At 32.4% G+C, this 72,089-nt stretch overlaps 1 protein-coding gene across 2 annotated transcripts; it reads left to right on the top strand.

Moving 5' to 3' along the window:
• Nucleotides 1–28,161: 28,161 nt before the first annotated feature.
• On the top strand, nucleotides 28,162–32,776 carry LOC139899109 (mitochondrial import receptor subunit TOM40-1-like). 2 transcript variants are annotated; one of them, XR_011777317.1, is made up of 12 exons: nucleotides 28,162–28,495; nucleotides 29,429–29,510; nucleotides 29,584–29,683; nucleotides 29,767–29,862; nucleotides 29,948–29,998; nucleotides 30,149–30,214; nucleotides 30,289–30,390; nucleotides 31,204–31,272; nucleotides 31,377–31,460; nucleotides 32,042–32,137; nucleotides 32,369–32,495; nucleotides 32,632–32,776. XR_011777317.1 is itself a non-coding variant. In XM_071881926.1 (11 exons), exons 1-11 carry the CDS (start codon nucleotides 28,366–28,368, stop codon nucleotides 32,423–32,425), a joined length of 933 nt encoding a protein of 310 aa, XP_071738027.1. In that variant the 5' UTR covers nucleotides 28,162–28,365; the 3' UTR covers nucleotides 32,426–32,751. The 2 variants fall into 2 exon arrangements, 1 of the variants encoding a protein (XP_071738027.1); XM_071881926.1 differs by having other exon boundaries at nucleotides 32,369–32,751.
• Nucleotides 32,777–72,089: the final 39,313 nt, after the last annotated feature.

Below are 72,089 nucleotides of genomic sequence, written 5' to 3'. Positions count from 1 at the left end.
GAAATTCCATGGTTTGCAGACTATGCAAACTACTTAGTTTGTGGATTCCTTGAAAAAGGATTATCGTACCAAAAACGAAAGAAATTCTTCAGTGATATAAAACACTATTTCTGGGAAGATCCACATTTGTTTAAAAGTTGTTCAGATGGAATAATACGCCGATGTGTATTTGGAGATGAAGCTAGTAAAATATTAAACCATTGTCACACAGGACCAACAGGAGGGCATTATGGGCCTCAACTAACAGCACGAAAAGTTTATGATGCTGGATTCTATTGGCCTACAATTTACAAAGACGCACACCTTCTTTGCAAATCCTGTGATGCATGTCAAAGGGCCGGAAAAATAAGTCAACGTGATGAAATGCCACAAAATTTCATCCAAGTATGTGAAGTATTTGACATTTGGGGTATTGACTTTATGGGTCCATTTCCAAAATCTCATAATAATCTATATATACTCGTAGCAATTGATTATGTATCTAAATGGGCGGAAGCACAAGCTCTCCCAACTAACGATGCACGAGTTGTAGTCAACTTTTTAAAACGTCTTTTTGCAAGGTTTGGAACACCGAAAGATTTAATAAGTGATCGGGGAACTCATTTCTGTAATAATCAACTTTAGAAAGTACTTAAAAGATATGGAGTAACTCATAAAATCTCCACCGCATATCATCCACAAACAAGTGGACAAGTTGAAAATACCAACCGAGCTTTAAAACGAATTCTAGAGAAAACCGTAGGATCAAATCCGAAGGAATGGTCCATTAAATTGGAGGATGCACTCTGGGCTTTTAGAACAGCCTACAAAACTCCAATTGGAACCACACCTTTTAGACTTGTTTATGGAAAAGCATGTCATCTTCCAGTAGAAATTGAACACAAAGCGTTTTAGGCTTTGAAGACATGTAATCTTGATTTACATGAAGCCGGACGTCTACGATTAAGTCAACTAAACGAATTAGAAGAATTAAGACATGAAGCATACGAAAATTCGTTAATCTATAAAGAAAGAACGAAGAAATGGCATGATAAAAGAATCAGAAGTTTAAAAGAATTTAAAGAAGGAGACAGAGTTCTTCTTTTCAATTCGCGATTCAAGCTATTTCCTGGAAAATTGAAATCAAGATGGTCTGGACCATTCATAGTCAAAAGAATTTTCCCATACGGAATGATAGAATTAATAAATTCAAATGGGATTGAATTTAAAGTTAATGGTCACAGAGTTAAACATTATATAGATAGTCCGATGGAAGTCGACAACGAAGTTAATCACAATTTCGACACCACATCTAACTAAGTGTGGGGAGAATCAAGTCTTTAAAAGATAATATGTATTTCTGTTAGAGTTAGATTGTCTGTTTTCGTGTAGTTCTCGAAAATGGAACCTGAATGGTCTTTCCCTAGCAGACCCTAAAGAACTAGTCTTCTCCCCCCATTCTGAATTTTTATTTTTTTTAGGTTTTTACAAAATGAAGACTGCCTGTGAACTAAACCATGGTCTAATGCTACACGCTTTGATCACTAAACGTAATAATGACACACTTCCGAGTGAAATAGTATCAGTAATCAGAGAAAGAATGGACGGAGTTAGAAAAGAATCCAGATGCGAAGATAATAAGTTACAATTTGGTAAAGGAAAATCAAAATCCGCAGCAAAAAGAAGAGCACGACACCTAAAAAGATGTCACAAATGCGGAAAATGGTCACATGGAGGTAAATGTTCAATTAATCAAACCTATTCAAACGCCGAATTTGTTACTTTATGCAGAGACGGACCGTTCATATGTTTAGAAGAAAAGACACTGAATGCTCGAGGTTACGCCTATGTAGCTATGGAAAACCAATTAAACCGACTATCTTATGAATGGGATAGATCATATAACTAAGAAATCTATTTCACAGGTATGTCCGTACAATTTTTATTATTATTATTTTTTTTTAACCTTTTGATAATAAACGCTAATTTGTTCGCTAAAAAGTATTAAATTGGTATTGAATAAAATTAGGTTTGGCGACCGAAATTATTGATATCATTCAAAAATTTATTACATCACTGCAAAATTTAACGTTTATTCTTAAGGTATAAATATCTTTAATCAATCAACCCAAAATATTTCAAAAATTCGTCATGAGTTAAATTAGGTCTTGGAACCGAAATTACTTTACCGAAAAGATGGGCGCATATTTTTGATAATATTTGATTGATTAAAGTGGGATAAAAAGCCAAAAAGATTTTTAATTTTATTTTTACCATGTTTTTAAAATTAATATTTAGATCTTAAATTAATATTGTAAACTTTATAAAAACAATATATTTAAAATTATAAATATTTGAAAAATTAATATAAGTTTGGTGTGAATTTATAATATCAATTTTTAAATTAAGTTTGGTGTGAATTTTTAATTTTTAAAATAGGAATTTTTAATTTTATGCATTTCAAATTTTAAGTTTTGTGTGAATTTTTAATATTAATTTTGAATTTTATATTTAAATTGTGTGAATTTAAAAATAAAAATTTACTTTATCTCATTAAGTTAAAAATATGATTTTTAAAATTCGTCGTAAGTTGAAGACTAGGTCTTTGAACCGAAATTGCTTTACCCGAGGGAGGGACGAGAACTTTTATTATCATTATTTTTAATCTTATTAAATTAAAGTATGCCAAAAACATTAAAAAACCCAAAAATCTTTACTTTTAAAAAACCGCGCTTTGATTTGACAAATTTTAAAATTTTGTCGAGGGACAGACTAGGACAACGATCCGAAACGCCCTCGCTCCTAAAGGAAAACAAAATTTTTAAAATTTAATTAATTATAAGTTTTATAAAGTATAAGGTTTTATAAAAAAAAAAAAAAAAGCTGAAAACGCTGTACCCGGACCCCCATGCGATCGCATGGGTTTTACACTTCAACTCCATGCGATCGCATGGAGCTGAAATCCAGGCCAGATACAAGAAGTCCAGCGGGTCTGTTCTTCCCACAAAACACACACATACACCCGAAAAAACTCTCAAATTTTCACCAAATTTCGCCAAAATTCACCGTAATTCGTCATTTTTCTTGCTCTAATCATGCCTAGATTCTCATTCTTCAGCAAATTGGTAAAAATTACACCCCTAAACTCTATAAATTCCTAGTTTTTGTGATAATTACCAATTTTTTACCTAATGCAATTTTGTTAATTTCTAGTGTAATTAGTGTTAAATTGTTAGTATTTTATGCATATATAACCTAGATTGATGCTATTTAACATGATTTGAAGCCAAAAACTTCAAAATTTTTAGAAATCTAGGGTTTGTGTTCTTGAGAAATTTGGGGCTTTTTGATATAAACAGGTTATGGCCGATTTTTGTCATGAATTATTGCTAAATTGAGTAGTGTAACATGTTTAGATAGTTAAATGATCCAAACAATGATCCTAAACATGATTTTTGGAGATTAAAGTGGACTTTTTAAGTCCAAAATTCATGAACTTGATTAATTTGATATATTTGCCATTTGAGACTTGTTTAATTATTAGTAATGAATATTTTGACATGTTATTTGAGTTAAATGCTTATGAATTTTGTATACATTTTCATATGTGCTTATTTGAAAAGTGTAGAATTGTGAAAAATTGTAAAAATGTGTATAAGTTTAATTTTGATTTAACATGTTATAGTGATTGTTTTAAGTTGTTATTTTGCTAACACTAATGCATATTTGAATGCACAAATTTTGTGTTTAATGTGTTTTACAGAGAGCCGATACTGGAGGTTCAGGAGCATCATCATCTAGACGACCAGCACCAGCATCAGAACCAGAACCAGAAATGCAACACGAACAAGAACCACAACAGGAACAACAACAGCCTGATCAGCACATACCTTATTATGATCCGGTACAGTTTATTGATGAATTCATAGTATTCCCAATGAGACCGCCAGTAGAATTCCCAACGATTCCTGAGCACACTCTACATCCTAATCTGAGATTTGATAGAAGATGGAGAGATTACAAGACATATCAAAGGAACAAATTCAAATTGGTAACAAAAAATGTAGAGGTGCCAAGGGTAATTGATTGGGCCCCTTTGGAAACGGTCCATCTAGCTGACCGTGTTAGACAGCTTTTAGTTCAAAGGTATGGCAGTTCTTCTTTTACAGATTGGGAACGTCTTTTCACCATTCGTAGACCTGTATATAAGGAATGGTGTGTTGAGTTGATAAGTATTGTATCACTTGATACAAATATAGTTAGAATAGATGATAGAAGATTTCTTAGGTTTATCCTTGGCGGTAGGATGTACAGAATGTCCATGCTGGACATGGCCAGGGCCTTACAGATATATACTCCTGGTGAGTTGCTATTACCCGATTGTACAAACTTGATTCATTATGGTGAACGGGTAGATAGTAACTTTGACGCTGACGCCATTTTGAGGCGTATGTCACATTTTGATGTTTTTACACGAGCAGGAGGACACTCCTATACACATATTGACAGAGCCGAGCTTCGTATTATTCATAGATTTTTGGCTAACTCGATTACACAAAGAGGTCATAATAAAGAAAAAATTACCTTATATGATTTATTCTACCTAAAGTGTATTCGGGATCCTAGAAGCTTTGTCAATATCCCTTACTGTGTTGCTTTTTATTTATCTAAAATGGTAGAGGGAATGCAGGACGGGAGTATAATAGGAGGAGGTATTTTTGTTACTCTCATTGGAGAGTATTTAGGTGTTGATAGGAACCAAGGGGGTCCATTACAGATTTGTAGAGAACAGGTTGAGCCCTTAGGATTGAAAGTTTATGTGGGTGCTAAGGTATTGAAAAGTAGACGTAACCAGGAAGTACCCTATGAGGGATCTCATCCTCAGGTAGAGAGAGGCTCAGACGAGGAAATGGAAGAGGCGGAAGACATTAGGGATGTCTTTCGAGATGCTATTCTTGACGTCCACGTTCGTATAGATGAGGAAGCAATGACGAACGCGGCCAGACATAGTATGTATGAGCAGTGGAACTCCGAGCGAGTATACGAGGATTATAGGCGACGCCAACACGATAGCTGGTTAGTTCATCAGCACCAAATCATGAGCCAGCTATCATATCAGGTACCAAATAACTATGTACCTACTCGACCTGCTCATTTTCCGCCACATAGCCCCGATATCCGACCACCCTTTAACCGGTATGACTATGACCAAGCCTATCATAACACCTATAACCAACAATGGAACCCACCCGATGAGATGAACTGGAACCCCTATCCAGACTGATTTAGTTCCATTTGGTTATTTTTATGATTTTTATGTTTTTATCTTTTGACTTTTTCATGTTTAAACTTATGTTATTGGATATATTTGTGTAATTTTTATTATTTTATTATTATTGTGTACTAATATTTCATATTTAGAATTTGAAAGTGGGATATTAAGTCCCATTTTAAATTGCCATGCATGATTATATTTGTATGTATGTATATTGTCGATTGTACAAAACATGATAAAACAGCGCATTTTCAAAGACTGGCATTAAGTTCAGCAAAAGCTACTAATTTTGACGACAAGATGACAAATAAATGTGATGTAACAACAGACGAAATGAACAAATGATATGCACCATTTATCATTCAGCAAACAAACGCCAATATGTTTGGAAACTTTGGTAAAATTTAATCATTTCTACGCTAATCACCCTCAATAATTTAAATTGTACTGATTTCTTGCAAATGAGGGCATTGCAAGATCTTAAGTGTGGGAAGGGGTTAAATTCTTTCGGATTTTTAAAATTTTTATCTTTATACACTTGGTTACTATTAAAAATACTAGTAACGTAGTAGTTGTATTAGAATCTAGTGCTCTCTAATAAAGAACAGCCCTAGTCTTATATACTGACTACCCAATTCTAGTAAAAATTTTCAAAATTTTCAATTAAATGAACTCAAAATCATGTTTATACATATTTATGAACGATAAAACTAGGTGTTAACACCGAAATTATTGTAACCTCGGAAAGGACATAAATTGAGAAACAAACCAAAATGTTAAAATTCATTCAAAATGGAATAGAGGACGATAAAAAGGAAAATAAAAGCCAAGTGTGAGAAAATTTACCAAGTTATCTTAAACATATGTCACATATATCTGTGACAAATAACTGAAAATACTTTTGCTTTGAACTAAACTAAACTGTTTTACCCGATGAAAGAAAAGAAAAGATGGATCTACACGATGAATCAATTCCATCGTTAAAAGGAAGTAAAGTCTTCCGAAAAAGACACGCGCTTCTTGATTTAGGTCAAGAAGTTGTCGTCCAGACCAGCTGTAGGTTGACGAAAAATCTAGAAAAGTCATCACTAAAATCAGCAGGAAATCCACGGACCTCAGCATTAAACAGGGTCACCAAGTGGTCAGATTTATCCTAACCATGAGAAGGATTTATCTCGTAAAATGGGGGGCACCGTGCAAATTAGCTGGATAAGACTAATGAATCAGATCCCCAGAAAGGATAATCTCCTTAAAGATTAAAAATCAGCTTTTAAGCCTGATATTACTCAATCCTAGAGATTGACCTTAAAGATTGAGAATTCAAACTCATGGAATTCAATGATATCTAAACTCGAGCTTGAACGAGAAAATATTTTGATCAAAATTACAAACCGATTTGTTTTCTGAAAACCCTATTTTCAATGCGTTCATTACCATTGAACGTAAAATCCTAGGAATTCACCTGGAATTCATTAGGTCACCTGAACCAAATCGGGTGTCAACTGTAAGAACGGTGGTTGCATAGCATGGTCAAAGACAGGACCTTGTGCCAGACCGAAAAATCGTAAGGGTGAGCTTTACTATTGCTCCTACCAAGGATAGTAATTGCGTCCAACACGTTATAGACCATAATTAAAAGCATGTCAGGGGACATTGCCTTAACAGTTGCTTGTTCAACGCTTTCCTTTACAACCGGACGGTAGTTTATCGAAAGGTAATATACGGGACAAGTAAACTGGACGTGTTGCTTTCCAAATACAAGGTTAGCAAGTGGGTGACACAAAACCGCAAGTTTTGAGCTAAAATTTTCAAATCTGAAACCCACCAAACCCACAAAAATATTTTGCAAACACCGGTGAAGGGTTAATCTGGAAAACTTATCTAGGGTAAAAACTAGATTTAATTTTCAAAAGATCAAATGTTTTTATAAAGATCCAATTTCCTTAATGGATCTAAATTTTTATATAGTCATATGGGACTGTAAACCACATCGTTACTACCATTGTTTATACCGCCGTATAAAAATCACTGATGTACAAAGTGTGAAGAATAAAGAAGTGATTCTAGTATTTCAAGATGATATTGCTTGAGGACAAGCAACGCTCAAGTGTGGGAATATTTGATAATGCTAAAAACGAACATATATTTCATAGCATTATTCCTCAAGAAAGACAAGCTTTTAGTTGCAATTGTTCTATTTACAAGTGATATTCTTTTAAATAATAAAAGGTGAAGACAAAAGACAGATTCGACGAATTGAAGACGCAAACGACCAAAAAGCTCAAAAGTACAAAATACAATCCAAGAGGTTCCAATTATTGATAAGAAACGTCTCGAATTTACAAGAGTACAAGATTCAAAACGCAAAGTACAAGATATTAAATTGTACGCAAGGACGTTCGAAAATCCAGAACCGGGACCAGAGTCAACTCTCAACGCTCGACGCAACGGACTAAAAATTACAAGTCAACTATGCACATAAATATAATATAATATTTAAATAATTCTTATAATTATTTAATATATTATATTATTTATAAAACCGTCGGCAGAAGAAAACAACCAAATATGAGCCTCCCCAGCTGGCCATGCGATCGCATGGCCTGAAAGGCATAAATCCATGCGATCGCATGAGCCCCAGTTCCAGCCCACATGCCTATAAAAATCGAGCTTTGGTGCACCACAAAATTAATCTATCTTTCTCTTCTCTCCATTCATACGTAATATTTATATTTATAATTTATATTTTAATTTTAATTTTAATTATAATTCTAATAATAAGGGTATGTTAGCGAATGTTGTAAGGGTGTAAGTCGAAATTCTGTCCGTGTAACACTACGCTATTTTTAATCATTGTAAGTTATGTTCAACCTTTTTAATTTAATGTCTCGTAGCTAAGTTATTATTATGCTTATTTAAAACGAAGTAATCATGATGTTGGGCTAATTACTAAAATTGGGTAATTGGGCTTTGTACCATAATTGGGGTTTGGACAAAAGAACGACACTTGTGGAATTTAGACTATGGGCTATTAATGGGCTTTATATTTGTTTAACTAAATGATAGTTTGTTAATGTTAATATAAAGATTTACAATTGGGCGTCCCTATAAGTTACCATATACACTCGATCGGACACGATGGGCGGGGTATTTATATGTACGAATAATCGTTCATTTAACCGGACACGGGAATGGATTAATAGCCACTAGAATAATTAAAACAGGGGTGAAATTATGTACAAGGACACTTGGTATAATTGATAACAAAATATTAAAACCTTGGGTTACACTCAGTCGACATCCTGGTGTAATTATTAAACAAAGTATTAAAATCTTGTTACAGTTTAAGTCCCCAATTAGTTGAAATATTTAACTTCGGGTATAAGAATAATTTGACGAGGACACTCGCACTTTATATTTATGACTGATGGACTGTTATGGACAAAAACCAGACGGACATATTAAATAATCCAGGACAAAGGACAATTAACCCATGGGTATAAAACTAAAATAAACACGTCAAACATCATGATTACGGAAGTTTAAATAAGCATAATTCTTTTATTTCATATTTAATTTCCTTTATTTTATATTTAATTGCACTTCTAATTATCGCATTTTTATTATTATTGTAGTTAATTGCACTTTTAATTATCGTACTTTTTAATTATCGCAAGTTTATTTTATCGCATTTTTATTATTTGCAATTTCATTATCGTTATTTACTTTACGCTTTAATTTAAATCTTGTATTTATTTTTAATATTTTACATTTGGTTTTAACTGCGACTAAAGTTTTAAAATCGACAAACCGGTCATTAAACGGTAAAACCCCCCCCCCCCCCTTTATAATAATAATATTACTTATATATATATTTGTATTTTTATAAAAGTAAACTAATATAGCGTTAAGCTTTGTTTAAAGATTTCCCTGTGGAACGAACCGGACTTACTAAAAACTACACTACTGTACGATTAGGTACACTGCCTATAAGTGTTGTAGCAAGGTTTAAGTATATCCATTCTCTAAATAAATAAATATCTTGTGTAAAATTGTATCGTATTTAATAGTATTTCCTGTAAAAATATAAGCTATTTTATATACACCTCGCGAAACATCAACCATTAAGTCCATCACCGATTCACCAGTCATCTTTACCCGTCTATCACTTAAGAGCAACAAGATTCACTCATCCCTCACTTCATAAGAAGTGTTTACTGCAATGCCCTTAGATTTCGACTTTTGCAACCGTTGAATTACAATCACCCGTCGATCACTATTGTAATCTCCGCTGCTTCCAAGGTTATCTCACGGGAACCCTAAGCACAAAGTGATCACACCACTACCGGAGTTGAACATTACACTAGCAGGTATAAAAAGGCACCTGACGCAGTGTCATGCAGACTCCCACCACAATCAACCGAATTTTATAAACTCGATATTTAGGTTCCATACACCCGATGTCACCCATCTCTCCATAATAATGACCCGAAGTCATACCTAACCGACAAACCTCACGGTTTATTGTCTTATCGAAAGTTCCTAGCGATCACACGCTACCCGTAATTTCCACAAGGCCAACGATATAGCCTTACGAAACCTTTCATCTAACACTAAAGAGATACTTGAAAACACCAAGTCTTACACCCTTCCGCACATCGACACATCTACCACTACTACTAGGGGCATTCCGTTAGGAATGATACCCTATAATCCACAACAACTTACACAACCATCGTCATACGGGTCCCACTCACATGAGTTTAACAACCCAAAGACTCCTCGACTTGCCAATTCCAAGGCGAATCACAACTAGGACCCTAACACAATTCTCTAACCACACACTCTACCGAGTGTAACTCAAAACTACAATCATTAGACTTATCGCATTCCATTACGGAATTCAAGTCTTCGTCGCACACACACGCACACCACTATGGGTTATCCTAGTTACGATGGGTAACTACAACCAATAACAATCTCAATAGTGCACCCACTACTTAGGGTGACTAAGTACACGCCGAACTCGTGAGTTTGCTCACTCACCTTAACTAACCGAATCCACCGTAACAATTTCCGACCCACAACGAATCCGATGTGACAACAAGCACATCACTCGAGACTACTATATCCTAGGAACCAATAAAAGATTCCTAATTCGTCCCGTTCTACCCCAACCATGCCACGTTTCCTCCGTTCGGTACTTGTCATGTCATGCTTAGTGTCAAGATACACTTTCGTAATAATGGTGATCGGTCAATATTACAAATGCGTACCTTACCATTTCCACATGGTCACGCAAAGTACTTTACCCGGACTGACGCAACATTTACACAAAATAACACGCGATAACTCCTAGTACCCGAATGACCAAAGTCCTTACCGTGAACTTGATCACTCAAAACCGCCTTACATATGAATCTCTCCAATAGATTCATCCCTAGGATACCGCACAAAAGATACCTGTATATATATACACCTATATACAATATAATAATAAATGTACACAAGTACACCGCAACCAAAAGTCGACCTACATCCTAGGTGACTATCACTAAAACAATGTCCAAGTTCGCCTACTTACATTAGGCACTAAAACAATGTCCAAGTTCGCCTACTTACATTAGGCACTAGCTATCTAAGGCACTAATTTACACACGAAATAAGGCCCCACATAATCACACTTTGGACAAAAACAAGTCCTAGTTAGTCACCTACTCTAAGGCACTAACAAATCTCAATCCGACCCGTATTCCTACAAGTCCCGCAAATAACGCACAACCGTCAATAAGTCTAAGACTAGGCACCTATTCCAAGGTCACCTAATTCCCTTAGACTATGCTCTGATACCACTTGTAACAACCCGACTTCATTTTACCAAAAACAAGCCCTAAAAAAAAAATTCTGGGACAGTACATCTGGACGGCGTCCAACACTTTAGGACGGCATCCAAATGAACTAACGGGGACTGATCAGTTTTTAATAACACGCGAGCGGAAAACCCGCTTCCCGACACTTTTAAATGAAACGACTTTCACAACACATCATAATAAGTAAAACTAAGAGATTTCCACAATAAAAATAAGTTTTACAACACCGGGCCCACAATGACCCGTCTTACAAATAAAACAGCGATTTCGACCCATTTATCTTTTTAGACGGATTGGGACTCTACAACCCAACCCGATACCAAGAGCATAATCCCGGGGACTACCAATCCCCAATCCGCGTTCAATATCCAAAAGCTACCCCATCAAGCCCAAGTGCTCCTATGCATCTAGCTTAACAAACTTGCTAGCTTCAAACCACAATACCTATAAAAAGGTAAACAACGAGAGGGGTAAGCCTAGGCTTAGTGAATGCAATAATTATACATATACATATATAATATACCTACTTGCAAACACTTACACAAATACCTCATACACGCTAGCAAGTTATAAGCATACCATCGCAAGTATAACGCTAAATTCTTCAAGACCACACGCTAGCACAACAACAGCATATATATAACCCGAATAATATAATATGCTACAATACAATGCGTTACCATGGTTAACCAATAATACAAGGAATGGTACTTCGAATTTCCCACCGGTGTTCATAACAACCGTTAGTGTACAACGAAATATATCATTAACCCTTAGGTGATTCGGACAACGAAATATCCGTTCAAAGTAATCGTTAGTGTACAACAAAATATATCACTAACTCTTGGTCGGTTTGGACAACGAAATGTCCATCGTTAGTGTACAACGAAATATAGCACTAACTCTTGGGCGAATTGGACAACGAAATATCCGTCGTTAGTATACAACGAAATATATCACTAACTCTTGGCGGTATAGACAACGCATACCCGGCCCCTCCCCTGCCCTACAAATAGATACATTATATACACACATGTATAATCATTCCACTCACCTCAAAATCGAGCAATACAAACCATGCGTGAAATCTCCACCAAAAGCAACCGAGCAAGCCTTTACCTATAATACGCATATAGGTATACAAACAATCAACACACATTCTCTACGAGAGAATTAGACTCCAACACCCTTACCCAAGTGTTTCTATCTAACTCAACGACCCGCCCATTTAATCACCTAAAATGGACTTCACCAATTACCACTACGGGTGGTAATTCCGACCCATTCCAACAAGTACAATTTAACCTAAATTATACTTGACGTCATTTAAACCAACCTAGGTCTTAAACACCAAATTACTACTTAGGTAGTAATCATTTCAAACGCCTTTTAACACTTAACAAAAGTGCTTATCATCTAATTAATCCAAAATTAGGTTTAACTAGCTTGACTTGTCAAATTTACACCCAAAGTACCTACAATCACTAACAACTAGTGCTTGTATCTCAAAATCATTATTTGACACCAAAAATCAAGAACACTTAACCCATTTCAACATAAAACCCATTTTGACCCATATTAGGGTTTACACCCCAAAATCAAGTCAACACGAACCAAAATCACTAGTAATCAAGTGTTCTAAGGTTTAACCAACACATGCAAGATCCAAACTTACAATTTCATCAATCAAAACCCTAAGTCACCAATTTGGGTTTACTTATAAGAATCTTACCCAAAACCCCCAAATTTCACAATAATGGGTTTATAAATTCTAAATAACACAAACCCTAACTCAAACATGAATCTTAAACAATGAAATTCGGATTTAGAATTTACCATAACAATCAAAACGTAGCCGAGAACGAAAGGAACAACTTCATCACTCGCACCTTTGATTGATTCAAGCTTCTTCTTCATCAAAGCTCCAAATCTCTCTCCAGAATCTCCCTCTCTCTCTAAGATAAGATGAGAGAGATGTGTGGATGTCAAAATGATCCAAAATAGGATCTAAAACTGATATTAAAGCCCCAAATCCGTCCACAAGTGAAAAGACCAAAGTACCCCTTTTAATTTGAGTAAAATAGAGCCGCTGGCCCGTCAGGCCTCTTGGACGGCGTCCAAAAATGTTGGACGGCGTCCCATTGAACCGAGTCTGAGTCTGAAACTGAAACTTGTTTTGGTCATAACTTTCAAACCGTAACTCCGTTTTCGACGAATCAAATATCGTTGGAAACGTAATGAGATTTACTATCAAATGGTAAGGTTTTAGAACATCAAATCCAACTTTATTTGGTATCCAAATATACGCTTACATGCCTCGTATTTCGAATGACGTTCGAAATAACGCGTAACAGAAAAACGGGGAGTTACACCGATGGTGACTGACAACCGGCCGATGGTCGTTGACCGTCGACCGATGGTGGGAGTCTTTCAGTTGGTGAAATTTCTTTAGTCGTTCGGTCGGTAGAAGAGACCCTCGGCCGATGGTGTGAAGATAGTCGGCCGATTGTCTTGGTCGGTCGGCCGATGGTCTTAGGCAGTGAAAATTTAACTAAGTGTTAATTTATAGCCGTTATGCTGCCCGCGTGTTTTTATGATTTTCAGGATGTAAATTTTGAGAATGCATAAGTGTTAAGCATGAATTTTTAGCGAACGATTTTTTACTAATTTGCTGAAATGTGCTGTCAGTGTGTCTAATTTTGATTGGAACACTATTCTAACTTGGTTTTTGTTGTTCTTAGGAGATAAGAACAAGGAAGAAGCTCAGAATTATAACTGAGCAGTTGCTGGTAATTGGTGAGTGGGTCTATCTCCGGATAGAGTTTAAGTAGCATATCATGCTACTGTGGTCGACTCTTTTACCATGCATAGTGTAGGGATTGCCATGTTAGAATAATATAGTATGCCTGATGTTGTGTGTAAATTATATATACACTGTGTGAATGGCACCAGTCGGGCCTAGGGAGACTGGGGACTCGAGACCGTGCCTAGGAGAGGTTAGAGTCCGTATGAGGTCAACCGTGCCTAGGGGAGGTTGGGTCCATATGCTACTGATTGTGGAGTATAGTGTGAACGATACATCCCCTGCATCTGGATAACTATACTGTGAATTGAGTAGCAGGGACTATCGGTAAACTCAATCCCGATCAGCTGTGAGTTGTGTGCTCGTACATGAAATGTCCCGTTCTTATTGATTAAAAACGTTCCATATTAATTGATTTCGTTGCGAGGTTTTGACCTCTATATGAGACGTTTTTCAAAGATTGCATTCATTTTAAAACAAACCATAACCTTTATTTCATCAATAAAGGTTTAAAAAGCTTTACGTAGATTATCAAATAATGATAATCTAAAATATCCTGTTTACACACGACCATTACATAATGGTTTACAACACAAATATGTTACAACAAAATAAGTTTCTTGAATGCAGTTTTTACACAATATCATACAAGCATGGACTCCAAATCTCGTCCTTATTTAAGTATGCGACAGCGGAAGCTCTTAATAATCACCTGAGAATAAACATGCTTAAAACGTCAACAAAAATGTTGGTGAGTTATAGGTTTAACCTATATATATCAAATCATAATAATAGACCACAAGATTTCATATTTCAATACACATCCCATACATAGAGATAAAAATCATTCATATGGTGAACACCTGGTAACCGACATTAACAAGATGCATATATAAGAATATCCCCATCATTCCGGGACACCCTTCGGATATGATATAAATTTCGAAGTACTAAAGCATCCGGTACTTTGGATGGGGCTTGTTGGGCCCGATAGATCTATCTTTAGGATTCGCGTCAATTAGGGTGTCTGTTCCCTAATTCTTAGATTACCAGACTTAATAAAAAGGGGCATATTCGATTTTGATAATTCAACCATAGAATGTAGTTTCACGTACTTGTGTCTATTTTGTAAATCATTTATAAAACCTGCATGTATTCTCATCCCAAAAATATTAGATTTTAAAAGTGGGACTATAACTCACTTTCACAGATTTTTACTTCGTCGGGAAGTAAGACTTGGCCACTGGTTGATTCACGAACCTATAACAATATATACATATATATATATATATATATATATATCAAAGTATGTTCAAAATATATTTACAACACTTTTAATATATTTTGATGTTTTAAGTTTATTAAGTCAGCTGTCCTCGTTAGTAACCTACAACTAGTTGTCCACAGTTAGATGTACAGAAATAAATCGATAAATATTATCTTGAATCAATCCACGACCCAGTGTATACGTATCTCAGTATTGATCACAACTCAAACTATATATATTTTGGAATCAACCTCAACCCTGTATAGCTAACTCCAACATTCACATATAGAGTGTCTATGGTTGTTCCGAAATATATATAGATGTGTCGACATGATAGGTCGAAACATTGTATACGTGTCTATGGTATCTCAAGATTATATAATATACAATACAAGTTGATTAAGTTATGGTTGGAATAGATTTGTTACCAATTTTCACGTAGCTAAAATGAGAAAAATTATCCAATCTTGTTTTACCCATAACTTCTTCATTTTAAATCCGTTTTGAGTGAATCAAATTGCTATGGTTTCATATTGAACTCTATTTTATGAATCTAAACAGAAAAAGTATAGGTTTATAGTCGGAAAAATAAGTTACAAGTCGTTTTTGTAAAGGTAGTCATTTCAGTCGAAAGAACGACGTCTAGATGACCATTTTAGAAAACATACTTCCACTTTGAGTTTAACCATAATTTTTGGATATAGTTTCATGTTCATAATAAAAATCATTTTCTCAGAATAACAACTTCTAAATCAAAGTTTATCATAGTTTTTAATTAACTAACCCAAAACAGCCCGCGGTGTTACTACGACGGCGTAAATCCGGTTTTACGGTGTTTTTCGTGTCTCCAGGTTTTAAATCATTAAGTTAGAATATCATATAGATATAGAACATGTGTTTAGTTGATTTTAAAAGTCAAGTTAGAAGGATTAACTTTTGTTTGCGAACAAGTTTAGAATTAACTAAACTATGTTCTAGTGATTACAAGTTTAAACCTTCGAATAAGATAGCTTTATATGTATGAATCGAATGATGTTATGAACATCATTACTACCTTAAGTTCTTTGGATAAACCTACTGGAAAAGAGAAAAATGGATCTAGCTTCAATGGATCCTTGGATGGCTCGAAGTTCTTGAAGCAGAATCATGACACGAAAACAAGTTCAAGTAAGATCATCACTTGAAATAAGATTGTTATAGTTATAGAAATTGAACCAAAGTTTGAATATGATTATTACCTTGTATTAGAATAATAACCTACTATAAGAAACAAAGATTTCTTGAGGTTGGATGATCACCTTACAAGATTGGAAGTGAGCTAGCAAACTTGAAAGTATTCTTGATTTTATGTAACTAGAACTTGTAGAATATATGAAGAACACTTAGAACTTGAAGATAGAACTTGAGAGAGATCAATTAGATGAAGAAAATTGAAGAATGAAAGTGTTTGTAGGTGTTTTTGGTCGTTGGTGTATGGATTAGATATAAAGGATATGTAATTTTGTTTTCATGTAAATAAGTCATGAATGATTACTCATATTTTTGTAATTTTATGAGATATTTCATGCTAGTTTCCAAATGATGGTTCCCACATGTGTTAGGTGACTCACATGGGCTGCTAAGAGCTGATCATTGGAGTGTATATACCAATAGTACATACATCTAAAAGCTGTGTATTGTACGAGTACGAATACGGGTGCATACGAGTAGAATTGTTGATGAAACTGAACGAGGATGTAATTGTAAGCATTTTTGTTAAGTAGAAGTATTTTGATAAGTGTATTGAAGTCTTTTAAATGTGTATAAATACATATTAAAACACTACATGTATATACATTTTAACTGAGTCGTTAAGTCATCGTTAGTCGTTACATGTAAGTGTTGTTTTGAAACCTTTAGGTTAACGATCTTGTTAAATGTTGTTAACCCAATGTTTATAATATCAAATGAGATTTTAAATTATTATATTATCATGATATTATCATGTATGAATATCTCTTAATATGATATATATACATTAAATGTCTTTACAACGATAATCGTTACATATATGTCTCGTTTAAAAATCATTAAGTTAGTAGTCTTGTTTTTACATATGTAGTTCATTGTTAATATACTTAATGATATATTTACTTATCATAGTATCATGTTAACTATATATATATCCATATATATGTCATCATATAGTTTTTACAAGTTTTAACGTTCGTGAATCACCGGTCAACTTGGGTGGTCAATTGTCTATATGAAACATATTTCAATTAATCAAGTCTTAACAAGTTTGATTGCTTAACATGTTGGAAACATTTAATCATGTAAATATCAATCTCAATTAATATATATAAACATGGAAAAGTTCGGGTCACTACAGTACCTACCCGTTAAATAAATTTCGTCCCGAAATTTTAAGCTGTTGAAGGTGTTGACGAATCTTCTGGAAATAGATGCGGGTATTTCTTCTTCATCTGATCTTCACGCTCCCAGGTGAACTCGGGTCCTCTACGAGCATTCCATCGAACCTTAACAATTGGTATCTTGTTTTGCTTAAGTCTTTTAACCTCACGATCCATTATTTCGACGGGTTCTTCGATGAATTGAAGTTTTTCGTTGATTTGGATTTCATCTAACGGAATAGTGAGATCTTCTTTAGCAAAACATTTCTTCAAATTCGAGACATGGAAAGTGTTATGTACAGCCGCGAGTTGTTGAGGTAACTCTAGTCGGTAAGCTACTGGTCCGACACGATCAATAATCTTGAATGGTCCAATATACCTTGGATTTAATTTCCCTCGTTTACCAAATCGAACAACGCCTTTCCAAGGTGCAACTTTAAGCATGACCATCTCTCCAATTTCAAATTCTATATCTTTTCTTTTAATGTCAGCGTAGCTCTTTTGTCGACTTTGGGCGGTTTTCAATCGTTGTTGAATTTGGTTGATCTTCTTAGTAGTTTCTTGTATAATCTCCGGACCCGTAATCTGTCTATCCCCCACTTCACTCCAAAAAATCGGAGACCTGCACTTTCTACCATAAAGTGCTTCAAACGGCGCCATCTCAATGCTTGAATGGTAGCTGTTGTTGTAGGAAAATTCTGCTAATGGTAGATGTCGATCCCAACTGTTTCCGAAATCAATAACACATGCTCGTAGCATGTCTTCAAGCGTTTGTATCGTCCTTTCGCTCTGCCCATTAGTTTGTGGATGATAGACAGTACTCATGTCTAGATGAGTTCCTAATGCTTGCTGTAATGTCTGCCAGAATCTTGAAATAAATCTGCCATCCCTATCAGAGATAATAGAGATTGGTATTCCATGTCTGGAGACGACTTCCTTCAAATACAGTCGTGCTAACTTCTCCATCTTGTCATCTTCTCTTATTGGCAGGAAGAGTGCTGATTTGGTGAGACGATCAACTATTACCCAAATAGTATCAAAACCACTTGCAGTCCTTGGCAATTTAGTGATGAAATCCATGGTAATGTTTTCCCATTTCCATTCCGGGATTTCGGGTTGTTGAAGTAGACCTGATGGTTTCTGATGCTCAGCTTTGACCTTAGAACACGTCAAACATTCTCCTACGTATTTAGCAACATCAGCTATCATACCCGGCCACCAAAAATGTTTCTTGAGATCCTTGTACATCTTCCCCGTTCCAGGATGTATTGAGTATCTGGTTTTATGAGCTTCTCTAAGTACCATTTCTCTCATATCTCCAAATTTTGGTACCCAAATCCTTTCAGCCCTATACCGGGTTCCGTCTTCCCGAATATTAAGATGCTTCTCCGATCCTTTGGGTATTTCATCCTTTAAATTTCCCTCTTTTAAAACTCCTTGTTGCGCCTCCTTTATTTGAGTAGTAAGGTTATTATGAATCATTATATTCATAGATTTTACTCGAATGGGTTCTCTGTCCTTCCTGCTCAAGGCATTGGCTACCACATTTGCCTTCCCCGGGTGGTAACGAATCTCAAAGTCGTAATCATTCAATAATTCAATCCACCTACGCTGCCTCATATTCAGTTGTTTCTGATTAAATATGTGTTGAAGAATTTTTTGGTCGGTATATATAATACTTTTGACCCCATATAAGTAGTGCCTCCAAGTCTTTAATGCAAAAACAACCGCGCCTAATTCCAAATCATGCGTCGTATAATTTTGTTCGTGAATCTTCAATTGTCTAGACGCATAAGCAATCACCTTCGTTCGTTGCATTAATACACAACCGAGACCTTGCTTTGATGCATCACAATAAATCACAAAATCATCATTCCCTTCAGACAATGACAATATAGGTGCCGTAGTTAGCTTTTTCTTCAATAACTGAAACGCTTTCTCTTGTTCATCATTCCATTCAAATTTCTTCCCTTTATGCGTTAATGCAGTCAAGGGTTTTGCTATTCTGGAAAAGTCTTGGATGAACCTTCTGTAGTAACCAGCTAGTCCTAAAAACTGGCGTATGTGTTTCGGAGTTTTCGGGGTTTCCCACTTTTCAACAGTTTCTATCTTTGCCGGATCCACCTTAATACCTTCTTTGTTCACTATGTGACCGAGGAATTGAACTTCTTCCAACCAAAATGCACACTTTGAAAACTTAGCGTACAATTCTTCCTTCCTCAATACTTCTAACACCTTTCTCAAATGTTCACCGTGTTCTTGGTCATTCTTTGAGTAAATAAGTATGTCATCAATGAAAACAATGACAAACTTGTCAAGGTATGGTCCACACACTCGGTTCATAAGGTCCATGAACACAGCTGGTGCATTAGTTAAACTAAACGGCATGACCATAAACTCGTAATGACCGTAACGTGTTCTGAAAGCAGTCTTTGGAATATCATCTTCTTTCACCCGCATTTGATGATACCCGGAACGTAAGTCAATCTTTGAATAAACAGACGAGCCTTGTAGTTGATCAAATAAGTCGTCGATTCTCGGTAGTGGGTAGCGGTTCTTGATGGTAAGTTTGTTCAACTCTCGGTAGTCGATACACAACCTGAATGTACCATCTTTCTTCTTGACAAACAAAACAGGAGCTCCCCACGGTGATGTGCTTGGTCGAATGAAACCACGCTCTAAAAGTTCTTATAATTGGCTTTGCAGTTCTTTCATCTCGCTGGGTGCGAGTCTGTAAGGAGCACGAGCTATTGGTGCAGCTCCTGGTACAAGATCTATTTGAAATTCAACGGATCGATGTGGGGGTAATCCCGGTAATTCTTTCGGAAATACATCGGGAAATTCTTTTGCAATGGGAACATCATTGATGCTCTTTTCTTCAGTTTGTACTTTCTCGACGTGTGCTAGAACAGCATAGCAACCTTTTCTTATTAGTTTTTGTGCCTTCAAATTACTAATAAGATGTAGCTTCGTGTTGCCCTTTTCTCCGTACACCATTAAGGGTTTTCCTTTTTCTCGTATAATGCGAATTGCATTTTTGTAACAAACGATCTCTGCTTTCACTTCTTTCAACCAGTCCATACCGATTATCACATCAAAACTCCCTAACTCTACTGGTATCAAATCAATCTTAAATGTTTCGCTAACCAGTTTAATTTCTCGATTCCGACATATATTATCTGCTGAAATTAATTTACCATTTGCTAATTCGAGTAAAAATTTACTATCCAAAGGCGTCAATGGACAACTTAATTTAGCACAAAAATCTCTACTCATATAGCTTCTATCCGCACCCGAATCAAATAAAACGTAAGCAGATTTATTGTCAATAAGAAACGTACCCGTAACAAGCTCCGGGTCTTCCTGTACCTCTGCCGCATTAATATTGAAAACTCTTCCGCGGCCTTGTCCATTCGTGTTCTCCTGGTTCGGGCAATTTCTAATAATGTGGCCTGGTTTTCCACATTTATAACAAACTACATTGGCATAACTTGCTCCGACACTACTTGCTCCGCCATTACTCGTTCCGACACCATTTGTTCCTTTCGTTCTGTTAACCCCTGGTCCGTAGACCTCACACTTCGCCGCGCTATGACCATTTCTTTTACACTTGTTACAAAATTTGGTGCAGAACCCCGAGTGATTCTTTTCACACCTTTGGCATAGCTGCTTCTGATTGTTGTTGTTGTTGCGGTTATTATTGTTGTTGGGATGATTGTTGTAGTTGCTGTTGTTGTTGTTGTTGTTGTTGTTGTTGGGCCATTTGTTGTAGTTGCGATTGATGTTGCGATTGTTGGGATAATTGTTGCGATTATTGTTGTAATTGCTGTTGTTGTTGTATTGGTGATTCTTATCACCGTTTTCCTCCCACTTTCTTTTGACTTGCTTCACATTGGCCTCTTCAGCAGTCTGTTCTTTAATTCTTTCTTCAATCTGGTTCACGAGTTTGTGAGCCATTCTACATGCCTGTTGTATGGAGGCGGGCTCGTGTGAACTTATATCTTCTTGGATTCTTTCCGGTAATCCTTTCACAAACGCGTCGATCTTCTCTTCCTCATCTTCGAATGCTCCCGGACACAATAGGCACAATTCTATGAATCGTCTTTCGTACGTGGTAATATCAAATCCTTGGGTTCGTAACCCTCTAAGTTCTGTCTTGAGCTTATTGACCTCGGTTCTGGGACGGTACTTCTCGTTCATCAAGTGCTTGAATGCTGACCACGGTAGTGCGTACGCATCGTCTTGTCCCACTTGCTCTAGATAGGTATTCCACCATGTTAATGCAGAACCTGTGAAGGTATGCGTAGCGTACTTTACTTTGTCCTCTTCAGTACACTTACTTATGGCAAACACCGATTCGACCTTCTCAGTCCACCGTTTCAATCCGATCGGTCCTTCGGTTCCATCAAATTCCAAAGGTTTGCAGGCAGTGAATTCTTTGTAGGTGCATCCTACACGATTTCCTGTACTGCTAGATCCAAGGTTATTGTTGGTATGTAGCGTAGCCTGTACTGCGGCTATGTTTGAAGCTAGAAAAGTACGGAATTCCTCTTCATTCATATTCACGGTGTGTCGAGTAGTCGGTGCCATTTCCTTCAAAATAGTTAAATGGAACAAGTTAATCATACAGAATATTAAGAGTAGTTAATAGTATTTCGTAGCATAATATGAACTCATTTATAAAAGCTTTTTCTTCATATTAGCGTTTTATAAGTTTAAATTCGGGTAGTACCTACCCGTTAAGTTCATACTTAGTAGCTAATATACAATTCAACTACTACAATTCTATATGAAAAACTGATTATAATAATATTTCGCGTTCAAACTTTTACACAACATTTTACAAACTTACAATACCGCTTATTTTTCATATAGCATGAAATATAGCACACAATAAATTTGATACAAGATGGTTGTGAAGATAATTCTAGCTAGTACACAAGTCGTTCAGCAAAGGCAATAAAGACACGTAACTCATACGTCCAGAAACAAGTCATGCATTCTGGTTTTACTAGGACTACTTCCCATCCTTGGTCTTGTGGAACATAACCGTTATGGCCGTTGATAAGACAGCGTGTTGTAACGTCGTCAAAGGGACGAGTGTTACGTAATTTCCAACAGTCCCGTAACAATCTAAAAACCTCATTTCTTACCCCAATTACCGACTCCGTCACTTGTGGGAACGTTTTGTTTAATAGTTGTAGCCCGATGTTCTTGTTCTCACTTTGGTGAGAAGCGAACATTACTAATCCGTAAGCATAACATGCTTCTTTATGTTGCATGTTAGCCGCTTTTTCTAAATCACGAAGTCCAATATTCGGATATATTGAGTCAAAATAATTTCTTAACCCATTGCGTAAAATAGCATTTGGGTTCCCCGCAATATATGCGTCAAAGTAAACACATCGTAACTTATGGATTTCCCAATGTGATATCCCCCATATTCCGAACGAAAGCCTTTTATAAACCAAGGCATTCTTGGAACGTTCTTCGAATGTCTTACAAACTGATCTCGCCTTAAATAGTTGTTCCGAAGAATTCTGACCGACTCTAGACAAGATTTCATCAATCATGTCTCCGGGTAGGTCTCTTAAAATATTGGGTTGTCTATCCATTTTGTGTTTTTATACTGTAAAATAGACAAGAGTTAGATTCATAAAAAAAATACTTATTAATACAAGTAATTTTTACACATCATAAAGCGTAAGCACACTATATTACATATATTACACCACACGAATACAACTATCTTATTCCGACTCGCTTGTTTCTTCTTCTTCGGTTTTGGTTCGTTTTGCCAAGTTTCTAGGGATATATGATGTTCCCCTAATACGAGCCGTAATTTTCCACATTGGTTTAGAAAAACCTGGTGGTTTAGAGGTTCCCGGGTCATTGTTACAACTTAAGGACTTCGGGGGTTGACGATACATATAAAGTTCATCGGGTTTGGAATTAGATTTCTCTATTTTTATGCCCTTTCCCTTATTATTTTCTTTTGCCTTTTTAAATTCAGTTGGGGTAATTTCTATAACATCATCGGAATTCTCGTCGGAATCCGATTCATCGGAGAATTGGTAATCCTCCCAATATTTTGCTTCCTTGGCGGAAACACCATTGACCATAATTAACCTTGGTCGGTTGGTTGAGGATTTTCTTTTACTTAACCGTTTTATTATTTCCCCCACCGGTTCTATTTCTTCATCCGGTTCCGATTCTTCTTCCGGTTCCGATTCTTCTTCCGGTTCCGACTCTTCTTCCGGTTCCTCTTCGGGAACTTGTGAATCAGTCCACGAATCATTCCAATTTACATTTGACTCTTCATTATTATTAGGTGAGTCAATGGGACTTGTTCTAGAGGTAGACATCTATCACATAATATCAAACGCGTTAAGAGATTAATATATCACATAATATTCACATGTTAAAAATATATAGTTTCCAACAAAATTTGTTAAGCAATCATTTTTCAAGTAAACACGGTCGAAGTCCAGACTCACTAATGCATCCTAACAAACTCGATAAGACACACTAATGCAAAATTCTGGTTCTCTAAGACCAACGCTCTGATACCAACTGAAATGTCCCGTTCTTATTGATTAAAAACGTTCCATATTAATTGATTTCGTTGCGAGGTTTTGACCTCTATATGAGACGTTTTTCAAAGATTGCATTCATTTTAAAACAAACCATAACCTTTATTTCATCAATAAAGGTTTAAAAAGCTTTACGTAGATTATCAAATAATGATAATCTAAAAAATCCTGTTTACACACGACCATTACATAATGGTTTACAACACAAATATGTTACAACAAAATAAGTTTCTTGAATGCAGTTTTTACACAATATCATACAAGCATGGACTCCAAATCTCGTCCTTATTTAAGTATGCGACAGCGGAAGCTCTTAATAATCACCTGAGAATAAACATGCTTAAAACGTCAACAAAAATGTTGGTGAGTTATAGGTTTAACCTATATATATCAAATCATAATAATAGACCACAAGATTTCATATTTCAATACACATCCCATACATAGAGATAAAAATCATTCATATGGTGAATACCTGGTAACCGACATTAAAAAGATGCATATATAAGAATATCCCCATCATTCCGGGACACCCTTCGGATATGATATAAATTTCGAAGTACTAAAGCATCCGGTACTTTGGATGGGGCTTGTTGGGCCCGATAGATCTATCTTTAGGATTCGCGTCAATTAGGGTGTCTGTTCCCTAATTCTTAGATTACCAGACTTAATAAAAAGGGGCATATTCGATTTCGATAATTCAACAATAGAATGTAGTTTCACGTACTTGTGTCTATTTTGTAAATCATTTATAAAACCTGCATGTATTCTTATCCCAAAAATATTAGATTTTAAAAGTGGGACTATAACTCACTTTCACAGATTTTTACTTCGTCGGGAAGTAAGACTTGGCCACTGGTTGATTCACGAACCTATAACAATATATACATATATATATCAAAGTATGTTCAAAATATATTTACAACACTTTTAATATATTTTGATGTTTTAAGTTTATTAAGTCAGCTGTCCTCGTTAGTAACCTACAACTAGTTGTCCACAGTTAGATGTACAGAAATAAATCGATAAATATTATCTTGAATCAATCCACGACCCAGTGTATACGTATCTCAGTATTGATCACAACTCAAACTATATATATTTTGGAATCAACCTCAACCCTGTATAGCTAACTCCAACATTCACATATAGAGTGTCTATGGTTGTTCCGAAATATATATAGATGTGTCGACATGATAGGTCGAAACATTGTATACGTGTCTATGGTATCTCAAGATTATATAATATACAATACAAGTTGATTAAGTTATGGTTGGAATAGATTTGTTACCAATTTTCACGTAGCTAAAATGAGAAAAATTATCCAATCTTGTTTTACCCATAACTTCTTCATTTTAAATCCGTTTTGAGTGAATCAAATTGCTATGGTTTCATATTGAACTCTATTTTATGAATCTAAACAGAAAAAGTATAGGTTTATAGTCGGAAAAATAAGTTACAAGTCGTTTTTGTAAAGGTAGTCATTTCAGTCGAAAGAACGACGTCTAGATGACCATTTTAGAAAACATACTTCCACTTTGAGTTTAACCATAATTTTTGGATATAGTTTCATGTTCATAATAAAAATCATTTTCTCAGAATAACAACTTTTAAATCAAATTTTATCATAGTTTTTAATTAACTAACCCAAAACAGCCCGCGGTGTTACTACGACGGCGTAAATCCGGTTTTACGGTGTTTTTCGTGTCTCCAGGTTTTAAATCATTAAGTTAGCATATCATATAGATATAGAACATGTGTTTAGTTGATTTTAAAAGTCAAGTTAGAAGGATTAACTTTTGTTTGCGAACAAGTTTAGAATTAACTAAACTATGTTCTAGTGATTACAAGTTTAAACCTTCGAATAAGATAGCTTTATATGTATGAATCGAATGATGTTATGAACATCATTACTACCTTAAGTTCCTTGGATAAACCTACTGGAAAAGAGAAAAATGGATCTAGCTTCAATGGATCCTTGGATGGCTCGAAGTTCTTGAAGCAGAATCATGACACGAAAACAAGTTCAAGTAAGATCATCACTTGAAATAAGATTGTTATAGTTATAGAAATTGAACCAAAGTTTGAATATGATTATTACCTTGTATTAGAATGATAACCTACTGTAAGAAACAAAGATTTCTTGAGGTTGGATGATCACCTTACAAGATTGGAAGTGAGCTAGCAAACTTGAAAGTATTCTTGATTTTATGTAACTAGAACTTGTAGAATATATGAAGAACACTTAGAACTTGAAGATAGAACTTGAGAGAGATCAATTAGATGAAGAAAATTGAAGAATGAAAGTGTTTGTAGGTGTTTTTGGTCGTTGGTGTATGGATTAGATATAAAGGATATGTAATTTTGTTTTCATGTAAATAAGTCATGAATGATTACTCATATTTTTGTAATTTTATGAGATATTTCATGCTAGTTGCCAAATGATGGTTCCCACATGTGTTAGGTGACTCACATGGGCTGCTAAGAGCTGATCATTGGAGTGTATATACCAATAGTACATACATCTAAAAGTTGTGTATTGTACGAGTACGAATACGGGTGCATACGAGTAGAATTGTTGATGAAACTGAACGAGGATGTAATTGTAAGCATTTTTGTTAAGTAGAAGTATTTTGATAAGTGTATTGAAGTCTTTTAAATGTGTATAAATACATATTAAAACACTACATGTATATACATTTTAACTGAGTCGTTAAGTCATCGTTAGTCGTTACATGTAAGTGTTGTTTTGAAACCTTTAGGTTAACGAGCTTGTTAAATGTTGTTAACCCAATGTTTATAATATCAAATGAGATTTTAAATTATTATATTATCATGATATTATCATGTATGAATATCTCTTAATATGATATATATACATTAAATGTCTTTACAACGATAATCGTTACATATATGTCTCGTTTAAAAATCATTAAGTTAGTAGTCTTGTTTTTACATATGTAGTTCATTGTTAATATACTTAATGATATATTTACTTATCATAGTATCATGTTAACTATATATATATCCATATATATGTCATCATATAGTTTTTACAAGTTTTAACGTTCGTGAATCACCGGTCAACTTGGGTGGTCAATTGTCTATATGAAACATATTTCAATTAATCAAGTCTTAACAAGTTTGATTGCTTAACATGTTGGAAACATTTAATCATGTAAATATCAATCTCAATTAATATATATAAACATGGAAAAGTTCGGGTCACTACAGTACAAGCCGCCGATCCTCGTATTGTCTTATTGTATGCTAGTTGGTAGTTAGCATGTGTTGTTGTTAGTATATAGCTTGTGTGTGGCTTAAGCTTTATCTGTTAGATAGATTCCATTCACTTAGCGGTGAGCTAATCCGCCACATTTTTTCCCTTGCAGGTTTAGATACTGCTAGTCGGGATGGGTAATGATGACATGTTTGACAACCCTACTCTGATGTGGACTTTTATTTAAATAATATTTTGTAATAACGTAACACCGTTGTGTAAACTTAAACTTAATTACACGAATTAATGTAATGACGTGACTTATATTGTGTTTATTAGTAAAGTCTTCCGCTGTGTTAAAAAAAAACGGCTGGTGTTACAAGTTGGTATAATTATTACACTGTATTTTTTTTAACTTTATAGTTTTATCATTAATTAACTAAAAAACTCTCTCGTTTTTGTAATTTAAAAAATTTCATTATTACACTGTATTTTTTCTATATTTTTTTAACTTTACAACTTTATCATTAATTAATTAACTAAAAAACTCTCTCGTTTTTGTAATTTAATTAATTAATCGAAAGAAATCTTGTAAATTCATTAAATTTAATTTTTAAAAATGAACAATTAATATAAATTATCTTGAGAAGAAATACAGTATTTAACAATTAATTAATTGGTCTTTATAAAGTATAAATAAATAAATTTAGATAAATAAATTATTTTACATCGGAAGTAGCCAGCTTTTATTTTAGAGTTATAGCAAGCCGACTTGATATACCGAACCAGCTCCCCCACTCGCAACGCTAAGGGTTTTGGTTTACCAAACTCACTGAAAACACAAACTTCAATGGCCGCAATCATCATCATCATCACCATACAATAAACCATTACACATCTCACTCACTCACTAGGATCTAACGGAGTATTCCTTTGCGATCAATCGACGTTAATTACAACTCACAATGGCAACTCTGATTCAACCACCGCCTACACAACCGCCGCAGGCAGCTGAAGCTGTCAAGCCGGAAAAAGTTGATTACTTGAACTTACCGTGTCCAATTCCGTACGAAGAGATCCATCGTGAAGCTATGAGTTAGTATCTTTCGTTGATCTTAAACCCTAGCTACCTCATGTCACTTAATTAGTGATTTTTGTTGATTAACTATGAAATTGTTGTTGATTTAAATTAATTAACGGCGTGATGTTATATGTACTTATTTTTATAGATTTTTAGTCTTTTAAACCCTAATTTGAAACGATAGACTGAAATTATTTTTACCTGTTATGTTAATGGAAATAGTTTAAGCTACTTTGGTGAGTATTAGCTGTGTAAATTAGTGATTTTGGAATTTATGTGATGTGATATAGTGATTTAGTGTTAGTTGGTGATAATTTGACTAACGTATAGTGATTTAGTGTTAGACAAAGCTATCATAGAAAAGTAGAGACGAAATCACGTATAGTGCAAGTTATACAACCACAGAAAAATTTGGATTATTGTCATTTAAGTTATTGAGGTATGGTAAATAGTAATCGAAAGTTAGACTTGATTTAGAGTTAATGTGTGTATTGGTAGAAGAAGTCGATAGGTCAGACTCTTTCTAATAAGATTTGAAGATGCGGCAATGGATCACTTGTTTATGTCATGGTGCTATGTCACATAAGATGGGGACATGGTCCAATTCTTTATATCTCATTTTATGGCACGTGTGCTCGAATTTGAAGATCAAGAAATGATCACATATCAGTATCATTGTGTCATGCCATACTTAATTGGATTTGAACACAAAACACAAAGTTATCTTATATGTTAATCATCTCTTATATTGAACACACTCAATGTCTAAATTCTATGAAGAGTCTATATAACTATGTTATGCAGTATGAGATATTTTATATATGTTTGTACTGTTTTAAATATGATTGGATCTGAAAATGAAGAAACAGCAAAAGTTTATCTTTTACTCCGTATGTTATTATGTTAATTGTCTTATTTTGTATGAAACACACTTTGATTCTATGCAGTGTCTTTGAAACCTGAGCACTTTGAAGGTATGCGTGTTGATTTTACAAAGGGTCTAAATCAACGATTCTCATTAAGTCACAGGTAACCCAGCTACCACATTTAACTTGTTAATTGTCTCTTATATGTCTTATGAATTATGAATTTGACTTGCCAGTATTGTTATGGGACCCACGGAAGTTCCCTCGCAATCTCCTGAGACAATTAAAATTCCTACCGCGAACTATGAGTTTGGTGCTAACTTTCTAGACCCAAAGGTAGATTATTTGGAATTTATACACTCAATCTTTTGCATATAACTATCAGTCTCACTTAAATATTGGTTTTTGGGTTTTCTAAGTGTATGCTTTTTGGGAGAATCTTGACTGATGGGCGGCTAAGTGCTCGAGTGAAATGTGACTTGTCTGAAAATCTTACCATGAAAGCCAATGCGCAGGTAAGAATAATGAATCATGTGTTGTTGATATTCACATTGTTTAAATATAAAATTTGTCATTAATTCAGTTTTATGTTGTCATCAGCTTACAAACGAGCCTCACATGTCACATGGAATGTTCAACTTCGACTATAAGGTAAATTTGTTATTTTTGTTTGGGTCTTTATGTGCTTATATGTCTTTATTTTAGTGTATTTTATGACATTTCTAATAGAGCTTGGGTGTCATCTGGTTTGTTTTTATGCAACCCTAAACTTTGTTAAGGAAAATCATTTTTTTTATGCAGGGTACGGACTACAGGACTCAGTTTCAACTAGGAAATGGTGGCCTGCTTGGAGCTAGTTATATTCAGGTACACGATTTGTTACTGCAGAAATGTGATTAGAAGTGATTAGTTTTTACTGATTGGTGATATTCTGGTTGCAGAGTGTGACTCCCAACCTTTCCTTAGGTGGGGAAGTATTCTGGGCTGGTCAGCATAGGAAATCAGGTCTTGGTTATGCTGCGCGTTACAACACAGATAAATGGGTATCTTTTCTCAGTTACATATTTTGAACATTGTCATACCATTCTTTGAATTCTGCATATGCTGTGAATTGTTTTATACTATCATGTACGTGCACTTTCTTTTAATTTAGTGATAGTTCTAGTAGTTATCCTTGTTTGGTTAATCCAAACTTATTTTTCATCGACTTTTCTTAAGCTTTTGTTTTTCTCCTCCTCCTCCTTATTCTTCTTCTTCTTCTTCTCTTGCTTGATGATATCATGTGGTCATGTCTTGTGCAAGTAGTGTGGTGGGATAATGGGTCAAAACTGGTTCTGGGTGTAACATGCCAATTTTAGTATGAATTGTAACAACTGGGCTGTAATGGGTTGACCCATAGATATTTGGTCCATCTTTCTTTATAAGTCTGTAATGTATTATTGTATTATTTATAATCACGTTAACAACATTAACTCAAGAAGAATTGAAATCTTCGAATAAAATGATGTAGGAGGCTCATCAAGTGAAAACAGACTTCAAGCATCGTTTGATTTGATCCTTTCAGCTCATTTAACTCGTTATTTGACCCGTTTGATACAGAAATTTAAGCCATTTTATTCGAAATATCATATGTAGATATGATATGATCCTTAGCTGGGAGTGCGAATTGACTGTTTTTGTCGTGATTAGTTTTGTTTTCCTTGTTTATTTCTTTTTTATTTGTTGAGTATATGATTTTCTTGTTTTTAATTTGGTTGTGTCACCATACCAATAATTATCATATGATTATATCAACCCCGATTCTGTTTTATTAATACTTTTAGACTTACTAAAATTAACATTTTCATATCTTGCAGGTTGCCTCTGGACAAGCTGCTAGTACTGGAATGGTGGCTCTTAGTTATGTTCAAAAAGTGTCTGAAAAGGTTACCAATTTAAAGTTCTCTATTATTATATTATTGTTTGCTATTTAGCTATGTTTCATTGCGCACACCAACTTTATACGCCATTCTTAATTTCATTGGTATAGGTCTCTCTCGCAACAGATTTGATGTACAATTACATGTCAAGAGATGTTACTGCTAGCTTTGGGTATGATTATATACTCCGTCAGGTAATTCAACTACTTCTTCACTTTTAATCACATTCGCAGGTGGCTTTTTGACGATTTAATCATGAATGAGTAGATTATGGTTGTATTTTTTGTTTAACGGGTCAAAGAAGTAAATTGAAAATTAGCTAAAAATACTCAAAAGTTTATTGTGAATGCATAAACTCTCATATAGTTTTGTTCGATCGAGGATTAGATTATAATTGTGGATGCATAAATTCCCATTAGATTATGATTTATGAATGAAATTCTGTAACTTTGTTGCTTAAGTTTGACATTCTAGCTGTTCACACAAAGTGGCCCACCACTTTCCAGTTTCTTTTCATCAACCTCAATAAATGAGTTCAAGAAGTTTATTGATCACAATATTGACAGTTTGTTTCACGCTCTGTATAATTTACATACGGTATATTAAATTTCAAGGCCTTACAATAATTGTAGTTAATTGATCACAATATTGACAGTTTGTTGTTGTGTCATTAACTCGATTTAACTTTATTATTGTATTTGCCAGTTCAATTTAACACTAGTACAGATGAACTTACCAAATCTGTTTGCCCATAAACTCGTTTTCATATTGACAGTGTCGTCTAAGAGGAAAGATCGACTCAAATGGCTGTGCGTCTGCATTTCTCGAAGAAAGGCTAAATATGGGTTTAAATTTCATTCTGTCAGCCGAGGTTAGTACTTTTTGTCACTCATTTATAAATTCCGACAACTAGTTCAACATAAACACTGTGTCTATACATTCACCATATGTTGTATTGCCTTCTCATATCATGTTTAATAGTGAATATTGATAGTGATTGGGTCCTAAAACCTTACGTGTGGATTTTTAATTTTTAACCCTGTTAACGTGCACTAATCTCTAAACCTTTAGTAACATTTTATAATGGAATGATGTCATGCAGCTAGACCACAGGAAGAAAGACTACAAGTTCGGGTTTGGGTTGACAGTTGGAGAATAGATAAAAAAAAACATCTTTGATGCGATGTCTAGGATTTAAACTTATTTCGAGTGACAGTTTGTCATACCAGGTATGATTTTTTTATGATAATAGACCAAGACAAAGAGTCAGTTTTGTACTTGTTTTTTAAGCAGCATTATTTGTGGCTACAATCCAGCTGCATAGACCGTGTAAGAGCATAATTTGTAGTTTTTAAAAATTTACAGATTGGATACGTAGTTCAATCGAGCTCCTATAAAGCTGCTGTAGAATGCATCGAAAATGCAAATTGACAATACATTTCTTTCGGAATATATTTTGAACGTTATTTCAAATAAACGCTACGTATGAACTTGTGTATGTTGCGGGTTGGGTGGAGTCAAAAAGAGGATTTTTTGTGTGGGTGTGTCGAATGTAAATTAATGCATTCGTTGAACCAAAACATTGGGATTCTCGGACCGGAACAATGGGATTCGCTCGACCGAAGGGAGAGAAGCGGGCTAACCCAAGAGAGAGACTAGCCCTAATTGCTCTTAGAGAGAGGATATTACCTCGCCGATGCAATTTATTCGAAATGGACAACACTTGTATTTTTTGAAACGGCTAAAATTTTATTAATGCTCAAAAAACATATACAATAAAGGAACTAGCAAAGCGCTAGAGCCACGGAAAAAAGAAGCAGCAAAAATTACATAGGATTACATGGTCAAGTACAATTTTGCTTTGAGATTTCAAACAAGAAAAAGCGAGTAATCTAATACAATTGGGACAACACTTGTGAAGTGCTTTAAATGTCCGATTGAGAAAAGAAATATGAAATTTGAGAGATCTCGAGATGTTGCAAAAAAAGATGTTGAACGTGCATTCACAGTGTGTCAATATCGGTTGGTCAATTTTCAAAAATCAAACAGATCATATATAACTTCAACAAGATATAAGGAACCATGTACATTTGTGTAATTTTACACAACAATGATAACAAACGACAATAAAAATAACATTCGTCAACTTGACAAAGACTAACTCGCATATATGAATAAATCTTTACGGTGTTCATGGTCGGAGAGTGTTGAAGCTCATCAACGTGCGTACATGATTAGGTGATAGGGGAATGCACTACCGCTTTGAATGCACTTTTTACTTTAGAACAGGGTTATCAAATAGTATATGTCTTCCTGATAATTTTCGTGTTTGACTTGATCATAATAACTGATTTCATAGTTTTTGTTTATAATTGTAATTTTTTAAGTTAATGAATACTGTATAATCCTATTTTATCGCCTCATAAAGATAGTTGTGGCTGTTAAACCAAATTCTTAATAATTGATGCTTGAAGGTGACGTTTTCGAATAAAGATTCAATAGCTAAGATCTAGACATTTGTGACAAGCGATTCAACCTCAATCTGCCATCTCAACAATATATATTTATGACATGGCCCATTTATTTTAAAGGTTTTAAAAATGTTACGTTTTGTGCAACCGTTCTGTTGATTAATACTACTCCGTAGTAGTTAGTACATTATTAGTAGTTAGTACATTATTCAATATTATTGAATTTATTCATATATATATATATATATATATATATATATATATATATATATATATATATATATATATATATATATATATATAGGGGCAGGATCAATGGGGAAGTAACCAATCGAGGGAAAGCGGGGGAAGAAATTTTTTTTTTTCGTTTTTTTTGAACTTTTTTTTTTTCGGCATCAAGATCACATTAAAATATGAACATTTAGAAGAGACACTTCGTGATGAATGTTATTATTTAGGCAGGAAAACGATCGACAAAAATAACATTCAAGATAATATTGTTCGTAAAGAATATGAACGTTTTTTTTCTTCATGTTTTGTGAAGTAAAATTTAGCCCGATTTTGAGTTTAGGGTTTAGGTTTAGGGTTTAGGGTTTGGTGTTTTGGGCTAAACTCTAAACCGTTGGTGTTAAAAACTCAATCTAAATTCTAAATCTAAACCCTAAATCTAAACCCTAAACCCTAATATCTAAACCCTATAAACCCTAATATCTAAACCCTAATATCTATACCCCAATAGCTAAAACCTCAACATACGCTCGAAAAACACGATAATTGTTATATATTACTTCTTCGAGCGTTTTCTCGCCAAAATAAAAATATTTATCACAAAGTGTCTCTACTAAATGTTCATATTTTCATCTCATCTATAATGTTCGTGAACAAAGTTTTTTCAAAAAACGAAAACAAAAAAATAATGACATTCATCACAAATCGTCTTTTTTAAATGTTCATATTTTCATCTAATCTATAATGTTCGTGAACAAAGTTTTTAAAAAAAAAAAAAAAAAATTCTCCCCCCACTTCCCCCCAAAAAAGTGCTTCCCTTTTGATTTTATATATATATATATATATATATATATATATATATATATATATATATATATATATATATATATATATATGTCATACCCCGTCCTAATCTATCTGGACGAAGTCATCAACATCTGGTCCCATTGCGAGGTACTGACCTCTATATGCCATGAATGACTCCAAGTAATATCTTTAAATTGAGCAAATGTACAGCGGAAGGTTTCTTTCATACCTGAGAATAAACATGCTTAAAAGTGTCAACCAAAAGGTTGGTGAGTTCATATGTTTATCATAACAATCATTTCAATAATTTCAATAGACCACAAGATTTAATTTTTATAGTTAACTGCAGGAACACTCATCTGCAAAAATTATAATACAGGAACACTCATCTGTATAAAAATCCATTCATATGGTGAACACCTAGTAACCGACATTAACAAATGCATATAGAATATCCCCAAATATACAGGTACACTCATCTGTATATAAAATCGAAGTACCAAAGCATCCATAACCTGGATGGGGTTTGTTAGGCCCATAGATTTATCTTCAGGATTCGCGTCAATTAGGGGTTTTGTTCCTTAATTCTTAGGCTACCAAGCTAAAAAGGGGCATATTCAATTTAATAATTCAGCCATATAATGTAGTTTCAATTACTTGTATCTATTTCGTAAAACATTTATAAAAGCAGCGCATGTATTCTCAGTCCGAAAAATATATATTGCAAAAGCATTGAAAAAAGGAGCAAATGAAACTCACAATACGATATTTTGTAGTAAAAATATGCATACGACGGAACTGAACAATGCAAGGTTGGCCTCGGATTCACGAACCTAGATCATTTACATATATATTAACACATATAATAATATTTAGACAAGTTTATGTATTAATATTAATGTACTTGTTATATTAATAATTCATATATTATTTATTATAATTTTTACATATTAATGTTTAGAATATTCTGTAATGTATAGTATTTTTATATTTTGTGTATCACTTAATTTTTATTATATAAAAGTAACATTTTGTTTAAGAATATATAGTATGTAATATTAGTATAGATATGTAATAAATATATTTTATATAAATAATATTTGTTGCATTAATAATAATAATGATAGTAATAATAATAATGATTTTAATAAGTATGATAGTTTTAATAACAATGATAATTTTAATAAAAATGGTAATTTTAATAATAATAAAGATGGTAAAAATAATAATAATAATAATAATAATAATAATAATAATAATAATAATAATAATAATAATAATAATAATAATAATAATAATAATAATAATAATAATAATAATGTTAGTAATGATAATAAGAATGATAATACTTATAATAATAATGAAATTGATAATTTTAATAAAAATATATTTGTTAATAATAATAATTTTAAAAATGATACTTTTAATGATAATACTAATAATAATATTAATAATAATAATAGTAATGATAATCCTAATACTCATTTTAATGATAATAATAATAATAATAATAATAATAATAATAATAATAATAATAATAATAATAATAATAATAATAATAAGTATAATATTTATATTAGTATAGTAATAATAATAATGATAATAATAATAATAATAATAATAATTATTATTATTATTATTATTATAATAAGAATAATAATAGTAATGATAATAAGATTTATACCATCCAAGATTATCATCCTCATCATAGGGTTCATCATAATTATCATCTTCATTATCGACATAGTAATCATCATTATCACCATTCATCATCATACTCGTGATCATTATCGTACCCGTGATCATCATCACCATAACCATTATCTTCATTTTACCCATTTTATCATTATAATTTTATTACCTATCCTCTAATCATCTTTTCTATTATTATTATGATCATAACACTATCCTAGAACACCATCATATTATCATTATCTAACAATATCATAATCATCTTCATCATGATCATGTAACCATATCATCATGTTATCGTTAACATCTTCACCATAACATAATCATCATTGTCTTAATTCCTTAATATCATCATCATCATCATCATCTTTTATTTCATAACCATCATCATTATTTATGATCGTGCATCACCATTCATGCATCATCATCATTATAATCATTACGGTTTCATTATCATGACATCACCATAATCATAATCATTTATCGTTGTCATACCTCATCGTATGCGCTACTGTTATCATCACCTTCCTTTATCATCTCCACCATGATCAACATCGACCTTATTACATCATCATCATCATCATATATGGCTTCAGAAATCAGAAGGAATAGAAAAAAATAGTGAGACATTATTTTCTTGGCCCAATAGAATGCTAAATACCCGTCCAAGTTTTATAACATAGCTCACGGCCCAAATAATAAATAATGGCCCAAGTGAGAATGTCAAAAAAAAAAAAAATGAAACACAACGGCCCAACTGTGGTGTCTGTGATTTAATTATTCGGGACTAGGAAAGAACATAGCAGCTAGATCTTTATTTAGATATTCTTTGGTTTGTGAAAAGCAAGTGGGGTGTGAGTGTCGGCCAACAACAATTCATTATCATCGCCTTTAACTCATCATCGACATATTTTTATCATCTCATTAATCATCATCTTCAACTTTTCAAACAGAAAAATTAAACAGCAACACATGGCAGATGCAGCAGCGAAATAAGTGGGTTTTTGGGTTTTGGTTTACAGCAAAAATAAACATAAAACATTAGAAGTTGCATGTGCGTTTTCTTTGGGTGTTCATGGGTTTGAGTTTCAAACAACACGCAGCAGATACAGTTGTTTGATTAAGAGGAAAAAAATATAGAAACGGTGCAGTAACAATGATGTCCGTTAGAAACTGAACAGCATGTGGTTTTCGGTTTATGCAAGTGGTAAAGTGGGTTGTAGAGTGATGGCATGATAGGTTCATGAAGACATCGATTAGAAATAGGAAACAGATAACTAGAAAATTAAAGTGATGGTGATAGTGTCGTGGTTGTGGATGGTGGTTTTACAGGCTACAATAGTGATGGGTGATGGCGGTTGTAGGTGTTTGCTATACATAAACAGAAACAACACTTAAAGGTTTTAAGGATGAGTTCTTGGGTGGTTGTGTAGGTGTGTATGGTGGTGATTGTAGTTGGTCCATGGTTGCCGATTAATGTTTATGAAACGACCCGTCCATATTACTATAAACGTAGTACGTTATTCATCGGTCCCATAACGAGGTATTTGACCTCTATATGATACGTTTTAGAAAATATTGCATTCATTTTATAAAAAGCTCACTATTATTATACATAATGCATGTTTTAAACAATTGGGCGATTATTTAAGGAATAATTCCCATAATACATCGATTTTCAAATACTACACATGTGACATAACAGTCGAATATAATACAAGACAAAGGTTTTATTGAATGCAACACTTTATTTAAATAAAAGTATGAGACTCCATGCACAGCTTGCTCAGATAATGCAACAGCGGAAGACTTTCTTAAGGACATGAGAATAAACATGCTTAAACAGTCAACACAAAGGTTGGTGAGATATATAGGTTTAAAGCTAGCATCGATATAAATATAGACCACAAGATTTCATAGTTACAAACATTTCAATAAAGATATTCTATAAGTTGTTGAGCACTTCAGTAACCATACTTAACCATTAATGTAGCATATTCCCTTTATTATGAAATCTTCCTACACTGTACCAAGTGTAGTAAAATGAAGTACTATGCAACCGTTTACGATACTAGAGCGACTAGCCCGGTTGGGGTTGTCAAACCTGATAGATCTATCAATAGGATTCGCGCTTACATGTTCTTACAACATGTAAATATTAGTTACCAAGCTATTAGGGAAGATATGAAAGGTGGTACAACTCAACGTAGAATATATTTTAAGTACTTATGTCCATAGCATAAAACATAAAATGCATGTATTCTCATCCCAAAATATTTTAGAGTTTAAAAATGGGACTATATACTCACTGTAGTAAAATTATATTGATAATAAGTTTTCAACTTATTAAAAATATGGCCGTCGTCCTTGGATTCACGAACCTATAACAATAATAACGATTCAGATAATAATACATGTGAACAAAATTAATATAGCAAGTTCATATCATATCTTCAATCACATGTGATTGTTTAAGTTCATACGTTCAATCACGTGTGATTGTTTAAGTTCATATTTTCAATCACGTGTGATTGTTTAAGTTTATATTTTCAATCACGTGTTTTAAGTTGTCAAGTTAGCAGTCGAACGTTAGTAGTCCACAATTAGTAGTCCACAGTTAGTAGTCCACAGTTAGTAGTAAATCGATATATCACCTTGAAATAATTAAGACATAGTATACACGTATTGTATAAGACTCAATCATGACCCACAATACCACTATTGTAGTTACACGTATTGTGTATGTGGTGTCTTTTGATTTATCCAACGTATTGTGTAACCATGACATGTTAGAAACATGTATAATACAAGAAAAGTTAGCTAAGATATGGTTAGTATAGATTTTTGTAAAATCATCACGTAGTCATTTTAGCCATTTTTAACCAATATTGTTTTGCTCATAATTTATTCATTATAAATCCGTTTTGAGTGAATCAAATTGCTATGGTTTCGTAACTAACTGAAATTTGTAAAACTAAACTGAAAAAGTGGTGGTTTATAGTCGGTGTTGTGATGACCCGGAGATTTTTGACCAAATTAAACTTAATCTTTATATGTTTCTGACACGATAAGCAAAGTCTGTTATGTTACGTCTCAAAATTTTTGAACTGTTTCATATATTCAATTGACCTTCGACTACTCCTGACGATTCACAAAAAATTGTTGCAAATAAATATGTACATATATATAAATGTAAGTATATGTAATAGTTTGAAATTATAAAATATAATTTAAGCATTAGAATTAAATACGTAAAATAAGATACAAAATATTTAAGTATAATGAATTTATATATATATATATATATATATATATATATATATATATATATATATATATGTGTGTGTGTGTGTGTGTGTGTGTGTGTGTGTATGTGCGTGTGTGCGTGTGTGTGTGTATATATATATATATACATATACGATTGTTATTAATAATTATTGTATTGTAATATATACATATTCAAATATGTTATTATATAAAATAAGTAATACATACTTAATTAAATGTAAGGTTAATATAATATATGTAATTATAATATAATATATAAAGGTTATATTAATGTTAAGATTATTACATTCAATATTATTATAATGTTATTAAAATAAATACTTGTAATATCAATATTATAATGTAAAATATAAAGTTATATATAAAATCTTATATGTATAAGTTGTTATATTACTATTATTGATACTATTATATTATAATTAATAGGATTATTATTATTATTATTATTTTTTATTTTTTTTATTTGACATCATTAATATTAATTATTATCAAACTTATTTTTTTTCTCATTATTAATATTACCATATCTGAATTATTTCTTTTATTATTTGATATTATTATCTAGTATGATTACTAATATAATTATTAGTATTAGTATTTTATTATTGATAACATTATTAATATTAATGTTTATGAATTATAAACATACATAATCAAATACATAAAACAGATATATCTTATATATATATATATATATATATATATATATATATATATATATATATATATATATATAACAGATATATCTTATATCTTATATATGTGTGTATATATATATATATATATATATATATATATATATATATATATATATATATACAACTACATATTAGGAATCTGTATTTGGAATATGTATTACATACTGATACGTATATTATATATAGATATATACATATAAAAACTGGTATATACATCTATAATTGCATAAATACATATTCTGTTTTCCCATCATAATCCAACTTTATCAAATGGATTTCCTGTCTGGTCGATATCTTAATCACATTCATCAATTATATGAATCTGTTTGATGTATCTATCTTGTTCCTATTAAACTTCTATTTTATTCTGCTGAAACTCGGATATTTCTGTCCACTTTGTCCTGCAAGTTGTTATATGTCTATTTCATAAATCAATTGGAATCAAAGTAATCTGTTAAGTCAGGGATATAATTATACTATATAAAATTTTCCACTGCTATTCATGAATTAAAACGGAAAAGAGAGAAACTCTTAGCGAGACTTCTGTTCATCCACTTTTTGGCTAAAACCCGATTTTGAATCATATTTAAAAATGTAAAATTGCAGTTAGATTAGGAATCTTGTATCTAAACTAACTTCAAAGTTTGAAACTCCAATTCTATATATTGAATTCGAATTTTACAGTCAAAGTTATTAATTAAAAAGTCAACCGAGTGTGTTCATCGTAAAATTTGGATTTGTGTTAAAGTTTCTAGTTCAATTGAGTGTCCAGAAAGTTTCTAGGAATGAATTACAAACTATTTCATGAAGGAATCGAAGCTTGAAAGTGTCTAAATCTTAAAATCAAGTTTGAAGTTCATAGTGGTCATCGTGTACCTGCAGCTTCTGTTTATTCATTTTTATTTATTTATTTATTGTTTATTGATCAAACACTTGATGTTTCAATCTCAATTATAAGTCAAATAAAAATCCACTATTTGAATGGAATGGATTGTATCCTGGTCGACGTTAGTTTGAAGAAGAAGGAGAAGGAGAACAATTAATTATTACGGGTTAACTAAATATGAATTGCATATGAAAATAGAAAACGGGCAACAGCCCAGATGGTTTAGGGGAGTGACGAGTATTCGAGAGGTCGTGGGTTCGAGCCTAGCATATGGCTGTATTTTTTTAAAAGCTTTTTGAGGTAGTCTTTATATTTCAAAATTTTTTATTATTATTATTATTATTGTTATTATTATTATTGTTATAATTCTTATCCTTAGTATTATTATCATAAATTTAATTGTTATTAATATTATTAGTGTTATAATTATTAGTATTAGTAATTAACACTTATTATTATTATTATGATTATAATAAATGAATTGATACTAATATCATTATTACTAACAAAGTATTAATATTTAGGATGATTATTATTATTATTATTATTATTATTATTATTATTATTATTATTATTATTATTATTATTATTATTATTATTATTATTATTGATATTGTTAGTATTATAATTATTACAAATATCGTATTTATAACTATAAGTATTAGAAACATTGCTTATCATTAATATATTTTTATAAGTAAGATTATTATAAATTGTGTCATTTTAGTATTATTAAGATTATGATTATTATTAGTATTATCATTATGAAAATAATATAAATTATTATCATTTTATAAATATTAGAATTGGTATCATGCTATAACTATTAGTATTATCATTATGTATTATTATTATTATTATTAATATTATTATCATTATTACTAATATTAACTAGATTAATGTAAGTATTATTATTCAAAATAATTATAACTATAAAAATAAAAGTTTTAAAAATATTATTAAGGTTGTAAGTATGTTTTAATCAAATTAACAAAGTTTACATAAATATTCATATATAACATGTTAGGTATTTTTATTAAAATACTAACCAAATATATATCAATATAACTATATAAATATTAAACATTTTGAATATATACATAAAATAAATAGGTATAATATATAATTTAAGATATAATATATAAACTTGTTCGATTACGATTATGTGTATATATATATATATATATATATATATATATATATATATATATATATATATATATATATATATATATATAAATGATATAGGTTCGTGAATCCGAGGCCAACCTTGCATTGTTCAGTTTCGTCGTATGAATATTTTTACTACAAAATATTGGATAGTGAGTTCATTTGATTCCCTTTTACTCTTTACATTTTTGGGACTGAGAATACATGCGCTACTTTTACAACTGCTTTATTAAATGCTTTTAAAATACATTTTGAACTGCGAATACATGAAATGCTTTTATAAATGTTTGACGAGATAGACACAAGCAAAACATTCCTCGAATGAATTATGTGGACGTGATAATTGCCACCATTGAATTATGTGGACGTGATAATTGCCACAATTGATATGAATATTTTTCCCCTGATTATTATTGCTTGGTAACCTAAGAATTAGGGAACATCACTAATTTTGAGAATTAGTGCACGCCTAATTGACGCGAATCCTAAAGGTAGCTACCGGGTTTAACACCCCCACCCAGAATGTTCACTAGACGGAAGGTCTAGTGGGCGTAGTGTTTAGTACTTCGAAGTTTATATGATTATTATACAGACGAGATGTTCTGTTTTGGGGATATTATTATGCGCATTATATGTTAAGGTCGGTTACCAAGCCAAGCTATGAAAGCAATGAAAAGTGAATATTATGTATCGAGAGAATGATTTTATACACAGGTTATGTGTATGTTATTTTTGTGCACGAGATATGTGTACGGTTACTAAGATTTATGAAAGATGATTTCGTACACGAGAAAGGTATACTGTATTTAAAAGATATCGCATGTACATTACAGGTGGGTATAGGATTCGGGCCCATTTGTACCATGCAGCATTTAAATCTTGTGCTCTATCAAAATGATAATTTTATTGTTTTATGATAAACTTATGAACTCACTAACGTTTTGGTTGACACTTGAAAGCATGTTTATTCTCAGGTTTGAAAGAAATCTTCCGCTGTGCATTTGCTCATTATAGAGATATTACTTGGAGTCATTCATGACATAGTTCAAAAGACGTTGCATTCGAGTCGTCGAGTTCGTCAAGATTATTACTAAGTCAATTATAGTTGAATATATTATTAAATGGTATGCATGCCGTCAACTGTCGATGTAATGAAAGTTTGTCTTAAAAAAAACGAATGCAATGTTTGTAAAATGTATCATATAGAGGTCAAGTGCCTCGCGATGTAATCAAATGTAATGTATTCGTCCAGATGGATTAGGACGGGTCATTAGAGTTGGTATCAGAGCGGTGGTCTTAGCGAACCAGGTCTTGCATTAGTGTGTCTAACTGATAGTTGTTTAGATGCATTAGTGGGTCTGGACTTCGACCGTGTCTGCATGTCAAAAGTTTTGCTTATCATTTCGTGTCGAAAATTACCTGCTTATCATTTTTAGTCTAGACACATCTTACTGCATTGATTGCATGAATAGTGTATAGATAAAATTCATATCTTAGCGTATCTGCTAATTCATATCTTAGCGTATCTGCTAATTCATATCTTAGTGTATCTGTTATTGTTACCTTTGACTGACAGCTTCCGTAGATTTCTCCGTAACTTATGGGATTTTAGTATTATATATGCATATGTAAATTATGTATTTCAGGGTACTAATCTACATCCTATAATATATTTCTTACTGAAAATACTTCATCTGATCATACGAGATGAATCCCTCAACCAGTTCGAGTCCCTCAGATTTCGATAGCTATTCCGATAGTTATTCCGACAGCTATTCCGATATGGATTTCCACTCGACCTCCGAAAGCAGTGTAACCAGAATGAATCAATAAATTAGCCATCATCTATTCTATATGAATTAGAGATGGGTTCGTAGTCTACTTAATCAATGGAGACGCGAAGAAGGCGATCCCTTCCAACAACCGAATTCATCTCTTGGTGAAGAACCTGAAACATTTACCGGTGAACCCATTCGAAACACCATTTCCACACTTATTTCCAGAGCATTTCTTCACGATTATATTCTATCCACAATTCTAAACCTTATTCATCCGCTCGTTCCGACCGACAATCATCCCGGAGTAATCGAAGAAGTCAACAAGCATCGTGCCTGAGTAATGATTTTTGGAGAATATGGTGCAAAATTTACCAGCTTCAACGACATCATCGGCACCAACAGTACCATCAGTAACAGCACCAGTACCATCAACAATCCATGCCTCAACATCTCATTTTGTACCTCGAGTATAATCATCGTTCTACGTATCGTTCTACATCAATTATCTTCATTCTTCATGGCGATTATGTAATCTCTAATGTTATAGAGATTGTGTATTCTAGTTTTGACGGTAAACCAAATGAGTTTAATACTATATTAACTCATTAAATCCACGATTACATCTAAAGAAAATATATATGTAAGTATATTTTCACAAAGATTGTAATTAAAAATTCTTTCGTACAAACTGTTAATGGTGAAAATATTTTAACGGGTAGGTAATACCCGAGGAATATTTAGATTTCACCTTAATAAGTTACACTGTACATTCTTCGAAGCCGATTCAACCGTCATTTACTATCCTACTTACAATCACCGATATACGTATCCATTCACCGCAGAATAACCATTTTTATTCAATTTCATATTTGAATTTTGACCTATCAAAATCCAACAAGTGGCATAATGAAGAAAACACTGGACAAAATAAAATTTGTTAGAAACAAATAATTTAACTATGAGAAGAATTTTGTTAAGAATCCACGCTAACTGTTCCTAGCTAACTGTTCCTAGCTAACTGATTACATTTTATTTATCGCAATTTATTTATCGCAACTTATATTCTCGCAATTTTATTTATCGTCATTTAATTTCTGTTATTTATTTTATGCACTTTAAATATCGGGACACGTATACAAGGTTTTGACATATCATATATATATATATATATATATATATATATATATATATATATATATATATATATATATATATATATATATATATATATATATATATATATATATATATATATATATATATATAATTTGGAATAACCATAGACACTCTATATGCAGTAATGCTGGAGTTAGCTATACATGGTTGAGGTTGATTCTACAATAATATATATACTTTGAGTTGTGATCGAGTCTGAGACATGTACACGGGTCAAGATACGTATTAATTAATTCGAATATTATATATTAAACTATATATAAATTATTGGACTATTAACTGTGGACTATCGACTGTGGACTAATAACATTGGACAATTAAAATAAATTAAAATGTTGATAATAACATATGAAACTAAACATTTCTTCAAGTTGCCACTTGATTTCATTTTAAACCTCACTTGTATCTTGACGATTACAATCTGCGTTCAAACCTTTTATTATTCTTGATAACACCTTAATCGAGAGGATGAATCAACCGCACTTCATCTATGAAAGAAAAGATTAATGCATATAGTTATGTACCTGAAAACACTCGGAACCTGAGTAAACGTTTAACACGTATTTGTGCTAGCTCCTTTGGCGTTGTTATTACCGAAAATAACTTTATAATCCCTTTCTAAATTAGTCAATTTTGTCACAGCTCCAGCAAGTCAACTTCGACTTTTCATTCAAAACAACCTTATTATAACCTTGTGAAGACCCGGATTTTTCCGACTACTTGATTATACTATTTATATGATTTAATAATTTCGACATGATAAGCAATGAATTTTAATAAGTCTTGAACCTCCGGAAAGAATTTTATATAAGCAGTTGACCACCCTTTTATTCCTACGATTCACGAACGTCATAACTTGTATTAATTATATATATGTGTATATATACATATATTTAACTTGAAAATATGATAATTAAATATCTCATTAAGTATATTAACAAAGTATTATATATATATTTTCATACTACTAATTTAAAGATTTTTTGAACAATATATATGTTACTATTTAAACGACGTAATTAACTTAAATTAAAATGTATTTACATACAATGTATTACGAGTGTATATACATCCTTACAAGTATTGAATACACTTTATAATATACCAATACATATAAAGGATAGCTATACTCGTATTTCGATTCAATTTCCTCAAGAATTCTACTCGCATTCATACGGTATTTTTACCCGTATTATACACAGCTTCTAGAAGTATTTACTATTGGTATATACCAATAGAAATCTGCAATTATTTATGTAATATGTCATCCATGACCTAATAAATTTAATATGTCATCAATGACTTTATACATTTTAACTTATCTTAGATATTTTTACTAAAAACCAAATTTTTAAGCCTACAAATAAGCACCATTTCTAACTCATTTTTACACACACTTGCAAGAACTCTCTCAAGTTTTGTTCTACTACTTCTTTTCAGCAACTTTAAATTCTAAACTTGAGGTAAAAACTCTACTTCAACTCTTGTTCAATTCATATGTTTATAGCTATCTATATAAGAGTTTATAAACTAGAACATAGTTTAGTTGATTCTAAACTTGTTTGAAAAACTAATTTAATCTTTCTAAATTAACTCTAATAACACTTATTTATATGTATTATGATGTTATATTAAGTTAATATAAGAACTTATAACTTGTACATATGAAGAACACCTTGAAACTTAACATATATAATTTAATCTCCATTCTGTAAAAAGCGGGTTGTTTTGGGTTGAGAATTAAAAATCTATCTTAGACTTTGAGTTCGAGGCTAAGAATTTGGAAATATGTTAATATATGTAAATAAGACTTCCAGTATTTTTTTATGATTTTAGACAAAGTGGAAGTATTTTATCAAAAATCATATATTGGGTCGATGCCGGGATTTTTCCAAATCTGTCCATCAACACAAAAAGAGGGTAAAGCTCTAAAAATTACTACTTGGGATTTACTTTTCGAATTGGTTTTGTAAAATTTACTTCTTAAGGAATCCATAGCAATTTGATTCACTTTAAACGGAGTTGTAATGAATATTTGGCGAGCAAAACAAAAACTGCTAAAATTAACGTTGTATGGACGAAATTTTATATTATAAAAACTATATTAACCATATCCTTGTTAACTTTTCCTATATCCTATATATATTTGTACATGTTATCATTAGTATAACAAAATATTATAATCTTGGTTAATTCTGAGATTGTATATATATAATAATCTTGGTACGTTCCATGACAATACGTGCACAATACGTTTTGATAAATCCTAAGACAATACATACACAATACGTCTTAGTTAATTCTAAGACAATAAGTATACAATACTTCTCTGGATTGATGCAAGACAATACGTACACAATACACAGTGGGGTAATTCTAAGATTATATATATATACCGATTAATGGACTTTTCGAACTATTTTGGACTACCAACATAAAATGTTCAAAATTATTATATAAGTATTCTATGAACTTGTTTTTTTTTTTTTCATATGTCGTATTATTATCTGAATTATTATTATTATTATAGGTTCGTGAATCCAAGGACGACGGCTATATTTTTAATAAGTTGAAAACTTATTATTAATATACTTTTACTACCGTGAGTATATAGTCCCATTTTTAAACTCTACAAATATTTTAGAATGAGAATACATGCATTTTATGTTTTACGCCATGGACACAAGTACTTAAAATATATTCTACGTTGAGTTGTACCACCTTACATATCTTCCCTAATAGCTTGGTAACTAATATTTACATGTTGTAAGAACGTGTAAGAGCGGATCCTATTGATAGATCTATCCGGTTTGACAACCCCAACCTGGCTAGTCGCTCTAGAATCGTAAACGGTTGCATAGTACTTCATTTTTACTACACTTGGTACAGTGTAGGGAGATTTCATAATAAAGGGAATATGCCACATTAATGGTTAAGTATGGTTACCGAAGCGCTCAACAACTTATAGAATATCTTTATTGAAATATTTGTAACTATGAAATCATGTGGTCTATATTTATATGGATGCTAGCTTTAAACCTATATATCTCACCAATCTTTGTGTTGACTGTTTAAGCATGTTTATTCTCAGGTCCTTAAGAAAGTCTTCCGCTGTCGAATTATCTGAGCAAGCTTTGCATGGAGTCTCATGCTTTTGTTTAAAAGAGGGTTGCATTCAATAAAACTTTGGTTATGTATTATATTCGACTTTTATGTCACCTTTGTAATATTTGATAATCGATGTATCATGGGGATTATTTTGTAAATAATCGCCCATATGTTTGAAACTCGTATTATGTATAATAATGGTGTGCTTTTTATGAAACGAATGCAATATTTTCTAAAACGTATCATATAGAGGTCAAATACCTCGCTATGGGACCAATGAATAACGTACTGCGTTTATAGTAATATGGACGGGTCGTTTCAGTTGGCATCAGAGCAGAGGTCTTAGCGAACCAGAAATTGCCTTAGTGTGTCTGACCGGTATTTGTTAGGATGCATTAGTGAGTCTGGACTTTGATCAAACTTGTTTTTGAAAACCATCGCTTATCATTTTTGGTCGAAAATTGAATATTATAACATATAAATATTATGTGATATATTTATAATGTGGTAGTTAATGTGTGATAGTTGTCTACTTCTAGCACCAATCTTATTATCACATTCAGCGACTCCGAAGAAGAATCTCCAGCAAAAGTACCAATCATTGACTTATCTGATAACCACGATGACTCGAAAAAAGATGTATCAATCATCTATATAACTGATGACGATGATGACCTAGAGTGGGATGCATTTTGGGAAGATTCACAAATTTCAGAAGAACCAGAAGTGAAAGAACCTGAAAACGATCCGGAGACGGAGGAGGAAGTTAAAGAAATTTCTAAACAAGATTGGAATAACGCAACAAGGGATGTTAAACTTCCTATTGTAGTAGGGCTTAAGAACCGACACCTTTTACCACCAAACCACCCTTACCATATAAATCTCCCTGATAATCCCACCAAGATACCAAGTACCTCCAACCCACGACCAACAACAAAATACACTGTGCGTCTATCCCTCATTCCACCTAAACAAATTGATTCACCAACAACTAAAAGGCCCCGTCGTTTTTGAATCACCTCCCGCTATGATAACATTTCACGCCATGTATAATATTATGTAGTATGCTTTATTTTATCCTACATATGTATTATGTAAAATATACCTATGTGAAATACTGGTATTGTATTGCTATATCATGAATAGGCATGAAATAATTATGTGATTTTACTTTAAATTTTTCATAATAGAATATTATCTAGATTGTAGTAGTTAATTTTTGTACTAAGCTATTAAGTATGAACTTTAATGGGTAGGTAATACCTAGAAATAATTATAAAATGCTAATAAGAAGAAAATACTTTTATAATAATTGGTTCATATTATTAATATGCCATGATGTACCATTAATTACTCACTACATCTATAATATTCTATGTGATTAATTATCTTATATGTTTATTGAAGAAACATGGCTCGATTAAATCGAATGACGGAACAAGAAATTGAGGAGCTTATCAACCAACGCGTAAACGACCGTATGCTTTAGGTCGAAGCGGCAAGAGCATCAACAAATAACACCAACCCTCGTGTTGGATGCACATATAAAGCATTTCAAGGTTGCAAACCTTCATCATTCAGCGGAACAGAAGGACCAGTCGGTTTAACCTGATGGTTCGAAAAGCTCGAGTCCGTATTTAAAATCAGTGGTTGTGCGGAAGGGGATAGGACAAAGTATGCTTCATGCACATTACAGGATGGTGCACTTACATGGTGGAAAAACTATGTAAAAGCTGTAGGGGGCGATGAAGCATATGATACTCCTTGGGAGGAGTTGAAAAATATGCTAATCAATGAATACTGCCCAAGGAATGAGGTTAGAAAAATGGAAGCCGAGTTACGAAATCTGAAAGTTGTCGGAATCGAACTTTCCAACTATAATAGGCGATTCATGGAATTAGCCTTGTTATGTCCTGAATTGGTACCAACGGAAGAGCGAAAGATTGAATTGTACAAAGATGGTCTGCCAAAGAACATCAAGGCCAATGTTACAGCATCCAAACCCAAGACAATTCATGAAGCTATAACCATGGCAAACGAGCTAATGGATCAGATCATCCTGGATAAGAACGCATCAAATACCGATGCCAAGGTATCGGATAATAAAAAAAAGTGGGATGGAAACCGTGATCGAGGTCACCAACAACAATCTCTCAAGTAACAGGAAACCACGCAAGGTACGGGTAGTGGTTCAAGTTCGGGTTACAAAGGATGAAATCCCTTATGTAACAGATGCCACAAACATCACACTGGTTTTTGTAATGTGGTGTGCAACAAATGTAATTGAAGGGGTCATCTTGCTGAAGATTGTTGGGTTTCCGTTACAAATACAAATGGCACCAAGACTCCTACCACCAATGCAAATAGAACTGCCTTGGCTACTGTTACTTGTTACGGGTGTGGGAAACAGGGTCATATTAAGAGCCAGTGCCCTAATCCAGAGAAGAATAACGGACCTGCATGGGGAAAAGCATTTGTTATTAATGCTAGAGAGGCGTGTGAAGACCCGGAGCTTGTTACGGGTACATTTACCATTAATGACTTATCTGCATCTATTATATTTGATACTGGTGCCGATAGAAGTTACATGTGTAGAGACTTTTACGTTAAATTGAATTGTTCATCATTACATCTAGATGCTAAGTACATGATTGAGTTAGCTAATGGTAAACTAATTAAAGCCGATAAAATTTGCCGTGATTGTAAAATAAATTTAGCCGGAGAAACGTTTAAAATTGATTTGATACCCGTAGAATTAGGAAGTTTTAATATAATAATTGGCATGGACTGGATGTCCAAAATAGGAGCTGAAGTTGTGTGTGCCAAGAAGGCAATTCGCATTCCCCGTAAGGATAAAACGGAAGTAATGATTTATGGAGAGAAGTGTAACTCAAAGCTAAAACTCATTAGCTGCTTGAAAGTCCAAAAGTGCTTGAAGAAAAGGTGCTATGCTATCTGTGATGACCCGGAAATTTCTGACTAAATTTAAACTTAATTTTTAACGTTTCCGACACGATAAGCAAAGTCTATGAAGTTGAATCCTAAAATTCTTGAACTATTCAAATACCATTCGATTGTTCTCAACGATTCGCGAACAAATATATGTAAATAGATACATATATATACTATAACTTGAAAACGTAACAAAATGTTATGAAAACGATACTGTGCATTAACTTTATTGGTTTGATTATCTGATTGATATATTTAACTACGGAGTTAAAAGATTATGCCAAACGATTGAATTAAAATATATTTATTGAGTCCCTTAAAGATTATGATATTATTACGAGTCTCTGTTGTGAGGTCCACGTTGATTTGGGAAATCGTTCATTTTTAACGATATTCGAAATAAATGGTAAAGTGTTTGTTTAAATAACGTAATTTGGAGACATACAATAATAAGGAATATTAACTGTTGGAATTAGATATATGAATAACTTGTGATATGTATTTTAAAACGAATATATTAATATTGAAAATATATAAAATATAATATTAAACTGGTCATAAAGCGAATTGTTATTATATATATATTAACAAATAGCGAGACAATGATTTATAGAAGTAAATGACCAAAACACTCGAAAGTTTAATATATACTTTGAGTGGTATAGTTTAGGGATAATTTAAGGCTATATTTTGACAAAGGTACGTGATACAAAACGTAAAATGCAAGTTTTCTAAACGTACGAAAATGCGTTCAAGAAACCGGAACCGGGGCATAAGTCGAGTGACAACGTACGAGACATCGGAACGAAAATTTCAAGTCAACTATGCACGAGAATATAATATAATATATAATTAATTAATATAAATTATATATATTATATATTAATAAATAAATATGTCGACAAACAAGAAAACAAAAGTTTGTGAGCTGGATCAGAGGGCCATGTGATCGCATGGCCTTGATGCCTAAAAACCATGCGATCGCATGGGGTTGGAAATCAGGCCACATCTATAAGTTCAGTCGAATTCGTTCCAGTTTTGCACACATACATATTACACTCGTATATATATTTATATTTATATTATTATTATTATTATTATTATTATTATTATTAAGATTAATATTATTATTATTAATCTTATTATTATTAATATTATTAATTAGTATTATACATAAAATACTACGACGAGGTTATGAGCGTGTCACTTTCAAAATGGTTTTCAAGCGAGATAGAGCTAAGGAAATTATGGGTTATTGCCAAGGAGGTTATGGGTAATGTTCGGGGGTATATTTGTGAATCAAACCTAGTGTTTATCATCTCCGTTACGTCTACGTACTTTCCTACAATATTGAATCTCAATACTGATACGTAAGCACTCATATTTTATATTTTATATATTAATTGTGTATCCATGTCTAGTGCTCGAGTATATATATTTATAAATGCTTGTATGCTAAATTTCGTCGCTAAACAGTTTATAATGAATCACGAATTAAATACATATATTACTGGTAAAAGGTATATGATATACATGTTTTTGGAAAGCTGGCGAAAAATCAATGACTTTTCATTTAGACATCGAATAGTTTCGATAAACAGATTAAAAGATATGATTAACTGAATTATATTTGATGTTAATTGGAATTGCTTATGAATTTGCAATTAAGATTTAAATAACTTGTTTACAAGATTGATAAAATGGATTTTTAAATATTACCAGCCGAGTAAATGAATCCTTATATAAGGTACGTCTCGTTTGTTGAACTATTGTCAAAATTGACTTTTTGAAACAACATTGGATAACTTTTGTATGTCGATATCGAGCATTAGGATTGTGATACACTATGACCTGACCTAGCTTGATAGACATTTATTGACCTACATATGTTCTTTAGGTTGAGATCTACGATTATTTGATATTTTGAGTTTCGGTCACATTACGATGAACAACTTTATGTGCTGCTAAGGTGAGTTTCATATGATCCCTTTTACTCAATATATTTTTGGGCTGAGAATACATGCGACTGTTTATAAATACTGAAAATACTAGATTTATATGCGTGAGTTTTATTTGCTCCCTTTTTAATTGCTTTTGCAATCTATATTTTTGGGCTGAGAATACATGCACTTTATTTTAAACGCAATGGATACAAGTACATACTAAACTCTACACTGAGTTTGAACTGAAAATCCCTTAGCTTTGGTAACTAGTAACTGCCGGTTATAAGAACTGGTGGGCGAGAATAGTTGTATATAGATCCATAGGGCTTGACATCCTCGTCTGTTCCAGGTATAGAAGCCCTAGCCTGAACTATAAAATAGACGTATGCTATTTGAGGTTAGTACACATTGGATTGCGTGTATTGTACATGTTGGTTGCATGTATGTTAAAACAGGGGTACTTATTATAACATTAAAGTTTAGTTACCATGGTGCTCAATCTTGTAAAATATTTTGATAAACGTTTCTGGACGAAGCAACTGAAATCTTGTGATCCACCTTTATATACAGATTATATGTAACTATAAAACTATGAACTCACCAACCTTTGTGTTGATACTTGTTAGCATGTTTATTCTCGGGTTTCCTAGAAGTCTTCCGCTGTTTGCTTATGTGTTAGACAAGCTATGTGCATGGAGTCTTACATGACATATTTTTCAAGGAAACGTTGCATTCATCAAATCATCACCATGTATCTTATTTTGATTGCATTGTCAATGAAAGTATTATTGTAAACTATTATTTACGGTGATTGTCTATATGTAGATATCATCAGATGTCGAAAACCTTTGATTTAAATATTCATTTATGGTGTGCTTTTTTAAAAGAATGCAATGTTTACAAAACGTATCATATAGAGGTCAAATACCTCGCAATGAAATCGATGAATGACGTGTTCGTCCATATGGATTTGGAGCGATCGTCACAGTTGGTATCAGAGCGTTGGTCCTAGTGAACCAGGTCTTGCATGAGTGTGTCTAACTGATAGTTGTTAGGATGCATTAGTAAGTCTGAACTTCGACCGTGTCTGCATGTCAAAAGTTTTGCTTATCATTTTTTGTCGAAAATTACCTACTTATCATTCCTAGTCTAGACACGTTTTATTGCATTGATTGCATGAATAGTGTATAAACAAAATTCATATCTTAGCGTATCTGTTACTGTAAACTTTTCCAGACATCTTCCGATAATTTCTCCGTGATTTATGAAATTTGGTATTATATATACATATGTAAATTATGTATTGAAGAATACCAAACTAAATTCTATAATCTAATTCATATCAAAAATCATCTCCCTAATTATACAAGATGGATCCCGTATCTAGTTCAAATTCCTTAAACTCTGACAGCTATTCCGATATGGATATTCACCTGAATTCCGAAGACAGTGTAACCGGAATGGATCAACCAATTAGCCATCATCTATTCTGGATGAATTGGGGATGGGTTCGTAATCTACTTAATCATTGGAGACAAGAAGAAGGTGATCCCTTCCATCCACCACATTCACCTCTTGGCGAAGAACCTGAAGCACTTACCGGCGAACCCGTTCGTAACACCATTTTTACCCTCATTTCCAGAACAGCTCGCAATGACTATGTAATATCCAATATTGTAAATTTTATTCATCCGCTTATCCGAACCACCAATCATCCCAGTATAATAGAAGAAGTCAACGAGCTTCGTGCTCGAGTAGTGGCTTTGGAGAATATGGTGCAAGGATTACAAACACCAGCAGCAGCACCAGCAGCATAAACAATACCACCGATAACAACACCAACAGTACCATTACCACCACCAATAATAACATCCCCACCACACGCCTCAACATCACAATCTATACCTCGGATATCAACATCATACGCACCATAGGTACCAAGGAGTACCAACAACAATAACCGATGAAGTATTGATTCATAATTTCATTGGAGAAATATTCTGCGGTGATTATGTAATCTCTAAAGTCTTAGAGATAATCTATTCTAGCCGTAACTGTAAATCAGATGAGTGGACCGAAATGATAGAAGGAAGAGTAGAAACCCTGAATGGAATGGTGCACGATTTACAAGCTAGACTTGTTTTACCAGCAGCATCAACAGTATCGTCAGTATCACCAACACCGGCAAAACCTGTAGCACTACAAGTTCCGCCAATTTCATAATCACCAACATCATCACAAATCAACAACGCGTATATTGTATCAACGAGTTATGAAGTATTAACTCATTTTCCCTGAAGAAATTATATGTATATTATATATATATATATATATATATATATATATATATATATATATATATATATATATATATATATATATATATATATATGTGAAATTTGAAAACAAAATAAATCTTTTCGTACTAAGCTATTACATGTGAATTATAACTGTTAGGTACTACTCGGTTAGTTCATGTTACTAATATGCTATACATCTTTCGTTAATGACTTAACAATCGTTAACTACAATCTCTGTTTCAACTCAATGAATTCCATTTCCTAATAAACCAAGTGTATTATTCAATTACATAATTGATTTTACATTTTCATTTTCGATGTACTCAAAACTTTCCAGAAAACATCATCTGTGCCTTGTAAGGTTTACAAAAATTCCACGAGCATCAACATCCTTCACCGAGGAATATCAATAAGAATAAATAATGAAGTATTAATTTCATTAGTGAAATACTCCGCGAAGATTAGGTAATCTCTAATGTTTTGGAGATTATTCATTTCTAATTCAAGCCAAAAATCAAATGAGCTTAATATGATATTAACTCATTAAATCTGTATTACATCTGAAGAAAATATACATACAGATATTTTCATAAAGACTGTAACGAAAATTCTTTGTACAAAGTATTAATTGTGAAATTTTTTTAACGGGTAGGTAATACCCGGAAAATATTTAAGTTTGCAATTAATATGTTACACTGTACATTCTTCAACTTTGATTCAAAAATTATTAACAATGCTCACAACGATATACAATCGTTTTCATACAAATTCAATTACATATTCTGATATTGACGGATCAGAATCCAAGTCATAACTCTGAACCGGTGACACCATTCTTAGATCTCTACATCTTTCAAAGCTATACTTTGACTTTAAATCTGTGCAAGATCCATTAGCATTGTTTTTACCGAAAATAACCTTGCAATTCCTTTTCAATGTATCCAGTATTATCAACCGTTCAACCAGTCAACAACGACCTTTCAGACTTGTAACTTTGGCATATACATTTTTGTTACTGGGGAACCTTTCATGTTCCACCACATTAACAGTAAATGTACCAGCAAATTCATTAATCTGTGACTTAAAGTCTCTCCGAAAAACCATTATAATTGTTCATTGAAACCCTATCATGTACTCATCTACATCTTGTAACGGTAATTACCATACCAACTACTGGGAATTAGCAATCAGTATTTCGAATTTCGCAGTAATTCTACGCCAACAGTTATATATATACATATAATGTCTATCTCCTAGACTTACTTACTTCGAATGTGAAGTTTCTGAAAAACACCTTAAACCGCTAACTAGTTCTCGAAATTTTGAAAAGTACTGATGAAGCAGCAAAAACTATAAACGACCTTAACAGTAAAAAGTTTGATGATAAAGAATAGTGTGTTGGCAAAGCTCAGAAAAAGAAAAGGTTTGGAACTGGAAAACGGATTGAGCAAAGTATGAAGGAGGCTGTGGATAAATCACAAAGACGAAACCTGCCTTCCAAGAATCCAAATGATTCAGTATTTGCTGAAGCCATTAACGAATACCTTGCTTCCGAATCTAAACCCTTGCGGACAATATTCTTCATCATCCTCTGATATTAGAAATTCTAAGATATTATCATATCTTTCATTATAAATATCTTCGATATTTCTGAAGATATCTTCATAACTATTATCATCCGAAATTATTTATCTCTTCACGCTATCTGTGTTACATCATAAAAGAAACTATTTTAGTTTCTAATTTCTGAAAATTTCAAAAAATGGATGTTTTTGAAGTAGTGTTGGAAATTGAAGCATGAGTTAGTATAATATAATGACATTTGATCAACGTGATTATATTACAGTAAGTCATGCTGAGTTTCTAATGGAACGTGATAAAGGTTCACAGATCATACCCTCATCATGAACCATGTTACATAACTCTTTCATTCTATTTAACCTCTAAACATATCAAGAAAATATTTTTCTTGATGATTCGGTCTTTTTCGAGGTATTCTGGTAATTTGACAAGTCAGATTGTGCCATTACCGTTTCTTTCTTAGAATATTAATTATGTTCATTCTGAAATTCATACCTACGAATTCTGGACCATTATTCGCTTGACTTAAAGTCGGGAAGAGAAAATGAAAGCATGAAGCTCCGAAATATAATGAAAAATATAAAGCCCGAAAACAACCCCGAAATTACAAACCGCGTATATCAATGCTTATAGCAATATAAAGACACGGGAGAATGAAAAATAATATAACCCCAAGGTAATAGTAGAAGAAAATAACCTCCTCTGGTGGCAAGTGAAAAAGAAGAATGAATGATATGATAGCCAAGAAAATATCAAGAATCAGAACTGGATGAAATATTTTCACAAATATTTTGTAAGTATGAAATAAGGAAGAAGATTATAGGAGTGGTGAAAATAAATGAAACGGAAGAGGTCAATTTATAGCAAAATATCAGAAATAGCAATCGAGGCAGATTACGCATTTAATCAAAGGAAATCCTAATTTCCTTAAATTCCGAAGAATCAAATCTTATTTAAATTATGAAGATTCTCTATTCCTTAAATTCTGTAAATCAATCGTTACTACGTCAAGAGATAAGACGAATCTCTATTCTCCATTTCACTCTATTACGATAACTTCCCTCATACGATTCGAGTAATTGGATTTTTTTTTATTCATATTATTCAACGGTGATAAAAATTCTATTTATCAACACATATTCATCATGAAAACATTTTTATTGTTAGCCATGACGACCTCACTCAAATTTCGGGACGAAATTTCTTTAACGGGGTGGTACTGTGATGACCCGAAAATTTCTGACTAAATTTAAACTTAATCTTTAACGTTTCCGACACGATAAGCAAAGTCTATGAAGTTGAATCCTAAAATTCTTGAACTATTCAAATACCCTTCGATTGTTCTCAATGATTCGCGAACAAATATATGTAAATAGATACATATATATATATATACTATAACTTGAAAACGTAACAAAGTATTATGAAAACGATACTGTGCATTAACCTTATTGGTTTGATTATCTGATTGATATATTTAACTACGGAGTTAAAAGATTATGCCAAACGATTGAATTAAAAGATATTTATTGAGTCCCTTAAAGTCTATGATATTATTACGAGTCTCTGTTGTGAGGTCCACGTTGATTTGGGAAATCGTTCATTTTTAACGATATTCGAAATAAATGGTAAAGTGTTTGTTTAAATAACGTAATTTGGAGACATACAATAAAAAGGAATATTAACTGTTGGAATTAGATATATGAATAACTTGTGATATGTATTTTAAAACGTATATATTAATATTGAAAATATATAAAATATAATATTAAACTGGTCATAAAATGAATTGTTATTATATATATATTAACTGTTGGAATTAGTATGCTATTTGAGGTTAGTACATGTTGGATTGCGTGTATTGTACATGTTGGTTGCATGTATGTTAAAACAGGGGTACTTATTATAATGTTAAAGTTTAGTTACCAGGGTGCTCAATCTTGTAGAATATTTTGATAAACGTTTCTGGATGAAACAACTGAAATCTTGTGATCCACCTTTATATACAGATTATATGAAACTATAAAACTATGAACTCACCAACCTTTGTGTTGACACTTGTTAGCATGTTTATTCTCAGGTTTCCTAGAAGTCTTCCACTGTTTGCTTATGTGTTAGACAAGCTATGTGCATGGAGTCTTACATGACATATTTTTCAAGAAAACGTTGCATTCATCAAATCATCACCATGTATCTTACTTTGACTGCATTGTCAACGGAAGTATTATTGTAAACTATTATTTTCGGTGATTGTCTATATGTAGAAATCATCAGATGTCGAAAACCTTTGATTTAAATATTCATTTATGGTGTGCTTTTTTAAAAGAATGCAATGTTTACAAAATGTATCATATATAGGTCAAATACCTCGCAATGAAATCGATGAATGACGTGTTCGTCCATATAGATTTGGAGCGATCGTCACACTATCCTAGCACATGTTAATAAAGTCGAAACGAAAGAAAAAGAGAAGAGCATCAATGACGTGCCTGTGGCAAGAGATTTTCCTGAAGTCTTTTCGAAAGAGTTGCCAGGATTACCTCCATTTAGATCTATAGAATTTCAAATAGATCTAGTACCAGGAGCTTCACCAGTGGCTTGTGCTCCATACAGACTTGCGCCATCTGAGATGAAAGAGTTACAAAGCCAGTTACAAGAATTACTGGACCGTGGATTCATTCGACCGAGCACTTCACCGTGGGGAGCTCCGATTTTATTCGTCAAGAAGAAAGATGGATCCTTTCGAATGTGTATAGATTATCGCGAATTAAACAAGTTAACTATCAAGAATCAGTACCCATTACCGAGAATTGATGACTTGTTTGATCAGCTTCAAGGATCACGTGTTTACTCCAAAATTGATCTAAGATCGGGTTATCATCAGTTGCGTGTCAAAGAAGAAGATATTCCGAAAACCGCATTTCGGACACGCTACGGTCATTATGAATTTTTAGTCATGCCGTTCGGGCTAACAAATGCACCAGCTGTATTCATGGACCTCATGAATCGGGTATGCAGTCCGTATTTGGATAAGTTTGTATTGTCTTTATTGATGACATTCTTATTTATTCTAAGAATGAAGCAGAACATGAACAACATTTAAGTTTGGTGCTGGAACTGTTAAAGAAAGAACAGTTATACGCAAAGTTTTCCAAGTGCGCCTTTTGGCTGAAGGAAGTACAGTTCCTTGGTCACATTGTCAGCAGTGAAGGAATTCAGGTTGATCCAGCCAAGATTGAAGCCATTGAAAAGTGGGAGACCCCAAAGACTCCAACGTAAATACGCCAATTTTTGGGTCTTGCTGGCTATTACAGAGGGTTTATTCAAAATTTTTCCCGGATAGTCAAACCATTAACAACATTAACAGACAAAGGGAAGAAGTATGAATGGACTTCTGAGCAGGAAGCCGCATTTCAATTATTGAAGAAGAAGTTGACTACATCGCCTATTCTATCGTTACCTGAAGGGAACGATGATTTTGTAATTTATTGTGATGCTTCGCGACAAGGTTTTGGTTGTGTCCTCATGCAATGAAAGAAGGTTATTGCATATGCATCCCTACAACTGAAGATTCATGAACAAACTTATACAACTCATGATCTAGAATTGGGAGCAGTGGTGTTTGCATTAAAGATTTGGAGACACTACTTGTACGGAGTTAAATGTACTGTGTATACCGATCATAAAAGCCTTCAACATATCTTCAACCAAAAACAACTGAACATGAGGCAACGTAGGTGGGTTGAGCTGATAAACGACTATGATTGTGAAATTTGATATCATCCCAGGAAAGCAAATGTAGTAGCAGATGCTTTAAGCAGGAAGGAAAGAGAGCCGATTCGAGTACGAGCAATGAATATGAAGATTCGTACGAACCTCACTACCCAAATTAAGGAGGCTCAACAAGGAGCTCTTTCTGAAGAAAACTTTGGAAATGAGATGCTTAAAGGGTTAGATAAACAGTTTGTTACACGGGAGGACGGAACCCGATACTTCGCTGGACGCATTTGGGTACCGAAGTTTAAAGGGTTAAGAAAATTTGTTTTGGATGAGGCACATAAGACAAGATACTCGATACATCTCGGAGCTGGAAATATGTATCAAGATCTTAAAGCACACTTTTGGTGGCCAAATTTGAAAGCTGATATTGCAACGTACATCGGAGAATGTTTGACTTGCTCCAAATTCAAGGCGGAACATCAGAAACCGTCAGGTCTGCTTCAATAACCAGAAATCCCAGAATGGAAATGGGAATGTATTACTATAGATTTCATCACGAAGCTACCAAAGACTGCATGGGGTTACGACACCATTTGGGTAATTATCGATCGTCTCACCAAATCTGCACATTTCCTACCTATGAAGGAAATGGATAAGATGGAGAAATTGGTACGATTATACATGAAGGAAGTTGTTTCAAGACATGGAGTACCTATCTCCATTATATCCGATCGCGACAGTCGGTTTACGTCAAGGTTTTGGCAATCACTACATGAAGCTCTAGGGACTCGTCTGGATATGAGCACTGCATATCATCCTCAGACCGATGAGCAAAGTGAAAGGACCATTCAGACTCTTGAAGATGTGCTTAGAGCATGTGTGATCGATTTCGGAAACGGATGGGATAAATATTTACCATTGGCAGAATTCTCGTATAACAACAGTTATTGTCACGACCCTACTTTTTCCGTTATCTTTTTCCGTTAATTATTTAACGACCGTTAACTGTTAACTGTGCTACGTCATTTCTATGACCTATATTATTATATTAGTAATAATATATTAATTATTAAGTGTTATGTGAATAATTGTATTCATATTTTAATTTATACGTTTCTACGTATCGCGGATTTCTATCCGGCGAATCTTTTCGGTTTTCAAACCAACGATCGCGTTTTTGGGATATTTAAATCCTAAATATTTTAAATATGATATTTTAAGATCATATAATTATATAGGGTATTTATATTTATTTTTCGTCGCGCGTTTGTTATCTCTCCGAATTTTTAATCGCGTAAGCGTGTTTTCGCGTTTCGGGATTCGTTCGGGCTTTCGGGCCATAGGGATTTGATCATTTAGAAAAAGTGGGCCATGGGACCCACCCCATGACCCCACCTTCGGCTGAAGCAAGCAAGGGGGGAGTAATACTCCCCATTTTCCTATTTTTCTCATTTTATTTTCTCACATTCTAATTTTGATCAAAACCTAAATTTAGTTTTGTGCTCTCCTCTTTTTCTCCTCCCTTTTCCATTGCCTATCACCTCCCCAACATCATCATCTTCATCAAATTTTATTACTTGGATCAAGGATTAATCAACACCAACGCGTTCCTCATTCCGTTCTCTACGCGATAACATTCATTGATTATTGATTAGGGTATAAACCCTAACCCTAGAACTTTTGATTTTTCTTTATTTCTATGTATTTTGATTATATTTTAATAGTATGATGATTACTTGTTGTTGTAATGGTGTTTGTATGCATAGAATTACTCATAAACACATGTTTTCAGTTTGATAAAATTGGGACAACAGCTATTTCGTGTATTTATGATATTGTGACTGTTATAAAAGTTAAAATAAAGTATCTAGATGAGTTCTTCTCATCAAGACATTAATTTTAGACTCCGGATTCATGTCGTTTCGATTCCCGGAGCCCTAGATATGATCATAATGATATTTTGTTAAGATTGAAATGTGATTTTGGTATGAACCAGGTTTGGTCCGACTTTGTGACCATATTTGGTGACTTTAGGGTGTGTTAGTATGTTAGGATTAATGGTGGGATGAACTTTCATGTTCGGGTCATCTAAATCAGAGCCACGAATCACCCGTTGCGTCTAAAACACGATTTTGATTGAATTAAAGTTTTAAGTGGTGTCATGGCTGATCACCACGACTTTTGGGCTGTTCTTGGTGTGTTCTTGAGTGTACCAAAGTGTCGGGTGGTTTGATTAGGCGGAGATATATGTAAGGCTCGCCGAAAACCGACACCCGGGGCTCAAGATACGACCCGATGAACTTTTGATTTAAAACTTATGATTAATTATTAAACTTATGAAATAAATAATGAATTTCATTATCATTTAATTACTTATGATATAAAAGGTAATTATTATAATTTAAGACTTATGATATATATTTATTATATCATTTAATTATTACTTATGATTTAATTAACATTTTAATTAAACTTATGATTAATAACACTTTTATTATTAATGGAAAATACTTATGATAAGTATTAAACTTATATTATAAGATTATTATTATAAGACTTATAATAACGGTTAATTAATTATTTAATTATTATAAGGCTTAGTTATTATTTAATTATAATTTAATTATTAAATACTTATGATTTAATAATTATAATTAGAAACTTATGATATGATTAATAATTCATTATTAATTAATAATACTTATGATATGATTTAAAATTTATTATTAATTAATAATACTTATATTATGACTAATATTTAATTAACTAATTAAATACTTATGTTATATTAATTATATCATTTAAACTTATATTAACTTTAATAATTCATTTTAATTTAATTAAACTTATGTTATGACATAATTAGACATATTTAACTTTAATAAACATTATAACTTACATTATTATTACAACTTACACTTTTAAAATTAACGTTGACCATGTTTGACCAAGGTTGACTTTTGAGTTGAATTTCGGTTGACTTTGACTTTTAGTTGACTTTTGTTGACTTTCTAATTAAGGAAACTTTCCTAAGTTATAAACTTTCCTAAAATAGCAACTTTCTAAATTTGGAAACTTTCCAAAAATAGAAACTTTTCAAAAATAGAAACTTTCCAAAAATATAAACTTTCCAAAAATAGAAACTTTCCAAAAATAGAAACTTTCCAAAAATAGAAACCTTCCAAAAATGGAAACCTGCTAAAATAGAAACTTTCTAAAAATAGAAAGTGTGTGTCCGTAAGCTATTCCGATCAAACCGATGCATATTAAGTATTGTTCTATGACTACTTGCAACATGTACAATAGCTATCATACTAAAACTTGACCTAAGTTAGTTATTTATATCGACCTATTTTATTTATAGGTCGGCGTTGTGATCATTCCTGATCACTGTACTACATTTGATGTCCACTTAATTCTGTTGGTTACTTCGTTACTATTAAGGTGAGTTAGTCCCGTTTTTACATACTTTTCAAAGTATATTTTTGGGATGTGATTACATGCATTTTATTTCACGTTTAGACACAACTGATAATTAAATTTAAATTATTCATTGTGAGTTGGACAAAAATATTCCCTAGTCTGGTAACTGTAATCATTGGTTTCTACTGGTGAACGCGAATCCTACGGATAGATCTATCAGGTTTGACAACCCCATTTCGAGCTAGTCGCGCTAGCAATTTATAATCGGAATGTTTAGTACTTCGTATTTTGTTGTAGCTACACTGTCCAGTGTATATTATTATTGTGTTTGGCAAGGGTAAATAAAGGGTTAAGTGGTTACCAGGTGGCTCATTGATAATGGAATAATGTTTAATGTTTTCTAACATTTTCAAATCTTGTGGTCTAAAGTTTATTCAATTATTTAAACCTATAATTCACTCAACCTTTGTGTTGATAGTTTACTCGCATGTTTTCACAGGTACTTGAGTTTATGTGATGCTTCCGATGTGTTTAGAAGAGTCTGCATGCATTTGGGCAGATTTTAATGAAATAATTTATGAAACTTTGGCTTGCATTCGGTTTTTGAATAATTATTACTTGTGGGTTGTTGACAATGTTTTGTGTCAACTTTGGATTATTAATATGTTGGGTTACTTTTAAACTACATATTTTGGTATGCTTTCCTTTTTGGGAAACTTTTGAAATAAAAGAATGCAATGTCGTTTGTTAAATTCATTTAAGTTCGATCAAGCTGTGGGACCAAGTGACGGAGCCGTTAAGTGTTTTGACGGGGCCATCACAGTTATCATACGAGTATTAATGCTGCACCATTTGAAGCACTTTATGGAAGAAAGTGTATATCCCCTATCTATTGGAATGAAGTAGGTGACATACAACTGACTGGTCCCGAGATCATACAGGAGACTACTGATAAGATTGTGCAAATCAAGGAGAGATTGAAGACCGCCCAAAGTCGTCAAAAGAGCTATGCTGATGTTCGAAGGAAGCCGTTAGAATTTCAGGTGATGACATGGTTATGTTAAAGGTGTCACCTTGGAAAGGTGTGATACGCTTTGGTAAGAGGGGTAAATTGAACCCAAGATACGTAGGACCATTCAATATCATCGAACGTATTGGACCGGTGGCTTATCGACTTAAGCTACCACAACAACTTGCTGGAGTACACAATACCTTTCACATCTCGAACCTAAGAAAATGTCTTGCAAAAGAAGACCTCACCGTTCCTCTTGAAGAAATCCAAATCGACGAGAAACTGCATTTTATAGAAGAGCCTGTCGAAATCATGGACCGTGAAGTCAAACAGCTCAAGCAAAGCAACATACCTATAGTTAACGTTCGTTGGAATGCTCAAAGAGGCCCCGAGTTCACTTGGGAAAGAGAGGAACAGATGAAACAGAAGTATCCACATCTGTTTACAAACACCGCCCATTAAATAGGTACTACTTTAAATTTCGGGACGAAATTTTTTTAACGGGTAGGTACTGTGATGACCCGGATTTTTCCGACTACTTGATTATACTATTTATATGATTTAATAATTTCGACATGATAAGCAATGAATTTTAATAAGTCTTGAACCTCCGGAAAGAATTTTATATAAGCAGTTGACCACCCTTTTATTCCTACGATTCACGAACGTCATAACTTGTATTAATTATGTATATGTGTATATATACATATATTTAACTTGAAAATATGATAATTAAATATCTCATTAAGTATATTAACAAAGTATTATATATATATTTTGATACTACTAATTTAAAGAGTTTTTGAACAATATATATGTTACTATTTAAACGACGTAATTAACTTAAATTAAAATGTATTTACATACAATGTATTACGAGTGTAAATACATTCTTACAAGTATTGAATACACTTTATAATATATCAATACATATAAAGGATAGCTATACTCGTATTTCCGTTCAATTTCCTCAAGAATTCTACTCGCATTCATACGGTATTTTTACCCGTATTATACACAGCTTCTAGAAGTATTTACTATTGGTATATACCAATAGAAATCTGCAATTATTTATGTAATATGTCATCCATGACCTAATAAATTTAATATGTCATCAATGACTTTATACATTTTAACTTATCTTAGATATTTTCACTAAAAACCAAATTTTTAAGCCTATAAATAAGCACCATTTCTAACTCATTTTTACACACACTTGCAAGAACTCTCTCAAGTTTTGTTCTACTACTTCTTTTCAGCAACTTTACATTCTAAACTTGAGGTAAAAACTCTACTTCAACTCTTGTTCAATTCATATGTTTATAGCTATCTATATAAGAGTTTATAAACTAGCACATAGTTTAGTTGATTCTAAACTTGTTTGAAAAACTAATTTAATCTTTCTAAATTAACTCTAATAACACTTATTTATATGTATTATGATGTTATATTAAGTTAATATAAGAACTTATAACTTGTACATATGAAGAACACCTAGAAACTTAACATATATCATTTAATCTCCATTCTGTAAAAAGTGGGCTGTTTTGGGTTGGGAATTAAAAATCTATCCTAGACTTTGAGTTCGAGGCTAAGAATTTGGAAATATGTTAATATATGTAAATAATACTTCCAGTATTTTTTTTATTATTTTAGACAAAGTGGAAGTATTTTATCAAAAATCATATATTGGGTGGATGCTGGGATTTTTCTAAATCTGTCCACCAACACAAAAAGAGGGTAGAGCTCTAAAAATTACTACTTGGGATGAACTTTTCGAATTGGTTTTGTAAAATTTACTTCTTAAAGAATCCATAGCAATTTGATTCACATTAAACAGAGTTGTAATGAATATTTGGCGAGCAAAACAAAAACTGCTAAAATTAACGTTGTATGGACGAAATTTTATATTATAAAAACTATATTAACCATATCCTTGTTAACTTTTCCTATATCCTATATATATTTGTACATGTTATCATTAGTATAATAAAATATTATAATCTTGGTTAATTCTGAGATTGTATATATATAATAATCTTGGTACGTTCCATGACAATACGTGCACAATACGTTTTGATAAATCCTAAGACAATCCGTACACAATATGCCTTAGTTAATTCTAAGACAATAAGTATACAATACGTCTCTGGATTGATGCAAGACAATACGTACACAATACGCCGTGGGGTAATTCTAAGATTATATATATATATATATATATATATATATATATATATATATATATATATATATATATATATATATATATATATATATATACCGATTAATGGAATTTTCGAACTATTTTGGACTACCAACATAAAATGTTAAAAATTATTATATAAGTATTCTATGAACTTGTTTTTTTTTTCTTCATATGTCGTATTATTATCTGAATTATTATTATTATTATAGGTTCGTGAATCCAAGGACGACGGCCATATTTTTAATAAGTTGAAAACTTATTATTAATATACTTTTACTACCGTGAGTATATACTCCCATTTTTAAACTCTACAAATATTTTGGGATGAGAATACATGCATTTTATGTTTTACGCCATGGACACAAGTACTTAAAATATATTCTACGTTGAGTTGTACCACCTTGCATATCTTCCCTAATAGCTTGGTAACTAATATTTACATGTTGTAAGAACATGTAAGCGCGAATCCTATTGATAGATCTATCGGGTTTGACAACCCCAACCGGGCTAGTCGCTCTAGAATCGTAAACGGTTGCATAGTACTTCGTTTTTACTACACTTGGTACAGTGTAGGGAGATTTCATAATAAAGGGAATATGCCACATTAATGGTTAAGTATGGTTACCGAAGCGCTCAACAACTTATAGAATATCTTAATTGAAATATTTGTAACTATGAAATCTTGTGGTCTATATTTATATCGATGCTAGCTTTAAACCTATATATCTCACCAACCTTTGTGTTGACTGTTTAAGCATGTTTATTCTCAGGTCCTTAAGAAAGTCTTCCGCTATCGCATTATCTGAGCAAGCTTGGCATGGAGTCTCATGCTTTTGTTTAAAAGAGGGTTGCATTCAATAAAACTTTGGTTATGTATTATATTCGACTGTTATGTCACCTTTGTAATATTTGAAAATCGATGTATCATGGGGATTATTTTGTAAATAATCGCCCATATGTTTGAAACTCGTATTATGTATAATAATGGTGTTCTTTTTATGAAACGAATGCAATATTTTCTAAAACGTATCATATAGAGGTCAAATACCTCGCTATGGGACCAATGAATAACGTACTGCATTTATAGTAATATGGACGGGTCGTTTCAAACCTTGATATATATGCGTGCTCATTTATTGTTACCGGAGAACCTTTTATATTCCACCATATTACCATCAGCATTTAATCATCTAAAAACACAATTCTCCTGAAAACAACCTGGATTGATAACCGATGATTCAGATACCGTAGCATTAACTGCAGAGGAAACAGAAAAATTGTAGATGGTCTAAAAGGCCAAAAGTTTGATGATAAAGAAGGGAGTGTTAGGAACGCTCGATAGAAAATTTGGTACTGAAAAACTGATTGAGCAAACCATAAAGAAGACCATGACCAAATACAAGGACCATACCATATATTCAAAGAATCCAGGTAATTCTGGATCCGATGAAACCTTCAACGAATATCTTGCTCCGTACTTATGTTAATAACTTGCGGAAAATCTTTCTTCATCAACCATCGAACTTAGAAATTCCAAAATATCATCATAAATATCTTCGATATTTCTGAAGATATTTTCATAAATATTCTCGACTGAAATTATTTATCTCTTCGTGCTATCTATATTACATCATAAAGGAAACTACTTTAGTTTCTAAATTTCTTTAAAATTCGAGTTTAAATTATGAATGACTTTGAAGTAGTGTTGGAAATTGATGCATGAGTTAGTATAATATAATGACACTTGATCAACGTGATTATATTACAGTAATTCATGCTGAGTTTCTAAATGGAACGTGATGAATCACAGATTATAACGTCATCATGTGCCATGTTACACGACTCTTACATTCTATCTAATCTATAACTATATCAAGAACATATTTTCTTGATAGTTCTATCTTTTCTCTTGAATTCTGGTAATTTAAACAAATCAAATCGTGCTACTACCTTTCCTTTCTACCTTGTATATTATGATAATTCGAAACTCCATATCTACGAATTCTGGACCATTACTTGCGAAAAGAAAAAAAAAGCACGAAGCTCCGAAATAGAAAGGGGGTATAAATTGCAGCAAATAAGAGAGAGCATTAACTATGGGTGACAATGATTATAGGAGACAGGAGCAGGGACATCGAAATATAAGGGAAGATATAAAATCCAATAACAACCCAGAAATTTCAAACCGTGGATATTAATACGAATAGCAATATAAAGACACGGTAGAATTAAGGATAGTATCACCCCAAGGTAATAGTAGAAGTAAACAGATTTTTCTGGTGGAAGATTTAAAAGTAGGATAATAGAAATGATAATTAGAAAAATATAAGGATTAGAACGGGATTAAGCATTTTCACAATCTTTTGGATGTATTAACTAAGAAAAAAGTATAGAAATGGTGAAAATAATGGAACAGAAAAAGTTTAATTTATAATGGGAATATCAGGCAGAGTAATCGAGTCAGATCAACGTATTTAATTATAAAGATCTTAATTTCCTTATTCGCCGAAGAATCAAATCTTTTAGATTTCGAAGATTTTCTTTAAATCCCTTGAATTCCGGAATTCAACAAAGATAACGTCAAAAGTTAAGACGCACCTTATTTTCTAAATTCAACCATGACTAGTGAAAAGTTATGATGAAACTTACTTATCTCATTTCACTATTTAGTGATAGCTTCATTCGTACGCTTCGAATAATCAAATCGTTTTATTTATATTATTTAATAGTGATAAAACTCTATTTAAAAACTCAGATTCGTCATGAAAAACATTCTTATTGTTAGCCATGACGACCTCGATCAAATTTCGGGACGAAATTTCTTTAACGGGTAGGTACTGTGACGACCCGGAGATTTTTGACCAAATTTAAACTTAATCTTTATATGTTTCCGACACGATAAGCAAAGTCTGTTATGTTACGTCTCAAAATTTTTGAACTGTTTCATATATTCAATTGACCTTCGACTGCTCCTGACGATTCACGAAAAATTGTTGTAAATAAATATGTACATATATATAAATGTAAGTATATGTAATAGTTTGAAATTATAAAATATAATTTAAGCATTAGAATTAAATACGTAAAATAAGATACAAAATATTTAAGTATAATGAATTTGTATATATATATATATATATATATATATATATATATATATATATACAAATTCATTATACTTAAATATTTTGTATCTTATTTTACGTATATATATATATATATATATATATATATATATATATATATATATATATATATATACGATTGTTATTAATAATTATTGTATTGTAATATATACATATTCAAATATGTTATTATATAAAATAAGTAATAGATACTTAATTAAATGTAAGGTTAATATAATATATGTAATTATAATATAATATATAAAGGTTATATTAATGTTAAGATTATTACATTCAATATTATTATAATGTTATTAAAATAAATACTTGTAATATCAATATTATAATGTAAAGTATAAAGTTATATATAAAATTTGATATGTATAAGTTGTTATATTACTATTATTGATACTATTATATTATAATTAATAGGATTATTATTATTATTATTTTTTTATTTTTTTTATTTGACATCATTAATATTAATTATTATCAAACTTAATTTTTTTTCTCATTATTAATATTACCATATCTGAATTATTTCTTTTATTATTTGATATTATTATCTAGTATGATTACTAATATAATTATTAGTATTAGTATTTTATTATTGATAACATTATTAATATTAATGTTTATGAATTATAAACATACATAATCAAATACATAAAACAGATATATCTTATATATATATATATATATATATATATATATATATATATATATATATATATATATATATATACAACTACATATTAGGAATCTGTATTTGGAATATGTATTACATACAGATACGTATATTATATATAGATATATACATATAAAAACTGGTATATACATCTATAATTGCATAAAAACATATTCTGTTTTCCCATCATAATCCAACTTTATCAAATGGATTTCCTGTCTGGTCGATATCTTAATCATGTTCATCAATTATATGAATTTGTTTGATGTCTCTATCTTGTTCCTATTAAACTTCTGTTTTATTCTGCTGAAACTCGAATATTTCTGTCCACTTTGTCCTGCAAGTTGTTATATGTCTATTTCATAAATCAATTGGAATCAAAGTAATCTGTTAAGTCAGGGATATAATTATACTATATAAAATTTTCCAATGCTATTCGTAAATTAAAACAGAAAAGAGAGAAACTCTTAGCGAGACCTCTGTTCATCCACTTTTTGGCCAAAACCCAATTTTGAATCATATTTAAAAATGTAAAATTGCAGTTAGACAAGGAATCTTGTATCTAAAC

This window comes from Rutidosis leptorrhynchoides, chromosome 3, assembly GCF_046630445.1.
Source record: "Rutidosis leptorrhynchoides isolate AG116_Rl617_1_P2 chromosome 3, CSIRO_AGI_Rlap_v1, whole genome shotgun sequence".
NCBI lineage: Eukaryota > Viridiplantae > Streptophyta > Magnoliopsida > Asterales > Asteraceae > Rutidosis > Rutidosis leptorrhynchoides.
This window is presented reverse-complemented; position numbering and strand designations above follow the sequence as displayed.

What these genes read in the sequence shown, in the direction of transcription:
- LOC139899109 (XM_071881926.1), top strand. Translation starts at nt 28,366, where the DNA reads ATGGCAACTCTGATTCAACCACCGCCTACACAACCGCCGCAGGCAGCT. An exon ending in TTCAAAAAGTGTCTGAAAAG is followed by an intron (nt 31,273 to 31,376) that starts GTTACCAATTTA and finishes TCATTGGTATAG; the next exon opens with GTCTCTCTCGCAACAGATTT. An exon ending in ATTTCATTCTGTCAGCCGAG is followed by an intron (nt 32,138 to 32,368) that starts GTTAGTACTTTT and finishes GATGTCATGCAG; the next exon opens with CTAGACCACAGGAAGAAAGA.